General features: G+C 36.2%; 1 protein-coding gene across 1 annotated transcript; it reads right to left on the bottom strand.

The window, feature by feature from the left end:
* Positions 1-24,010: 24,010 nt before the first annotated feature.
* Positions 24,011-64,731, bottom strand: LOC108572790 (apolipophorins). Its single transcript, XM_017935074.1, has 26 exons — positions 64,579-64,731; positions 45,260-45,286; positions 44,877-45,061; positions 44,257-44,439; positions 39,185-43,762; positions 38,290-38,796; positions 37,725-37,911; positions 37,178-37,394; positions 36,198-36,490; positions 35,910-36,104; positions 35,598-35,824; positions 34,467-34,959; positions 33,218-33,402; positions 32,785-33,005; positions 31,878-32,451; positions 30,984-31,225; positions 30,115-30,358; positions 29,502-29,738; positions 28,962-29,095; positions 28,587-28,744; positions 28,325-28,508; positions 27,425-27,563; positions 26,599-26,787; positions 25,703-25,948; positions 25,005-25,199; positions 24,011-24,510 (listed from the first exon to the last, which is right to left on the bottom strand). Exons 1-26 carry the CDS (start codon positions 64,652-64,654, stop codon positions 24,481-24,483), a joined length of 10,146 nt encoding a protein of 3,381 aa, XP_017790563.1. The 5' UTR covers positions 64,655-64,731; the 3' UTR covers positions 24,011-24,480.
* Between the last annotated feature and the right edge of the window lie 7,358 nt (positions 64,732-72,089).

Here is a 72,089-nt window from a genome sequence, read left to right as displayed (position 1 = left end):
CAAAAATTTGTACGACCGTTGAATCATTAATAATTCGTTTCATGTGAAGTAAAGAAAATTATTTAAGGGATATTCAGAGTGTTGAAAAAATGCAATTTTGTGAAGTAACAAAATTAGCCAAGGGATATTTAGTATGTTCAGAAACTGCATTTTTCTCACATTAATTTTGCGAAGTAAGAAGAATTAGCTGAGGGACATTTAGAGTGTTGAAAGAATGGAATTTTGTGAAGTAAAGAAAATTATTTAAGGGATATTCAGAGTGTTGAAAAAATGCAATTTTGTGAAGTAACAAAATTAGCCAAGGGATATTTAGTATGTTCAGAAACTGCATTTTTCTCACATTAATTTTGCGAAGTAAGAAGAATTAGCTGAGGGACATTTAGAGTGTTGAAAGAATGGAATTTTGTGAAGTAAAGAAAATTATTTAAGGGATATTCAGAGTGTTGAAAAAATGCAATTTTGTGAAGTAACAAAATTAGCCAAGGGATATTTAGTATGTTCAGAAACTGCATTTTTCTCACATTAATTTTGCGAAGTAAGAAGAATTAGCTGAGGGACATTTAGAGTGTTGAAAGAATGGAATTTTGTGAAGTAAAGAAAATTATTTAAGGGATATTCAGAGTGTTGAAAAAATGCAATTTTGTGAAGTAACAAAATTAGCCAAGGGATATTTAGTATGTTCAGAAACTGCATTTTTCTCACATTAATTTTGCGAAGTAAGAAGAATTAGCTGAGGGACATTTAGAGTGTTGAAAGAATGGAATTTTGTGAAGTAAAGAAAATTATTTAAGGGATATTCAGAGTGTTGAAAAAATGCAATTTTGTGAAGTAACAAAATTAGCCAAGGGATATTTAGTATGTTCAGAAACTGCATTTTTCTCACATTAATTTTGCGAAGTAAGAAGAATTAGCTGAGGGACATTTAGAGTGTTGAAAGAATGGAATTTTGTGAAGTAAAGAAAATTATTTAAGGGATATTCAGAGTGTTGAAAAAATGCAATTTTGTGAAGTAACAAAATTAGCCAAGGGATATTTAGTATGTTCAGAAACTGCATTTTTCTCACATTAATTTTGCGAAGTAAGAAGAATTAGCTGAGGGACATTTAGAGTGTTGAAAGAATGGAATTTTGTGAAGTAAAGAAAATTATTTAAGGGATATTCAGAGTGTTGAAAAAATGCAATTTTGTGAAGTAACAAAATTAGCCAAGGGATATTTAGTATGTTCAGAAACTGCATTTTTCTCACATTAATTTTGCGAAGTAAGAAGAATTAGCTGAGGGACATTTAGAGTGTTGAAAGAATGGAATTTTGTGAAGTAAAGAAAATTATTTAAGGGATATTCAGAGTGTTGAAAAAATGCAATTTTGTGAAGTAACAAAATTAGCCAAGGGATATTTAGTATGTTCAGAAACTGCATTTTTCTCACATTAATTTTGCGAAGTAAGAAGAATTAGCTGAGGGACATTTAGAGTGTTGAAAGAATGGAATTTTGTGAAGTAAAGAAAATTATTTAAGGGATATTCAGAGTGTTGAAAAAATGCAATTTTGTGAAGTAACAAAATTAGCCAAGGGATATTTAGTATGTTCAGAAACTGCATTTTTCTCACATTAATTTTGCGAAGTAAGAAGAATTAGCTGAGGGACATTTAGAGTGTTGAAAGAATGGAATTTTGTGAAGTAAAGAAAATTATTTAAGGGATATTCAGAGTGTTGAAAAAATGCAATTTTGTGAAGTAACAAAATTAGCCAAGGGATATTTAGTATGTTCAGAAACTGCATTTTTCTCACATTAATTTTGCGAAGTAAGAAGAATTAGCTGAGGGACATTTAGAGTGTTGAAAGAATGGAATTTTGTGAAGTAAAGAAAATTATTTAAGGGATATTCAGAGTGTTGAAAAAATGCAATTTTGTGAAGTAACAAAATTAGCCAAGGGATATTTAGTATGTTCAGAAACTGCATTTTTCTCACATTAATTTTGCGAAGTAAGAAGAATTAGCTGAGGGACATTTAGAGTGTTGAAAGAATGGAATTTTGTGAAGTAAAGAAAATTATTTAAGGGATATTCAGAGTGTTGAAAAAATGCAATTTTGTGAAGTAACAAAATTAGCCAAGGGATATTTAGTATGTTCAGAAACTGCATTTTTCTCACATTAATTTTGCGAAGTAAGAAGAATTAGCTGAGGGACATTTAGAGTGTTGAAAGAATGGAATTTTGTGAAGTAAAGAAAATTATTTAAGGGATATTCAGAGTGTTGAAAAAATGCAATTTTGTGAAGTAACAAAATTAGCCAAGGGATATTTAGTATGTTCAGAAACTGCATTTTTCTCACATTAATTTTGCGAAGTAAGAAGAATTAGCTGAGGGACATTTAGAGTGTTGAAAGAATGGAATTTTGTGAAGTAAAGAAAATTATTTAAGGGATATTCAGAGTGTTGAAAAAATGCAATTTTGTGAAGTAACAAAATTAGCCAAGGGATATTTAGTATGTTCAGAAACTGCATTTTTCTCACATTAATTTTGCGAAGTAAGAAGAATTAGCTGAGGGACATTTAGAGTGTTGAAAGAATGGAATTTTGTGAAGTAAAGAAAATTATTTAAGGGATATTCAGAGTGTTGAAAAAATGCAATTTTGTGAAGTAACAAAATTAGCCAAGGGATATTTAGTATGTTCAGAAACTGCATTTTTCTCACATTAATTTTGCGAAGTAAGAAGAATTAGCTGAGGGACATTTAGAGTGTTGAAAGAATGGAATTTTGTGAAGTAAAGAAAATTATTTAAGGGATATTCAGAGTGTTGAAAAAATGCAATTTTGTGAAGTAACAAAATTAGCCAAGGGATATTTAGTATGTTCAGAAACTGCATTTTTCTCACATTAATTTTGCGAAGTAAGAAGAATTAGCTGAGGGACATTTAGAGTGTTGAAAGAATGGAATTTTGTGAAGTAAAGAAAATTATTTAAGGGATATTCAGAGTGTTGAAAAAATGCAATTTTGTGAAGTAACAAAATTAGCCAAGGGATATTTAGTATGTTCAGAAACTGCATTTTTCTCACATTAATTTTGCGAAGTAAGAAGAATTAGCTGAGGGACATTTAGAGTGTTGAAAGAATGGAATTTTGTGAAGTAAAGAAAATTATTTAAGGGATATTCAGAGTGTTGAAAAAATGCAATTTTGTGAAGTAACAAAATTAGCCAAGGGATATTTAGTATGTTCAGAAACTGCATTTTTCTCACATTAATTTTGCGAAGTAAGAAGAATTAGCTGAGGGACATTTAGAGTGTTGAAAGAATGGAATTTTGTGAAGTAAAGAAAATTATTTAAGGGATATTCAGAGTGTTGAAAAAATGCAATTTTGTGAAGTAACAAAATTAGCCAAGGGATATTTAGTATGTTCAGAAACTGCATTTTTCTCACATTAATTTTGCGAAGTAAGAAGAATTAGCTGAGGGACATTTAGAGTGTTGAAAGAATGGAATTTTGTGAAGTAAAGAAAATTATTTAAGGGATATTCAGAGTGTTGAAAAAATGCAATTTTGTGAAGTAACAAAATTAGCCAAGGGATATTTAGTATGTTCAGAAACTGCATTTTTCTCACATTAATTTTGCGAAGTAAGAAGAATTAGCTGAGGGACATTTAGAGTGTTGAAAGAATGGAATTTTGTGAAGTAAAGAAAATTATTTAAGGGATATTCAGAGTGTTGAAAAAATGCAATTTTGTGAAGTAACAAAATTAGCCAAGGGATATTTAGTATGTTCAGAAACTGCATTTTTCTCACATTAATTTTGCGAAGTAAGAAGAATTAGCTGAGGGACATTTAGAGTGTTGAAAGAATGGAATTTTGTGAAGTAAAGAAAATTATTTAAGGGATATTCAGAGTGTTGAAAAAATGCAATTTTGTGAAGTAACAAAATTAGCCAAGGGATATTTAGTATGTTCAGAAACTGCATTTTTCTCACATTAATTTTGCGAAGTAAGAAGAATTAGCTGAGGGACATTTAGAGTGTTGAAAGAATGGAATTTTGTGAAGTAAAGAAAATTATTTAAGGGATATTCAGAGTGTTGAAAAAATGCAATTTTGTGAAGTAACAAAATTAGCCAAGGGATATTTAGTATGTTCAGAAACTGCATTTTTCTCACATTAATTTTGCGAAGTAAGAAGAATTAGCTGAGGGACATTTAGAGTGTTGAAAGAATGGAATTTTGTGAAGTAAAGAAAATTATTTAAGGGATATTCAGAGTGTTGAAAAAATGCAATTTTGTGAAGTAACAAAATTAGCCAAGGGATATTTAGTATGTTCAGAAACTGCATTTTTCTCACATTAATTTTGCGAAGTAAGAAGAATTAGCTGAGGGACATTTAGAGTGTTGAAAGAATGGAATTTTGTGAAGTAAAGAAAATTATTTAAGGGATATTCAGAGTGTTGAAAAAATGCAATTTTGTGAAGTAACAAAATTAGCCAAGGGATATTTAGTATGTTCAGAAACTGCATTTTTCTCACATTAATTTTGCGAAGTAAGAAGAATTAGCTGAGGGACATTTAGAGTGTTGAAAGAATGGAATTTTGTGAAGTAAAGAAAATTATTTAAGGGATATTCAGAGTGTTGAAAAAATGCAATTTTGTGAAGTAACAAAATTAGCCAAGGGATATTTAGTATGTTCAGAAACTGCATTTTTCTCACATTAATTTTGCGAAGTAAGAAGAATTAGCTGAGGGACATTTAGAGTGTTGAAAGAATGGAATTTTGTGAAGTAAAGAAAATTATTTAAGGGATATTCAGAGTGTTGAAAAAATGCAATTTTGTGAAGTAACAAAATTAGCCAAGGGATATTTAGTATGTTCAGAAACTGCATTTTTCTCACATTAATTTTGCGAAGTAAGAAGAATTAGCTGAGGGACATTTAGAGTGTTGAAAGAATGGAATTTTGTGAAGTAAAGAAAATTATTTAAGGGATATTCAGAGTGTTGAAAAAATGCAATTTTGTGAAGTAACAAAATTAGCCAAGGGATATTTAGTATGTTCAGAAACTGCATTTTTCTCACATTAATTTTGCGAAGTAAGAAGAATTAGCTGAGGGACATTTAGAGTGTTGAAAGAATGGAATTTTGTGAAGTAAAGAAAATTATTTAAGGGATATTCAGAGTGTTGAAAAAATGCAATTTTGTGAAGTAACAAAATTAGCCAAGGGATATTTAGTATGTTCAGAAACTGCATTTTTCTCACATTAATTTTGCGAAGTAAGAAGAATTAGCTGAGGGACATTTAGAGTGTTGAAAGAATGGAATTTTGTGAAGTAAAGAAAATTATTTAAGGGATATTCAGAGTGTTGAAAAAATGCAATTTTGTGAAGTAACAAAATTAGCCAAGGGATATTTAGTATGTTCAGAAACTGCATTTTTCTCACATTAATTTTGCGAAGTAAGAAGAATTAGCTGAGGGACATTTAGAGTGTTGAAAGAATGGAATTTTGTGAAGTAAAGAAAATTATTTAAGGGATATTCAGAGTGTTGAAAAAATGCAATTTTGTGAAGTAACAAAATTAGCCAAGGGATATTTAGTATGTTCAGAAACTGCATTTTTCTCACATTAATTTTGCGAAGTAAGAAGAATTAGCTGAGGGACATTTAGAGTGTTGAAAGAATGGAATTTTGTGAAGTAAAGAAAATTATTTAAGGGATATTCAGAGTGTTGAAAAAATGCAATTTTGTGAAGTAACAAAATTAGCCAAGGGATATTTAGTATGTTCAGAAACTGCATTTTTCTCACATTAATTTTGCGAAGTAAGAAGAATTAGCTGAGGGACATTTAGAGTGTTGAAAGAATGGAATTTTGTGAAGTAAAGAAAATTATTTAAGGGATATTCAGAGTGTTGAAAAAATGCAATTTTGTGAAGTAACAAAATTAGCCAAGGGATATTTAGTATGTTCAGAAACTGCATTTTTCTCACATTAATTTTGCGAAGTAAGAAGAATTAGCTGAGGGACATTTAGAGTGTTGAAAGAATGGAATTTTGTGAAGTAAAGAAAATTATTTAAGGGATATTCAGAGTGTTGAAAAAATGCAATTTTGTGAAGTAACAAAATTAGCCAAGGGATATTTAGTATGTTCAGAAACTGCATTTTTCTCACATTAATTTTGCGAAGTAAGAAGAATTAGCTGAGGGACATTTAGAGTGTTGAAAGAATGGAATTTTGTGAAGTAAAGAAAATTATTTAAGGGATATTCAGAGTGTTGAAAAAATGCAATTTTGTGAAGTAACAAAATTAGCCAAGGGATATTTAGTATGTTCAGAAACTGCATTTTTCTCACATTAATTTTGCGAAGTAAGAAGAATTAGCTGAGGGACATTTAGAGTGTTGAAAGAATGGAATTTTGTGAAGTAAAGAAAATTATTTAAGGGATATTCAGAGTGTTGAAAAAATGCAATTTTGTGAAGTAACAAAATTAGCCAAGGGATATTTAGTATGTTCAGAAACTGCATTTTTCTCACATTAATTTTGCGAAGTAAGAAGAATTAGCTGAGGGACATTTAGAGTGTTGAAAGAATGGAATTTTGTGAAGTAAAGAAAATTATTTAAGGGATATTCAGAGTGTTGAAAAAATGCAATTTTGTGAAGTAACAAAATTAGCCAAGGGATATTTAGTATGTTCAGAAACTGCATTTTTCTCACATTAATTTTGCGAAGTAAGAAGAATTAGCTGAGGGACATTTAGAGTGTTGAAAGAATGGAATTTTGTGAAGTAAAGAAAATTATTTAAGGGATATTCAGAGTGTTGAAAAAATGCAATTTTGTGAAGTAACAAAATTAGCCAAGGGATATTTAGTATGTTCAGAAACTGCATTTTTCTCACATTAATTTTGCGAAGTAAGAAGAATTAGCTGAGGGACATTTAGAGTGTTGAAAGAATGGAATTTTGTGAAGTAAAGAAAATTATTTAAGGGATATTCAGAGTGTTGAAAAAATGCAATTTTGTGAAGTAACAAAATTAGCCAAGGGATATTTAGTATGTTCAGAAACTGCATTTTTCTCACATTAATTTTGCGAAGTAAGAAGAATTAGCTGAGGGACATTTAGAGTGTTGAAAGAATGGAATTTTGTGAAGTAAAGAAAATTATTTAAGGGATATTCAGAGTGTTGAAAAAATGCAATTTTGTGAAGTAACAAAATTAGCCAAGGGATATTTAGTATGTTCAGAAACTGCATTTTTCTCACATTAATTTTGCGAAGTAAGAAGAATTAGCTGAGGGACATTTAGAGTGTTGAAAGAATGGAATTTTGTGAAGTAAAGAAAATTATTTAAGGGATATTCAGAGTGTTGAAAAAATGCAATTTTGTGAAGTAACAAAATTAGCCAAGGGATATTTAGTATGTTCAGAAACTGCATTTTTCTCACATTAATTTTGCGAAGTAAGAAGAATTAGCTGAGGGACATTTAGAGTGTTGAAAGAATGGAATTTTGTGAAGTAAAGAAAATTATTTAAGGGATATTCAGAGTGTTGAAAAAATGCAATTTTGTGAAGTAACAAAATTAGCCAAGGGATATTTAGTATGTTCAGAAACTGCATTTTTCTCACATTAATTTTGCGAAGTAAGAAGAATTAGCTGAGGGACATTTAGAGTGTTGAAAGAATGGAATTTTGTGAAGTAAAGAAAATTATTTAAGGGATATTCAGAGTGTTGAAAAAATGCAATTTTGTGAAGTAACAAAATTAGCCAAGGGATATTTAGTATGTTCAGAAACTGCATTTTTCTCACATTAATTTTGCGAAGTAAGAAGAATTAGCTGAGGGACATTTAGAGTGTTGAAAGAATGGAATTTTGTGAAGTAAAGAAAATTATTTAAGGGATATTCAGAGTGTTGAAAAAATGCAATTTTGTGAAGTAACAAAATTAGCCAAGGGATATTTAGTATGTTCAGAAACTGCATTTTTCTCACATTAATTTTGCGAAGTAAGAAGAATTAGCTGAGGGACATTTAGAGTGTTGAAAGAATGGAATTTTGTGAAGTAAAGAAAATTATTTAAGGGATATTCAGAGTGTTGAAAAAATGCAATTTTGTGAAGTAACAAAATTAGCCAAGGGATATTTAGTATGTTCAGAAACTGCATTTTTCTCACATTAATTTTGCGAAGTAAGAAGAATTAGCTGAGGGACATTTAGAGTGTTGAAAGAATGGAATTTTGTGAAGTAAAGAAAATTATTTAAGGGATATTCAGAGTGTTGAAAAAATGCAATTTTGTGAAGTAACAAAATTAGCCAAGGGATATTTAGTATGTTCAGAAACTGCATTTTTCTCACATTAATTTTGCGAAGTAAGAAGAATTAGCTGAGGGACATTTAGAGTGTTGAAAGAATGGAATTTTGTGAAGTAAAGAAAATTATTTAAGGGATATTCAGAGTGTTGAAAAAATGCAATTTTGTGAAGTAACAAAATTAGCCAAGGGATATTTAGTATGTTCAGAAACTGCATTTTTCTCACATTAATTTTGCGAAGTAAGAAGAATTAGCTGAGGGACATTTAGAGTGTTGAAAGAATGGAATTTTGTGAAGTAAAGAAAATTATTTAAGGGATATTCAGAGTGTTGAAAAAATGCAATTTTGTGAAGTAACAAAATTAGCCAAGGGATATTTAGTATGTTCAGAAACTGCATTTTTCTCACATTAATTTTGCGAAGTAAGAAGAATTAGCTGAGGGACATTTAGAGTGTTGAAAGAATGGAATTTTGTGAAGTAAAGAAAATTATTTAAGGGATATTCAGAGTGTTGAAAAAATGCAATTTTGTGAAGTAACAAAATTAGCCAAGGGATATTTAGTATGTTCAGAAACTGCATTTTTCTCACATTAATTTTGCGAAGTAAGAAGAATTAGCTGAGGGACATTTAGAGTGTTGAAAGAATGGAATTTTGTGAAGTAAAGAAAATTATTTAAGGGATATTCAGAGTGTTGAAAAAATGCAATTTTGTGAAGTAACAAAATTAGCCAAGGGATATTTAGTATGTTCAGAAACTGCATTTTTCTCACATTAATTTTGCGAAGTAAGAAGAATTAGCTGAGGGACATTTAGAGTGTTGAAAGAATGGAATTTTGTGAAGTAAAGAAAATTATTTAAGGGATATTCAGAGTGTTGAAAAAATGCAATTTTGTGAAGTAACAAAATTAGCCAAGGGATATTTAGTATGTTCAGAAACTGCATTTTTCTCACATTAATTTTGCGAAGTAAGAAGAATTAGCTGAGGGACATTTAGAGTGTTGAAAGAATGGAATTTTGTGAAGTAAAGAAAATTATTTAAGGGATATTCAGAGTGTTGAAAAAATGCAATTTTGTGAAGTAACAAAATTAGCCAAGGGATATTTAGTATGTTCAGAAACTGCATTTTTCTCACATTAATTTTGCGAAGTAAGAAGAATTAGCTGAGGGACATTTAGAGTGTTGAAAGAATGGAATTTTGTGAAGTAAAGAAAATTATTTAAGGGATATTCAGAGTGTTGAAAAAATGCAATTTTGTGAAGTAACAAAATTAGCCAAGGGATATTTAGTATGTTCAGAAACTGCATTTTTCTCACATTAATTTTGCGAAGTAAGAAGAATTAGCTGAGGGACATTTAGAGTGTTGAAAGAATGGAATTTTGTGAAGTAAAGAAAATTATTTAAGGGATATTCAGAGTGTTGAAAAAATGCAATTTTGTGAAGTAACAAAATTAGCCAAGGGATATTTAGTATGTTCAGAAACTGCATTTTTCTCACATTAATTTTGCGAAGTAAGAAGAATTAGCTGAGGGACATTTAGAGTGTTGAAAGAATGGAATTTTGTGAAGTAAAGAAAATTATTTAAGGGATATTCAGAGTGTTGAAAAAATGCAATTTTGTGAAGTAACAAAATTAGCCAAGGGATATTTAGTATGTTCAGAAACTGCATTTTTCTCACATTAATTTTGCGAAGTAAGAAGAATTAGCTGAGGGACATTTAGAGTGTTGAAAGAATGGAATTTTGTGAAGTAAAGAAAATTATTTAAGGGATATTCAGAGTGTTGAAAAAATGCAATTTTGTGAAGTAACAAAATTAGCCAAGGGATATTTAGTATGTTCAGAAACTGCATTTTTCTCACATTAATTTTGCGAAGTAAGAAGAATTAGCTGAGGGACATTTAGAGTGTTGAAAGAATGGAATTTTGTGAAGTAAAGAAAATTATTTAAGGGATATTCAGAGTGTTGAAAAAATGCAATTTTGTGAAGTAACAAAATTAGCCAAGGGATATTTAGTATGTTCAGAAACTGCATTTTTCTCACATTAATTTTGCGAAGTAAGAAGAATTAGCTGAGGGACATTTAGAGTGTTGAAAGAATGGAATTTTGTGAAGTAAAGAAAATTATTTAAGGGATATTCAGAGTGTTGAAAAAATGCAATTTTGTGAAGTAACAAAATTAGCCAAGGGATATTTAGTATGTTCAGAAACTGCATTTTTCTCACATTAATTTTGCGAAGTAAGAAGAATTAGCTGAGGGACATTTAGAGTGTTGAAAGAATGGAATTTTGTGAAGTAAAGAAAATTATTTAAGGGATATTCAGAGTGTTGAAAAAATGCAATTTTGTGAAGTAACAAAATTAGCCAAGGGATATTTAGTATGTTCAGAAACTGCATTTTTCTCACATTAATTTTGCGAAGTAAGAAGAATTAGCTGAGGGACATTTAGAGTGTTGAAAGAATGGAATTTTGTGAAGTAAAGAAAATTATTTAAGGGATATTCAGAGTGTTGAAAAAATGCAATTTTGTGAAGTAACAAAATTAGCCAAGGGATATTTAGTATGTTCAGAAACTGCATTTTTCTCACATTAATTTTGCGAAGTAAGAAGAATTAGCTGAGGGACATTTAGAGTGTTGAAAGAATGGAATTTTGTGAAGTAAAGAAAATTATTTAAGGGATATTCAGAGTGTTGAAAAAATGCAATTTTGTGAAGTAACAAAATTAGCCAAGGGATATTTAGTATGTTCAGAAACTGCATTTTTCTCACATTAATTTTGCGAAGTAAGAAGAATTAGCTGAGGGACATTTAGAGTGTTGAAAGAATGGAATTTTGTGAAGTAAAGAAAATTATTTAAGGGATATTCAGAGTGTTGAAAAAATGCAATTTTGTGAAGTAACAAAATTAGCCAAGGGATATTTAGTATGTTCAGAAACTGCATTTTTCTCACATTAATTTTGCGAAGTAAGAAGAATTAGCTGAGGGACATTTAGAGTGTTGAAAGAATGGAATTTTGTGAAGTAAAGAAAATTATTTAAGGGATATTCAGAGTGTTGAAAAAATGCAATTTTGTGAAGTAACAAAATTAGCCAAGGGATATTTAGTATGTTCAGAAACTGCATTTTTCTCACATTAATTTTGCGAAGTAAGAAGAATTAGCTGAGGGACATTTAGAGTGTTGAAAGAATGGAATTTTGTGAAGTAAAGAAAATTATTTAAGGGATATTCAGAGTGTTGAAAAAATGCAATTTTGTGAAGTAACAAAATTAGCCAAGGGATATTTAGTATGTTCAGAAACTGCATTTTTCTCACATTAATTTTGCGAAGTAAGAAGAATTAGCTGAGGGACATTTAGAGTGTTGAAAGAATGGAATTTTGTGAAGTAAAGAAAATTATTTAAGGGATATTCAGAGTGTTGAAAAAATGCAATTTTGTGAAGTAACAAAATTAGCCAAGGGATATTTAGTATGTTCAGAAACTGCATTTTTCTCACATTAATTTTGCGAAGTAAGAAGAATTAGCTGAGGGACATTTAGAGTGTTGAAAGAATGGAATTTTGTGAAGTAAAGAAAATTATTTAAGGGATATTCAGAGTGTTGAAAAAATGCAATTTTGTGAAGTAACAAAATTAGCCAAGGGATATTTAGTATGTTCAGAAACTGCATTTTTCTCACATTAATTTTGCGAAGTAAGAAGAATTAGCTGAGGGACATTTAGAGTGTTGAAAGAATGGAATTTTGTGAAGTAAAGAAAATTATTTAAGGGATATTCAGAGTGTTGAAAAAATGCAATTTTGTGAAGTAACAAAATTAGCCAAGGGATATTTAGTATGTTCAGAAACTGCATTTTTCTCACATTAATTTTGCGAAGTAAGAAGAATTAGCTGAGGGACATTTAGAGTGTTGAAAGAATGGAATTTTGTGAAGTAAAGAAAATTATTTAAGGGATATTCAGAGTGTTGAAAAAATGCAATTTTGTGAAGTAACAAAATTAGCCAAGGGATATTTAGTATGTTCAGAAACTGCATTTTTCTCACATTAATTTTGCGAAGTAAGAAGAATTAGCTGAGGGACATTTAGAGTGTTGAAAGAATGGAATTTTGTGAAGTAAAGAAAATTATTTAAGGGATATTCAGAGTGTTGAAAAAATGCAATTTTGTGAAGTAACAAAATTAGCCAAGGGATATTTAGTATGTTCAGAAACTGCATTTTTCTCACATTAATTTTGCGAAGTAAGAAGAATTAGCTGAGGGACATTTAGAGTGTTGAAAGAATGGAATTTTGTGAAGTAAAGAAAATTATTTAAGGGATATTCAGAGTGTTGAAAAAATGCAATTTTGTGAAGTAACAAAATTAGCCAAGGGATATTTAGTATGTTCAGAAACTGCATTTTTCTCACATTAATTTTGCGAAGTAAGAAGAATTAGCTGAGGGACATTTAGAGTGTTGAAAGAATGGAATTTTGTGAAGTAAAGAAAATTATTTAAGGGATATTCAGAGTGTTGAAAAAATGCAATTTTGTGAAGTAACAAAATTAGCCAAGGGATATTTAGTATGTTCAGAAACTGCATTTTTCTCACATTAATTTTGCGAAGTAAGAAGAATTAGCTGAGGGACATTTAGAGTGTTGAAAGAATGGAATTTTGTGAAGTAAAGAAAATTATTTAAGGGATATTCAGAGTGTTGAAAAAATGCAATTTTGTGAAGTAACAAAATTAGCCAAGGGATATTTAGTATGTTCAGAAACTGCATTTTTCTCACATTAATTTTGCGAAGTAAGAAGAATTAGCTGAGGGACATTTAGAGTGTTGAAAGAATGGAATTTTGTGAAGTAAAGAAAATTATTTAAGGGATATTCAGAGTGTTGAAAAAATGCAATTTTGTGAAGTAACAAAATTAGCCAAGGGATATTTAGTATGTTCAGAAACTGCATTTTTCTCACATTAATTTTGCGAAGTAAGAAGAATTAGCTGAGGGACATTTAGAGTGTTGAAAGAATGGAATTTTGTGAAGTAAAGAAAATTATTTAAGGGATATTCAGAGTGTTGAAAAAATGCAATTTTGTGAAGTAACAAAATTAGCCAAGGGATATTTAGTATGTTCAGAAACTGCATTTTTCTCACATTAATTTTGCGAAGTAAGAAGAATTAGCTGAGGGACATTTAGAGTGTTGAAAGAATGGAATTTTGTGAAGTAAAGAAAATTATTTAAGGGATATTCAGAGTGTTGAAAAAATGCAATTTTGTGAAGTAACAAAATTAGCCAAGGGATATTTAGTATGTTCAGAAACTGCATTTTTCTCACATTAATTTTGCGAAGTAAGAAGAATTAGCTGAGGGACATTTAGAGTGTTGAAAGAATGGAATTTTGTGAAGTAAAGAAAATTATTTAAGGGATATTCAGAGTGTTGAAAAAATGCAATTTTGTGAAGTAACAAAATTAGCCAAGGGATATTTAGTATGTTCAGAAACTGCATTTTTCTCACATTAATTTTGCGAAGTAAGAAGAATTAGCTGAGGGACATTTAGAGTGTTGAAAGAATGGAATTTTGTGAAGTAAAGAAAATTATTTAAGGGATATTCAGAGTGTTGAAAAAATGCAATTTTGTGAAGTAACAAAATTAGCCAAGGGATATTTAGTATGTTCAGAAACTGCATTTTTCTCACATTAATTTTGCGAAGTAAGAAGAATTAGCTGAGGGACATTTAGAGTGTTGAAAGAATGGAATTTTGTGAAGTAAAGAAAATTATTTAAGGGATATTCAGAGTGTTGAAAAAATGCAATTTTGTGAAGTAACAAAATTAGCCAAGGGATATTTAGTATGTTCAGAAACTGCATTTTTCTCACATTAATTTTGCGAAGTAAGAAGAATTAGCTGAGGGACATTTAGAGTGTTGAAAGAATGGAATTTTGTGAAGTAAAGAAAATTATTTAAGGGATATTCAGAGTGTTGAAAAAATGCAATTTTGTGAAGTAACAAAATTAGCCAAGGGATATTTAGTATGTTCAGAAACTGCATTTTTCTCACATTAATTTTGCGAAGTAAGAAGAATTAGCTGAGGGACATTTAGAGTGTTGAAAGAATGGAATTTTGTGAAGTAAAGAAAATTATTTAAGGGATATTCAGAGTGTTGAAAAAATGCAATTTTGTGAAGTAACAAAATTAGCCAAGGGATATTTAGTATGTTCAGAAACTGCATTTTTCTCACATTAATTTTGCGAAGTAAGAAGAATTAGCTGAGGGACATTTAGAGTGTTGAAAGAATGGAATTTTGTGAAGTAAAGAAAATTATTTAAGGGATATTCAGAGTGTTGAAAAAATGCAATTTTGTGAAGTAACAAAATTAGCCAAGGGATATTTAGTATGTTCAGAAACTGCATTTTTCTCACATTAATTTTGCGAAGTAAGAAGAATTAGCTGAGGGACATTTAGAGTGTTGAAAGAATGGAATTTTGTGAAGTAAAGAAAATTATTTAAGGGATATTCAGAGTGTTGAAAAAATGCAATTTTGTGAAGTAACAAAATTAGCCAAGGGATATTTAGTATGTTCAGAAACTGCATTTTTCTCACATTAATTTTGCGAAGTAAGAAGAATTAGCTGAGGGACATTTAGAGTGTTGAAAGAATGGAATTTTGTGAAGTAAAGAAAATTATTTAAGGGATATTCAGAGTGTTGAAAAAATGCAATTTTGTGAAGTAACAAAATTAGCCAAGGGATATTTAGTATGTTCAGAAACTGCATTTTTCTCACATTAATTTTGCGAAGTAAGAAGAATTAGCTGAGGGACATTTAGAGTGTTGAAAGAATGGAATTTTGTGAAGTAAAGAAAATTATTTAAGGGATATTCAGAGTGTTGAAAAAATGCAATTTTGTGAAGTAACAAAATTAGCCAAGGGATATTTAGTATGTTCAGAAACTGCATTTTTCTCACATTAATTTTGCGAAGTAAGAAGAATTAGCTGAGGGACATTTAGAGTGTTGAAAGAATGGAATTTTGTGAAGTAAAGAAAATTATTTAAGGGATATTCAGAGTGTTGAAAAAATGCAATTTTGTGAAGTAACAAAATTAGCCAAGGGATATTTAGTATGTTCAGAAACTGCATTTTTCTCACATTAATTTTGCGAAGTAAGAAGAATTAGCTGAGGGACATTTAGAGTGTTGAAAGAATGGAATTTTGTGAAGTAAAGAAAATTATTTAAGGGATATTCAGAGTGTTGAAAAAATGCAATTTTGTGAAGTAACAAAATTAGCCAAGGGATATTTAGTATGTTCAGAAACTGCATTTTTCTCACATTAATTTTGCGAAGTAAGAAGAATTAGCTGAGGGACATTTAGAGTGTTGAAAGAATGGAATTTTGTGAAGTAAAGAAAATTATTTAAGGGATATTCAGAGTGTTGAAAAAATGCAATTTTGTGAAGTAACAAAATTAGCCAAGGGATATTTAGTATGTTCAGAAACTGCATTTTTCTCACATTAATTTTGCGAAGTAAGAAGAATTAGCTGAGGGACATTTAGAGTGTTGAAAGAATGGAATTTTGTGAAGTAAAGAAAATTATTTAAGGGATATTCAGAGTGTTGAAAAAATGCAATTTTGTGAAGTAACAAAATTAGCCAAGGGATATTTAGTATGTTCAGAAACTGCATTTTTCTCACATTAATTTTGCGAAGTAAGAAGAATTAGCTGAGGGACATTTAGAGTGTTGAAAGAATGGAATTTTGTGAAGTAAAGAAAATTATTTAAGGGATATTCAGAGTGTTGAAAAAATGCAATTTTGTGAAGTAACAAAATTAGCCAAGGGATATTTAGTATGTTCAGAAACTGCATTTTTCTCACATTAATTTTGCGAAGTAAGAAGAATTAGCTGAGGGACATTTAGAGTGTTGAAAGAATGGAATTTTGTGAAGTAAAGAAAATTATTTAAGGGATATTCAGAGTGTTGAAAAAATGCAATTTTGTGAAGTAACAAAATTAGCCAAGGGATATTTAGTATGTTCAGAAACTGCATTTTTCTCACATTAATTTTGCGAAGTAAGAAGAATTAGCTGAGGGACATTTAGAGTGTTGAAAGAATGGAATTTTGTGAAGTAAAGAAAATTATTTAAGGGATATTCAGAGTGTTGAAAAAATGCAATTTTGTGAAGTAACAAAATTAGCCAAGGGATATTTAGTATGTTCAGAAACTGCATTTTTCTCACATTAATTTTGCGAAGTAAGAAGAATTAGCTGAGGGACATTTAGAGTGTTGAAAGAATGGAATTTTGTGAAGTAAAGAAAATTATTTAAGGGATATTCAGAGTGTTGAAAAAATGCAATTTTGTGAAGTAACAAAATTAGCCAAGGGATATTTAGTATGTTCAGAAACTGCATTTTTCTCACATTAATTTTGCGAAGTAAGAAGAATTAGCTGAGGGACATTTAGAGTGTTGAAAGAATGGAATTTTGTGAAGTAAAGAAAATTATTTAAGGGATATTCAGAGTGTTGAAAAAATGCAATTTTGTGAAGTAACAAAATTAGCCAAGGGATATTTAGTATGTTCAGAAACTGCATTTTTCTCACATTAATTTTGCGAAGTAAGAAGAATTAGCTGAGGGACATTTAGAGTGTTGAAAGAATGGAATTTTGTGAAGTAAAGAAAATTATTTAAGGGATATTCAGAGTGTTGAAAAAATGCAATTTTGTGAAGTAACAAAATTAGCCAAGGGATATTTAGTATGTTCAGAAACTGCATTTTTCTCACATTAATTTTGCGAAGTAAGAAGAATTAGCTGAGGGACATTTAGAGTGTTGAAAGAATGGAATTTTGTGAAGTAAAGAAAATTATTTAAGGGATATTCAGAGTGTTGAAAAAATGCAATTTTGTGAAGTAACAAAATTAGCCAAGGGATATTTAGTATGTTCAGAAACTGCATTTTTCTCACATTAATTTTGCGAAGTAAGAAGAATTAGCTGAGGGACATTTAGAGTGTTGAAAGAATGGAATTTTGTGAAGTAAAGAAAATTATTTAAGGGATATTCAGAGTGTTGAAAAAATGCAATTTTGTGAAGTAACAAAATTAGCCAAGGGATATTTAGTATGTTCAGAAACTGCATTTTTCTCACATTAATTTTGCGAAGTAAGAAGAATTAGCTGAGGGACATTTAGAGTGTTGAAAGAATGGAATTTTGTGAAGTAAAGAAAATTATTTAAGGGATATTCAGAGTGTTGAAAAAATGCAATTTTGTGAAGTAACAAAATTAGCCAAGGGATATTTAGTATGTTCAGAAACTGCATTTTTCTCACATTAATTTTGCGAAGTAAGAAGAATTAGCTGAGGGACATTTAGAGTGTTGAAAGAATGGAATTTTGTGAAGTAAAGAAAATTATTTAAGGGATATTCAGAGTGTTGAAAAAATGCAATTTTGTGAAGTAACAAAATTAGCCAAGGGATATTTAGTATGTTCAGAAACTGCATTTTTCTCACATTAATTTTGCGAAGTAAGAAGAATTAGCTGAGGGACATTTAGAGTGTTGAAAGAATGGAATTTTGTGAAGTAAAGAAAATTATTTAAGGGATATTCAGAGTGTTGAAAAAATGCAATTTTGTGAAGTAACAAAATTAGCCAAGGGATATTTAGTATGTTCAGAAACTGCATTTTTCTCACATTAATTTTGCGAAGTAAGAAGAATTAGCTGAGGGACATTTAGAGTGTTGAAAGAATGGAATTTTGTGAAGTAAAGAAAATTATTTAAGGGATATTCAGAGTGTTGAAAAAATGCAATTTTGTGAAGTAACAAAATTAGCCAAGGGATATTTAGTATGTTCAGAAACTGCATTTTTCTCACATTAATTTTGCGAAGTAAGAAGAATTAGCTGAGGGACATTTAGAGTGTTGAAAGAATGGAATTTTGTGAAGTAAAGAAAATTATTTAAGGGATATTCAGAGTGTTGAAAAAATGCAATTTTGTGAAGTAACAAAATTAGCCAAGGGATATTTAGTATGTTCAGAAACTGCATTTTTCTCACATTAATTTTGCGAAGTAAGAAGAATTAGCTGAGGGACATTTAGAGTGTTGAAAGAATGGAATTTTGTGAAGTAAAGAAAATTATTTAAGGGATATTCAGAGTGTTGAAAAAATGCAATTTTGTGAAGTAACAAAATTAGCCAAGGGATATTTAGTATGTTCAGAAACTGCATTTTTCTCACATTAATTTTGCGAAGTAAGAAGAATTAGCTGAGGGACATTTAGAGTGTTGAAAGAATGGAATTTTGTGAAGTAAAGAAAATTATTTAAGGGATATTCAGAGTGTTGAAAAAATGCAATTTTGTGAAGTAACAAAATTAGCCAAGGGATATTTAGTATGTTCAGAAACTGCATTTTTCTCACATTAATTTTGCGAAGTAAGAAGAATTAGCTGAGGGACATTTAGAGTGTTGAAAGAATGGAATTTTGTGAAGTAAAGAAAATTATTTAAGGGATATTCAGAGTGTTGAAAAAATGCAATTTTGTGAAGTAACAAAATTAGCCAAGGGATATTTAGTATGTTCAGAAACTGCATTTTTCTCACATTAATTTTGCGAAGTAAGAAGAATTAGCTGAGGGACATTTAGAGTGTTGAAAGAATGGAATTTTGTGAAGTAAAGAAAATTATTTAAGGGATATTCAGAGTGTTGAAAAAATGCAATTTTGTGAAGTGAAGAAAATTAGCTAAGGGATATTTAAAGTGTTGAAGAAATGTAATTTTGTGAAGTAAAGAAAATTATTTAAGGGATATTCAGAGTGTTGAAGAAACGCAACTTTTTCACGATTTTTTAAATATATCTCAAACATTGTCCATAGCAGGTATTCCAAATTTTGTTCGTTACCTGTTCTTCTATTCAAGGAATAAGCTGACTGAAAAATTTACAATAAGAAAAAACGTGTAATTTGTTCAGTTCCGTTAATTAACCAGCATCTGCCTTGAACTTCCCTCAACTTTTTAAAGTTAACGCAAGCTAATTAATGTCCCGTTACCTTGACGTCTGATTAATCGTTTAATTTTAGTATTTCACGCTAATTTTACGAAAGGGATAATATGAAATTTATAAATGAAACATTGGAAAGTATTACTTTTCCATTCGTTGGGAGAAGGTTGCCGTGATATCCGATAAATCAAACAGAAAGTGAACACATATAGAACGTTACAAAAAGTAGAGAGAATAGCTGCATTATTATACGAGCAATTCCCCGGAGAAATCTAATCTCCACGCTTATGATAACCATTCGTTGTGTGCGTTCGAACATGGCAAAGTAGATCACCGTTACAATTTCTTGCGAATAATGCATTCGAAATTTTACGATAACGGAAATACACACGTGTGTTCTAATTGGCGTTCCTCGAACGTGCTGGAAACACTAACAATAAATCAGCCGTTCACAAGCTCAAAAACACTAAAACATTTTGCTTTATCAATATAAGTGTTTTATTTGTAAATTTAGAAAATTTAGCATTTATACATTTAATAATCCGTGCAATATTTAAATCGTTAATATTTTTACGTACAGGTAGATTTGTCCATTATTTAAACGGGAGTCGAGACACTCGTGATTATAGGGGAATAATCAAAATTTGTCTTTTTAGAAGAATAATTATAATATTCTCAATACCATCTTTATATGGATTCCCTTTCTTATGTGGATTTTATTCTAAAGACTTAATTATAGAATACTTTTTCCTTAACAAAATAAATTCTTACTGCCAAAGCACTTGATCGATGCTTATCTTTTCGTATTTAAAACAAATTACCTTGATAATCAAGCTCAACGCTACTAAATGACAAAAATTTGTACGACCGTTGAACCATTAATAATTCGTTTCAGAAGTCAGTGTGATTAACTTCGTACTCTAAAATAAATCGTTGTAACAATGTCATTCGAACGCTTATCAAAATTTAGCTAAGTAATTTTTGAATGCAACGGTATGAAAAATATTAATATTTAATTTCATCAATTTTCTCTGCTTTTTGTTTCGCGGAGTTCACCGATTTGGCAAACGAGCGACTCGAGTGTAGCTCACTATCGTTCAGATAATTTATCTTCGCCATTTGCAGATAAATATCGCAGAGAAGATACGCGATCTGAGAGGCTGCTGTGCAAAGTGTCTGTCATAAAACTGTATACATGTAACAGAACTGAAAGTTAACCGTGTTCAATGCAGCAATAGTTACACAGATCCATAATGTCCGCGACGCGTGTAGAACGTACGAGACTCAACGAGTTACGGAGGTGGTCGTCAAAGGGTTAAGTAGTCTCGCATCGGACAACTAGGTCAGCGAAGTAGATCCGTCTGCTGCAGATTATACAATGCGTATCTCGTCGAGTGATTCAATTTCCGAGCTTCATCTAGAAGTTTCCATCGTAGCACGGTCTAGTCTTTTAACAATCGCGAAATGTTCGTGATAATTAGCGGTTGATTCTTTTTGTTTCTCAGCTGGCTGTGGGTATGCAATACTAGGGTTGTGCAATACTAGGCTGTTCGAGGAGAATAAAATACAAGTTATTTGTTTGTTTAATGAACAATTGTTGTATGGGAGTAATTCGATGAAATAAGAAAGATGGAGTTACAGGCGAGAATATTTTTTTCAGAATAGTAATTGTGGGTGATTTTAAAGAATTATTGTTAATTAGGCTGAAGGAAGAATCCTTTCCTATTTACGAATTTTCTTTCAACTTTGCGCTTATTTTCAGGGAATAGTGATTGTTGGTGATTTTGAAAAACTTAATTTTTCAAATTACTTTTTTAAATTTCAACTTGCGTTTGTTTACAGAGAATGGTGATTTTAAGAAATTTATTATTAACTAGGCTGAAGGAAGTATTTTTTGTTATTTATGAGAAAGTATAACTGGTGTTAGTATAGATTCTTCAATGCACGGGGAGAAACGTACTTAAACAAAAAGGCAAATAATTTGATTTGCTATAGGACGGAGCGTAAGGTTTCTCGAATTGAATTGTCGAATACTACGCTCCAATTCTCAATTTCAATTGATATTCGGTGCATGTACGCTCTGTGATAAGACGTATCGTGCAGTGTAGACTGTGTCGCGGTTTACACTGATCGGATGTAACATTTTTCTTGCCACGTTTTCACTTCGATCGAACCGATAATTCTCAAGTAGTCACTTTATAAACTCGACTCTTCGTAATTATGTAAAAGCTTGAATAAAAATTGGCAAACAAACGTAATAAATTAAATTAATTTTAAGTTAGATTAAAAATAATTCAATTTAATACACCTTCGTTTCCACGTTGAAAAAGGCGAAAATAGAGTATTAAGGATTAACAAAATCTGACTTACCAGGAATTTCTCTCGTAAATTTTCAACTCTCAATTCTTCACAATTACTTAAAAGCTCGAATGAAGGACAAGAAATAAAAATTCACGAATACAAGTGATAGATTAAATTACTTTTAAGTTAGATTCAAAATAATTCATTTCCAAGTTGAAAATGAAAAGAGAACAAAATCTAACTTATCAGGGGTTTCCTTTATAAATTTTCAAAATCTTCCGGTCGCTGTCGCAAAAGAGCAATTTACAAATAATTAAGGGAAGCATGTTAAAAATAAGTACAACGGTGGTTATCTGATGAACCTCCCTCATTAACCCGGCAAGGAATTTTGATTTGAACCACAGATAGATCAAGTTGCAAACGTAAACGGTGTGCATGCACACTTCGCTAACGCGACCGACGTAACGTTAGCGTAGCATTAACGTCACACCGTGATGTGGAGATGCTTAAAAAAAGCTCTTCGATCAACGTAAATGTTTCCTGAAAAAGAAACTACGTGTATATGCCCGTCGCGTTCTATATAAAATTGTCAAAAAAAAAAAAAAAAAAAGCGTGGGAAATTTTTCGAAAAGGAAGGAAAAAGCCATGAACTATGGAAAACAAGGTTTCGTAGGTTGCAAGCGTGACGGTAATTGTACTTGAAACTGGGTTGTGTTCAACAGATAAAATCAATGACAAACGACGCGACTTTTCGTTCGACGAATTTCACTGAAATGCGTTCGACCTCGGCTTTTTTGATCAGCGAATTCATGAATATTCATTTCCCAGCCGCGGACTCGATTTTCTACGTTTCGAACTCGTTGCTTTCGGTTACTCAATTTTTCTTTTTTTTCTTTTTTTTTTTTTCTTTTCTTTGGTGAATTACCTTTCTAATTTCTAACGTTGAAACTGCTTTAATGGCTCCGTGGTAGAGGATTACTCTCGTTTTCGTTTAATTTATGTTATATATCGCGTGGGAGAGAATGGTCTTTAATCATGCTAATTCAACGACGATAGCGCGTTATTGTTTATAACTATCTAGATCGGTATCATTTTGCAAAGCACACTTTACTCTTTCTACTTGATTACTTAATAATTGAATGGAGTTTAGATCCATTAAAGTGATATCGTGTTCAGTTGAATTCTTTTGAAATCATTTTTCCAAGGTGTTTTTTTATGCTATGTTAACCCTTTAACTGGGAAAGGCGTATATGTACGCTCTCACATGTCTACCAGAAGCGTACATATACGCTGAGCAACTTTTGCTGAGTATAACGCATTTATTGCTAGATTAAAATAATACAGTATTGGATATTTTGTTAATCAGATATTGTAGATAAAAGAACTGAAGTATTTACAAGACTTTCAATGTCTCTAATATTAATACAAATAATATTTTGACCATCATAAAATGAGGTTGTTTATGCCTTTATTAAAAAAAATTTCTGCATTTCTGGATGCAAAGAAGTCCTCGAAAATGTTTTTTACTTCTGTCTCGTTACTAAATCGTTTTCTAACTAAAATATAGTCACGCGAATTTGATTCATTCGAATTTAATCCATTCGAATTTCATCCATTCAAATTTGATTCACTTGAATTTCATCCACTCGAATTTGATCCATTTGAATTTGATCCACTCGAATTTGATCCATTCGAATTCGATTCACTCGAATTAGACTCATTTGAATTTCATTCCCTCGAATTTGATCCATTCAAATTTGATTCACTCGAATTTCATCCACTCGAATTTGATTCACTCGAATTTGATCCATTCGAATTTGATCCATTCAAATTCGATTCATTCGAATTAAACTCATTTGAATTTCATTCCCCCGAATTTGATTCACTTTCATACATAATCTGCTATGTAATAATCAAACTGCAACTTTGGCTAACTTTAAACTTTAGATTAACACATAATTAGTACACGTGTAAAAATAAAATTCTGAAAAGTTTACGCGTTTGTGAAATCGGCCATTTCACACGCAACAATCTATAGTAACTATTGGAATAACTGAATATCCCGAATTGTTTCGATTGCTTTAAATCAGAATTTTTCACGCTCAAAATATATCCACGCTTCTAACTTTGACATCGTGCAAAGGTCGTGTCTCATGTAGAAAATAATTCTTTGCTAAAATGTGTCGCAATTAAAGGGTTAACCATAAAAAATAAATGACGTTTAATCAGCTGATGAAAGATTGAGGGATAGGAAGGGGGATAATAAAGATCAAGCATGGTACATGTAAGAACAATGTATGTATATTTCTTCAGAAGCCATAGTAGCATCTATCGCGTAAAATCGTTTTCATTCGCATCGACGATAAACGGTACGGTGGTCGGTATTGAATTCAGATTAGCCTCGAGTCCGTACAGCATCGGTATCTTAATTTAATAAAGGTAAGCCGTACAAATCGCACCGTAAATCGAATCGATGGTCCCGTATCACGCGGAACGCGTATACGCGTCCCTTTTTTTTTTTTTACGCTCCCCTTTACAATTATATATTCTTATTGTCACGCGTTTAACGTTAATTAATACCTGCGTTTTTCTCAGGGTAAGAACTTATTCTAAATGTCGCGACCGATACAGCTGGCGCGTTGAACAATCACGTTTCGCATACTTACTTACACGATGTTTCGTTAACGGAGACGAGAAAGAAATAAAAAAAGAGAAGAGAAAAATGTGAACAATCGTGTTCGACGAATTTTCGTCGGGGCGAAATTACGAACGTACAGAGAAATAAAGAATTCATCAGTCCTCGTTTCGATTAACGTAATTGCGGCCTTCCCCCGTCGCTGGGAGGTCCGACGAGCTTAATTTGTTTACTAGTTGTTTACAAAAAAAAAAAAAAGAAACGCCTACCGTGTTATAACAAAGTAACAAATACAAATACAACTACATTAATTGGTAATGATAGTCTGTACGCGGTGATGTCGCCTTAACCCTTCGTTGCTGACTTGGATGTTCTCTGAAACAAAGGGAAACAGGCATATGATTAGGATTTTCGAGGGTCTATATAGTGACGCTCTAAAGTTGTGAACTATTTCATCGTTGATAATTAATATTTAAATGGAAAGATTATTTTTAAATTTTGTTGTTACTTATTTTTCAATAGGTTTTCATCAGTTTCGTATTCTAACGTAATTCTCGAACAGACGTATGTTACTATTTTCATTGAAAGTACCAATAAAAAATGGTAGTGAATCATTTATCTATATTCTACAAGGCTGATTTTATTGTTTATTGCTATACAGTTGCATTATTACCAGCCAATTTCTTTATAATAATTATTAACTCTTGCTTCCCCCTGTTAAAACGTAAAATTGTAACTTTCGATCGTAACTTCCCCTTTTCACGGATGAAGCAAATCCGGTTATAGAGGGTTAAACAATTTTCCAATACTTTGAACACTTCGTAGACGTCGCGTATAAAAGGAACAGCAACGAAAATTGGTCCACTTACTTTGTCCTTGCGACCCACGATTTTGCAGTGAGCAGATCCGGTGAGACCGAACTGCTGGTCGCACGTACAATCTTTTTCGAGTTCTAAATTAACGAGGCCATCGACGATCCTCTTGGTGGCCACTTGGACGAATTGCTTCTTTTGGCCCGGCTTTGCGTCCAGGAAATTGTCCGAGCTGAACGCCGCCCCACCAGACTGCAACGTAATTTCAGGTAAATTTTCTCTCTCCTCTTTAATTTCTGTCTTTTTCTGTTCCCTGTCTCTGTCTCTCTCTCTAGTTCTTTCCCTGTCTCTCCCTTTCTCTCCCTGTCTCTCCCCATTTCTCCTTGTCTTTCCCCATCTCCTTCTGTCTCTCCCCATCTCTCCCCGTCTCTCTCCATCTCTCCCTGTCTTTCCCCGTCTCCTTCTGTCTCTCCCCATCTCTCCCCATCTCTCCCTGTCTTTTCTCGTCTCCTTCTGTCTCTCCCCATCTCTCCCCGTCTCTCCCAGTCTCTCCCCATCTCTCCCTGTCCCTCCCCATCTCTCCCTGTCTCTCCCCATCTCTCCCTGTCTGTTCCCGTCTCTTCCTGTCTCCCTCTGTCTCTCCCCATCTCTCCCTGTCTCTCTCTCTCTCTCTGTCCCTGGCACCACATTGTCTCTATCTCTCGATCAGTTCACGGTACGTAATAATAGATGAGGATCACTTGTTGAACACTTACAGAAACCGCGAAGTCAGCGCAGACGTCGCTGATCGCAGATGCGAGATTGCTCTTCATGTCGCTGCTTCCGGTCATAGGCTTATTCTTGCTGTCAGCGAATGTGTACACGCTGTCCTGGTCGTAACCAACGATATTCTTTTGCGGTTTGCCCGAGACGAGCAGCTCTTTAGGGAATGACACGTGGTAGTAGGTAAGTCCAAGATCACTATAAACTTTCTGGCCAAGCAGTAGCCTAATTTGCTGCATCTGGAAGAGAACGAATAGTTGGAATATTCTTTCCATAGATGAATCGTTAAAATAGAGAAACTGAATCAAGTACGGCAGGTAACTACATTTATCCAAAAATTACTCAAAAACTGATTATTTTAAATTTTTCCTAAAATCCAAATTCATAAGTAATTCATTGAAATCAGAAGAATCTTCCCAAATGAACTCCTCTTTTGTAATTTCACTAAAATTCAATTATTCAGATGTATTTTAATAATATACAGGTTTATACCACGTTCGTTTATAATAGTGAATTAATTCTGGACAGATTATAGGAATGTAAACGCCCGTGATTTCGGTTAACCCCGATTGATCAGTAGTCACCGACCATTAATTACCAACTACGGCTATCAATTCTCCGTTCACAGTATTAACTCTAAATTGACGTTATTAGAGACATTATGTCTCCTATCTACACATCGATCCTTTATAAAGCATATAATCTCACGAAGCGACTGTACAAGAAGTCCACGATCTAAGTACTGACCCATAAATCTACTTTTTCAAGAGTATCATTTCTAAACAAGCATTAAATCTTTCCTCTAATCTCAGAATGACAATTGCCAGGATTGCTTTTTTTTCTCAGTCCGCGACTGTTGTTGGTATCTACGTTGAAGAATCGTGCTTACAGAAATTGGAAACGGACTCTTCTCGCAGGGATTCGCGATTACGCCAATCACTGCTTTCGCCGCGCCAGGTCTGAAGGGATATCGGATTGCCTCCTCGTAGGCATCGGTCAGCTTGAATGTTCCCAGTTCAACGTCTAATCTCTGCTGCAAATAGTCAATCTTCTTGCCCGTGTCACCTTCCTTCGCTTCCTAGAAATCGTTATTTTCTTGTTTAGCGCACGCAAAATACGACGCGGAATAAAGAAGAAAAAGAGAAGAAGGAGAACGTCTATTAAATATCTATGCTAACGAACGTGTCAACTAATTGGTGACATAATGGGTGAAAGAAACCGACTTCGTTTTTATTTGTTTTCTCACTAAGAAACACGATCACGTGGGATCATACACTGACTAATCGATCGAATCCATTAAACAACAAATCCGTTACTATTAAACGAATTCTCCGTCGGTTGCTCTGTCCACGTTCATTTGCATGTTTCCGTGTCGTTAATGACGACTGTTTTATACAGCTGAAAGAAGCTATTACACAGAAACACGGTCGATTTTGAGCCGCGTCAGACGAGGAAAAACTATGGAGAACGAGAATGTTAATGATGTCGGTGAATGGTGCGCAAAAACATTCATCGTGTTACGTCGACGAATAGGAAACGAAGAGGAGATGTAACTGAACTCTTGATTGATCATTCCGCCTCCGCTACGTTACATCAGCCTGCATTCGCCTCGGTTTAATCGAACCTTAATGCGTTTGTTCCACGAGCGCATAGGAAAGCGCAATTCGATTTCTGCTTCAGCTTGTTCCGAGTGATTGTGGACGAGTTAGAATTACCTCGAGACTAACAGTCGGTTTCCTCTCGTCGAATTTCAAGTTCTTCACCTCGCCGACGATGTTCGTGTCGCCGTTTACCGTGTAGTGTTGAGGCCACTTCATCTTCTCGCTGTAGCCGATCAGTCCGATGTGCACGTCTCTGAAAATTCGAGTAACAAGGTTGTTTTCGCGCGTTTCACTTTGTTTCGTTGGATTCTTCGGATCATTTGGAAATTGATCACTCGGAGCGGATCGATCGAGTGTGGGGAAATTCTGAGTGTTTTTTTCCTCGAAATCAAAAAGAATTTACCTTTTTTTTGTTTTTTTACTTTTTACACACGATTTTACCCATTGATCGTACCATTTTTCTGAAAACAACGAGATTCGCTTTAATTTGAACGAAACTCGACTGATTTTTAAGAAATTTTGCACACATATACGTAAATACATTCTACATCATTCGGCATATATGATTTCTTCAATATTTCAATTTTCACTCGAGTGTGTATGAATAAATAAACGGCTATATCTCCGCGTAATAAGCAAATTTTCTCCTTGAAATTCTGCAAATTTGTTACTTTTCAATTATACAAAAAGTCATACATCAGCCGATGGACAATTTACCTTTATTTAATATTCCATCAGACAAATTTAATTTCACGAAACTGTTCGTTATGTATAAGGTACACCTCGTGGCGTGTTCTCGGTTTCAATATGTTTTTTTTTCTTTTTTTTTTTAAAGAAAAACAGAATAAAAATTTCCGTACATTCTTTACATATGTCTCTATCACCGATAAAAGAAAAAAAAGAAAAATATTTTTGTTACTTCAAAATAGATTGCCGAAGGAAATGGTAATTTTCGGACAGGCCAAGGTAGTCGAACGTTTTAATGGGATTCTAGAACGAAAGAAAGCCACTCACGTAACTCCATGCTGTTTCAATTCCTCCCTGAGCTCAGACATTAAAGGCGTAATCATTTCCTTGTACACCTTGTCATTTGGTCGCAGTTGTTCCAGCACGAAGATGATGTCGGCTTCCTTCTTCGGGGTCTTCACGCTGAACGTGTCGAACACGTTCACTTTGCTTGCTCCCACTTTGCAATGCGCTGAGGATAAACAATGGAAACGACGTTAATTTTCTTTCGTTTCGAGCAGACGATCGAAAGAGACGAGATGGGACTTACTGCACGAGGCGGGAATACGTGTGCTCATGAGGCCCTTAGCGTAACAGGCATAGTGATAAGCTGAGGCAATTACACAAGCTCCTTCTTCTTTGTCAGCGGCGAACGCGTGGTCGCAGGCGTCGCGATATTGAGTAGGGTTGACATAGTCGAAGCAAGATCTGTAATCGTATTTTATTTAGAACGGTTGGAATATTTTGAATATTGGACCTTTAAATTGAACATTGAATATTTGAATATTTTTGAACATTGGATATTTGAATCTTTGAATTGAATATTTGAATATTTTTGAATATTTTGCTTGATAAAAATTACGGTTGATCGTATCTTCTCGTTTGAATAATAATTTATTTGCTGAAAAGAATAACGATTACTTACTTCATTGACGATTTCTGACCGGTGAAGTAATCCGTACAGACTGCAGCACGATCTTTGTGGTGGACCGCGGTCGCATCTGGACAGTCAGCTTTCAGTTTGTACGCGTTACCAAACTCTGTTCCACTGTCGGTGATCTGGAAAGTATCAGAAAGGAATCCTACCTTAGGATTTGCTTAAAACTCACGAGTCTCAGTTTTCGTTCCCCTAGATGTTAAATCTTAACGACCACCTTGAAATATTTCACGCAAATTCTATTCCGTTTACTATCAACTTTTTCCAATTCACCTCTCTTTTACTCGTAGAAAAAGAAATATTCTACAATTCTTCTTCTATTCCTCTTTCACGGAATGGAGAAGCAATTCACGAGTAGAAAAGAGCCAGTGCTAACGCGTTACCCGCTTGAAGGAACGTTGCCCTTTAAAGATCGAACGATACTCGTTGAGAAACGCACGTGAGCCTGGTTGCCCCGGTACGATTTCCACGAAGTGGAACGCTTGTGAGCTGGAACGCTTTAGAAACTTCGTGACACAAGACGCATACCTTTCCGGAGGGCAAAGTAAAGTCGTCGTAAGGCTCGTTGTTTCCATCGCCGAGGAGTCCGCGTAGCTTGCCCAAGTAGAAACCGGAAACATGGACGGCGCAAATCATAGGTGTCTTGGCCAAACACGTAACGCGGACACCGTAATCGGATTTGACACTGCTGAAAGGAGGTACGTGGTAGGCTTGCAAATTCTTCGTGTTCGCTGGGTAATCGGCCGGTTTGTTGTTCACCAGAATCTGAAAGAACGATTACGTTCGTGTCTTGTGTTGTTCGATTCGAATTGATTGGTGTAATTCCGTTGGAGAAGTGAAGAATGCATGGATAGGTTCCCAAAATAGGGCTGTGACGAAAATTCGAATATTCAAATACCGGTTGAATTCGTATTTCAAAGTTCGAATAGTTGAACTAATCGAATAACTCGAATAATTCGAAATGTACGAAATATTCGGTAGAATCCGAAATTCAAGGACTTCGAATATTCGAATCATCCGAATTATTCGAGTTATCCGAATAAACAATTCGTATTCGAAATTATCCGAATTTTTTGCATTTCTTTTCTGTACCACGATTTATTCGTTGTTGTATACGTAAGAAGGGATTCTTTTCGCTTACGTTTCCATTGTTCTTGAGGGTGATGCTCTCCTTAGGCTCGGTGACCGTGATACTGATCAGAACTCCATTGTTGAAGTTCGCCACGACAGAGAAGTTACCATCTTGCATATCCTGTGCCAGAACGTACGTGCAAGTTCCAGGCATGGTCAGGTGGCGTCCGTCAAACGTGAAGAAGTGTCCTCCGCCAGTGACGACTCCCGACTTGCTAAACGGTGGCAAAATGTCGCTTGGAAGGTGGGTCGGTCTGGAAATCAAACGAAATTTTCGATTATTTTACCTGATCTCTCTCTCTCTCTCTCTCTCTCTTTCTCGAACAATAGTCTACAAGACAGGCAAGAAAACTCTAAAAACTTTTCCAATTCATTCAACAGAGGAAACCACGGTAGAGACTCGTAAACGACAGAAGACACATTTCCATAAATTTCTTCTTTACCTGATCACGTCACTGTTACTTCGAAGAATGAGCAAAATTAAAACAGAGTATACTTTGTATCTAGCACGTAAAAAAAAAAAAAAAGAAAGGGACACCGTAATTTGTATCTGTCACTTTTTAACCCTTTCTACTATAGTCGAATTCGAGCGTTGTGTACTTGAACGCTGTCAGACTTTATCCACGCGCCGTCAGAATTTCGTCTTCGTCCCTTGTACGTTAAACAGTTCTATTTGTAGAACAGATAGAGAAATAACTGCGCAGCAAAAGGGTTAATTTAATTGGTTTTGCACCGCCTAATAATTTATACCGACGCGACGGGCACAAACTTTCTCTCTTTCTCTCTGCCAGAGTTCTCCTCGTTCCGTCGCTAGCAGGAAATGAACAAAGGGAAAGTGGAAAGCAGTTAACGAGGATTTCATTTACCAAAGTAATTTACCTGTACGCGTAATACAAATCCAAAAGCGACGGTAGCTCTCCATTGCGCAACAGATTCAAGACAGAGACTCTGACGCTAGAGATGCCTGGAATCTGAGACAAAGGACTCAAATCTATGGGTGCCTGGATTTGGATGTAGCTCAGCAAGTCCAATCTTGCCTCTTTTTCCAGCATCACCAGAATTGATGCAATCGCGCTCTTCAGCTTCGAGTAAAGTGTCTTCAGTTCGTTCAACTCGTTCACCTGTAAAATCGATTTGTAAAGTTTTTCTCTCTTTCGAAAATTCTATTACCATTATTCTAATCTACAGATTTTTCCGATTTAACCCTTTTCTACTAAATTGACGTGATCTTATCAGGTATATCGTGAAATGTACGATACACGGTAAATTGAAACAGTGTCGTTTCTGTAGAAGTATAATTCAAATGGTGATTCGTTTTGGTAAGAATACTGCTTTTCTTCTAATATACAAATATAACTCTTTGTCTTTGACATTCTTACTTCGCTCTTGTCTTTCATACCCCCTTACACACTCACTTTATATTCTCGTTCAGAAAAATTGTCCACTCGGTCCAAACACTCTCTTTACTTACACACCTCACTCGATCCAGCTACCAAAAACTCGGCTCAAACACTCTCAATCTCACATCCAATATTTCCTAACTTTCCTCTTTTTTACATGATTTCACTTGAACATCATAATACTGATAGAAATCGACGGAAAAATTTTTAGGGGACCTCAACCGGGACCTTCGGCTTAGCAAGCCGAGGCTTTACGCACTACGCCAACTACTCCCTCTCTATTCTCCCTTGTCGGTTTCCTATTTGAGTAATACACTACACTTTCGTCAGAAATATTCCAGGATTGCTATATATCCGACGAAGAAAATCATACCTTTTCATGTTTGATGTGCTTCATCACGTACTGACAGCTGCTTTCGACAAGTTCACGTAGAGCATTAGTTGGCATAGCAGCCTTCAACATCTTGCAGAACTCATCGACAGGTCCCAGGATGTGCTCCGGTATCTGGAACTTCTTCAACTCTTCCAGCTTCTCCTTCAGAATCTCGAAAACTGGCAGCGCTTTCAGTTGGTTCACCAGTAAAGTGGTGAATTCCTCGGCGTTCTGTTTGATCTGCTCCAATCCCTTGGTGATGATCTTGGCGAAATCTTGCGTCATTCCAGACACCACGCTCATGAAATCTTGTATCTCCTTCTGATGGTCGTTTATCAAGTCGAGAACGGCTTTGAGATACGTTTGGCCCAGTTTCATTACCGCGTCGAGGATTTGCACACCTTGATCGAATACTTTGTCCAATGATTTCTTCATCTGAGGATAAACCGATTTCACGGCTTCTTTCAGGTGGCCTACAATCTCGTTCAGTTGTTGCTGCAGCTTCTCTAATCCTTGCGCGACTTGCTTCATGATCTCCGTGACAGCTGTGAGGATTGCGCCGAGATACTTGTTCCTTGAATATTGAGAAACATTTTGTTATTACAGGGAAACTGTAACGTTCGTTTTTCGTTGAAGTGAATCGATCCTTTTCTTCTCGGTCAAGTTAAAGTTCAGAATTTTTGTTAAACTTCTGGCTCTCGAGTTTAAACGAAAGTAAAGAAATTTGAATATGCAAAATTGGAATTTTCTTGAAAATCGACAAAAGTGACACTCTTGCATTTGTTTCGAGTGATATATTAAAAATGTCTGTGTCAGCCTGATGAAAATTTGATTTCTCTCAATGGTGTTATCAAAGGTGTTAAATATCCGACTTTACTAGCATTGAAAATAAATTAGGAATACTCACAAGGTAGCTTGAATTTCCTTGATAGTCTCATCAGCCTGGAGTTCGTTCTTCAACTTGTTCAATTCTCCTTGATAGTACTCCATAAGTGGTTTCATGTTTGGCTGCGCCTTCTTCAAATGTTCCAAGAGGTCTGTGCCCTCTATCTTCACTTGCTCCGTCACATACGTATAGAGATCCTTCAATCTCTTCTCGTGTTCTTGATTCTTCGATTTCAAGTAGTTCTAGACACGTTTCAATTAACTCAGATTATACATTGCGTTCAAACACAAAATTGTCAATTGTGACAATGAGAAGATACCAACGAATCGAGCTAAAAACCGTTCTAAGTGAATCAAGTGAATTTTAATGCTCAGCAAGCAGGTGTCAATGGAAGTGAAATTGGACGTTTCGTTCGTTCAACGAAGATTATAAAATGCAACACGATTCTACTTACCATCGTGTCAACCACGTTCTCCTTGCTGTAGCCAAAGTCAGGTGTCAAGAAGTGTTCCTCGTCGAGATGGACCGAAGCGTGGAACAGGTTCTTCCTCGCGTTATCCTTGTACGCGTCCACGTTGATCTGTGCCATTTGGCCGAGGACTACGTTACCATTGACGGTGATTTTGGTCGTGGGGTTGTCTGAATTTCATTCGAACATTTGTGAAATCATATTGGAGAAATAGAAGAGCTCTTTTGCACAAGAAAAGTTAATACGTCTTGTATTGGATTGTTCGGAAAGTTTGTAGCGAAATGGTGAAAAGTGCCCTTGAATCGATTTTACCTGGCAATGCACCATTCAATAGCTTATCAAAAGGAAACATCGTACACCAAGTTTCAACCCCCTATCTCAACCGGGAGGGTAGTTACAGGGTAAATCCGAATTATGGAGGAAAAATTCAAACCGACGCATCTCTGTCCTTAATTGAAACAGCGACAAAGGTCGAGCGGTATTTTACTCGTTAGTTGAAGACGAATCCAACGCACTCCTCGCGTTGTTCGTCAGGTGAAGGGGGCGGATATACGTCGAACTGTGAATTTTCTACGGTAAAGCATTGTCACAAAAATTTCAACATCCACGTTTCACCGCAGAAGATATAGTTCGACTTATATCCACCTCAGTTCACCTTACCAGTAGTTTTTATCTAAGTAGAGATACGATGGTTTGAATTCTTCCTAAATTTCCACTACGAACTTTCCAAACAACCCAATATAAGGATCGAAGGGCTTTGTTCGTTTAATATACATAAAAGTATCGTCCTGAAATTTTCCTATTTAACACCTTCACTTATCATTTGTTTCGTTGACTGTGCATCTAACCGTCAGCTATTTACTGTTTCAATACTCTATTAGGTAAGAAAAGCTAATGTAATCCTTGGTCTTATCAATTCAAACCTAACCTAGCCTTAAAATCAATTTTTCTTACTAATACAATTGTTTTCGTTGCACATTTGCCAGAGTCTGTGCCACGAGTCTGACTCGTTGTTACAAGGCAAGGGGTTAAGTCTCTGACTATAAGGTATAAGGTCAGACAGATCGTTAATTAGAGCAACAGTTCCAAAAAAAAAAAGAAAACATAATTCTACATTAAAAAAAAAAAGAAAACATAATTCTACATTAAAAAAAAAAAGTATACAGAGTGCCTTCGTATAATACTTCTACTTCGCTCTGTCGTATTCGATCGTTTGTTCCAATAGCAAACTCACCTTTCGAAAACGCCTGTAACATGAAGCGGTTCAAGTTTTTCACCTCGAATTCATAAACTGTAGGCGTTTCGCCCAGAAGTGAAGTTGAACAGCCCATCTGCTGGGTGTCACGCGAGAATTCCATGGAGCAATCTTCCCTGAGCAGTTCTTTGTCGGGCAAAGTGAGGAACGTGGTGATATGTTTCAAGCTAGCGGAGAAGAAACCGCCCATGGTCTTCGGTTTTTGGTTCACGTCGTCGTAGGTGAAGAAACCACCGAATCCTACTTTATTCTTCGACACAGCTACATGAGAGTTCAACTCCAGATTCAAATGCTGACCACGGCTGGTCACGCCGACCGTGCCGGTTATGTTGTTCAAATCGTCTTGCAGTTCTCGCTTCAAGTTCGCTGTGATCGAGATCTTCTGGGACTTCTTGGCGAACAGGTCGATGTCCAAGTTGGCGGATAACAACTGTTGACCACTGCTGTGCAGCCTTCCTTTCACCAGCATGTCCTGAAAGACAATTTTTTTTTTCTTTTTTACAGGATGAACGATTGGTCAGAACTGGAAAGGTTATTTGGCTTCGTTAGATGTAGGATCCTTTTTATAAGAGAAGTAAGCGTTACAAAGTCCAGGAAAAGTTAATTTGTAGATAAGTAATTTAATAGTTCAGTAAATTAAGTAGTCAAACTTATGTGGGAAAGAAATTTAAATGGAAACGTAATTTCAGTGGAAAAGTAATTTGAGTAGTCCAATTTAAGTAGAAAAGTAATTTAACCAGCTAAACTTAAGTAGAAAAGTAATTTCAGTGGAAAAGTAATTTGAGCGGTCCAATTTAAGTAGGAAAGTAATTTAAGCAGTCCAACTTAAGTAGAAAAGTAATCTGAGTAGTCCAATTTAAGTAGAAAAGTAATTTAAGCAGTCCAACTTAAGTAGAAAAGTAATTTAAGCAGTCCAACTTAAGTAGAAAAGTAATTTCAGTGGGAAAGTAATTTAAGTAGAAAAATAATTTAAGTAGTCTAACTTAGGTAGAAAGGTAATTCAAGAAGTTCTTTTGGACGAATATTTCGAATCTTTCAGCGGAAAATATACTACATTTCGAACCTTCCAGCTGTAGGAATGAAATGTAACTAATCCATCAGTCATTTTACCTTAGTCTGCGTTGGATAGGTAAATTTCGTTTCTCCGTTAAGGGACAAAGTGTTCTTATCGATGTCAACGTCTCCACTGGCCGATAGACTAGTTTTGTCGTTTGGCTTGTTCTTTCTATCTAAGTACACAGACAAGTCCACCTTGTATGCACCGGTTTGCTTAGTCTTTGGCAGATCGTAGATCAGAACAGCGGCCATTTCGCGAGAGGGCAATGTTAAAACGGTTGCTGCAACCGAAGAACCGTAATAATCGAATTATTTACCAGAAAATGTAAAAATATACACACATATATATATATTTCCAATTTTTACCTGCTTCTTTAGGATGAATATACGCTTGGTAAGTGTATTCAGACTTATCCTTGGAGGAATGGAGATACAGATTCGTAGTGTGATCGAATATGGGATTGTTGAACTCTGTACTGGTCTTCAGTCCAAATTCAGCTGGCACGTTGAACTTCTTCAGATCAACCTCCACCGTTATTTGATGTTTCAGCAGTGTTTTCTCTGAAAATCACCCAATCGAATTCGTTCCAACGAAATTCCCTCGCAGACTAAATTTTCGTTTTTCGTTTCGCGTAAAAGAAAAATCACACTCACTTTCAACGTCAAGGATCGATTGGAGCTTAAATTGAGCGCAGTCCTTGTTTTGCTCGCAGTAGCTGTTGAACACGTGCACACCCTTGTTCGAGAGTTTCAGTTCACCAACGATCGCCGATGGTCCGAAGTTCGCGTTCAATACCATCGCCACACCAACTTCTTTGTCCTTATCAAGGGTCAGTTGCTGGCGAGTGTACTTGAACGACGAGGTCTTGGTGTCGTCGCCAATCTTCAATTGTCCATTGCCCTCCACCACGATCTTTCCATCCTCTTCGCGCTTCTTGTAGTTCGTGCTGGATAGAGAGTGCAATCTTAGACTCGAAATACGTAAAACATCATTTAAATAATGCTTCATCCTCTTGGATATATATGTTCGAAGAGTGTAACCGTTCGAATATTCTCATCGTTCGTGTAATTCAAATGTTCGCGCTTTTTTCTCTCTAATAAATTTCATGCAAACTAAAGTGTGTGTCACTTTTTCAATTCGTGGCAATTCGTAGGAACAAAATTGATTTTATCAGACAAGGGTCGTTCGAGGTGCTTGTCACTTTTACTGTATAATATGTGATCATTTGTGCACCGATGTACGTGGCTCTGTCATTTTTTCTTCTCTCTTTTACAGCTGATAAAATGTGTTTTGCAGTAACGAAGTAGAGATGGACAAAAGTGATCGAATATCTTAGATGGCCCTTTATCACCAAATATTCGATCATTGCTAGTTTCTCACTTTTCTCCATTTCTACTCTTCGATAATGCAAACACCTCTACTTCGTCAACTGTAAAACTGAGAAAAAAGTGTGACACTGTACATCGTTACACATATGATCATATACTGTACGGTAAAAATGAGAAATACCTAGCAATAGTTCACTTCATACTTAGATGACGAATTTCTCAAACGACCCTGTAATATTAAGCAAGTCTGAACGAAGAAAAATTTCTCGTCTCTACGAGTGCGTAATTAAATATTGATGTAATACCTTCCAGTCACGATGTTCTGGCCGTCGCTGGTGACAACAATGTTGATCCTCTTTCCAGTTCTGGCGGTGGGTTTGTTGGAGATCTCAGCGTGGAGCTTGCGTTTCTGGATCTTGTCGCTGTCGAAGTTCGCGTTGATCACGAAATCGTCGACGCTGTTCAAGTCCACGTGAGCGTCAGTCACCGCGAATCCCTTGGGAGTGTTCACTTTCCATTCTCCTGGTAACCAAAGAGACCAAAAATGGCAATTATTTGAAAAGATTCTAATTGACAGAAATCGTCGAGAAAGAAATTGCTCGTTGCTTAAGATGAGAATAGCGATCGAAAGATTTCGAGATCTTTCAAAATTTAACACGATCGAAAAATTTCAATTTTTCAACGTTTCTGGTTACGAATAACCAACATAAATGACATATAGCGACTGAAAAATTTGTCGTCATGGAACCAAAAAATAAAAAAAATGTCCATTTTAACAGGACAGCAATTGATTTTGAAATTTATGTTGAAATTGATTTTGAACAACTTCCGATACTTTGCTGCTTCAATTACCTTTGTATTCATTATCGCCAAGTTTCTCGATCTTCGAGAGCAATTCCGTTTTTCCATTCGGGCAGGTGGACGTCACGTGGAAGAGACCACTGTTGGTCAGATACTGAACCTCGCTGTTCAAGCTGTATTTGACACCATCAGCAGTGACGTCGCTGTCGACCGTCCATCTGTTCTCAGTTTTAAATCTCTGTGGAACAGAGAGAAGAGGAAATTAGTCCGAAAAATTATACTTGAATAATTCCAATAGAAATTTTTAACAAAGAAACATACCGGTGATTATGAAAATGGCTTAAGTCGTATATCAGACTTTTCCTCAACTGTTCAATTTTCGACTATTTTATAAAAACGCTTCGAAATTATTGTAACGCAAATCAGCGCAACGCAAAATAAGCGTTCCTTTCAATTCTCTTCAATTTTCCAGTTACACCACATTCTCATATTCACCGGCACAACTAATCTCGAAGAAAACACTTCTCTCGATCCTCTCGAGCTACGTTAATTTTTCTCCGATCAAATTTTCCATGCCTACGAACGATAAAGATATTTTGAAAATATTTTCAAGTACCTTGTAGTCAAGTTGCAAGTTGACGTTGCGCAGTTTTTCGAGAAGCAAGTTGCCCTCAGCCTGAAGGCTGACTATAGCCTTATCAGGCAGGTACTGGTTGTCGGATCGAATCCGAATCTTTTTATCTCCATAGCTGGCAGTTGCATCCACCGTAGCTGTCTTATGGTCAGGTGTAGGACTGTACTTGTAATTGCTGGTTAGTTTCAAAGGAGGAAGATCCAACACGTTAAGAGTAAGTTTTCCCGTTCCTTCGCTGGGCTCAGTTTCGATCTTATTCCATCCGACCAATTTCGCGTACGAGTCCAGTTGGATCGTCTTGTCTTTGTTGTACGTCAGCTTAAAACTCTCCGACTCTTCCATGATATCCTTCTCCTTTGACTCCAAAATGCTCCCGGAGACCTCGAGTTTCAGATTGTTCAGCTTCTCCAAGGGCAGCTTCATGTCCAGAACGCCGTTCATCTTGTACGGTTTGTCGATCTCGTTTCCCTTTTCTAATTTTCCATTGCTCTGTAAAGTGGAGAAGCAAAAATTTGATAAAGAATTCATATTTCTCGTTTCGTTAGAACTAAGTTTGTACGGAAACCTGTAGAACACTCTGTATATTACTCTGTAATGTATAGGTTACAATTGCGTAAAGTTAGTTACGCCTTTATTGAACAATAGGGTGTTCGTTAGGGTCGAATACGAATTCCTCGACAGCTGCAAGCTTATGTTTATTAACGGCAAACCAAACACCGTGCTCCGCTGCAACTTTTTCTTAATTTAAATTCTTCTCTCAACTATTCACGACTTCCTTTGCATTTCTCAAAAAAAGAAAACGACCTGTACGATAAAAACAGAGATTCCCGTGTTTCTAGCTTATGTGCCATCAAAAGGGAAAGATGAAAACACTCACCGTCAACGCGAAATCATCTCCCAAAGACGATTGTGCCTGGTACGATGCATCACTCTCGCCCAGCTCGGTGTTCAGCTTAACCTGGAACTTCTTTGGAACGGTCGCTCCGCTCAATCCTACGTTCACCTCGATCTGCTTATTCTTGTTAGGTTGGTGTAAATGTTTTCCACTCCAATCGATCTGCGTGTCCTTTCCATCTGTGTTCACGCATTTCAATTGCGAGGTGCCTTGGAACGTTAGATCTTGCGGGTTCAGATCCTTCACGTCGGCGACGTAGGACAGCTTCCTAGACGGTCCACCTTTCTTCTCGTGATCGACAAGCTCGCTGTTCACCTGTACGTCGTACGTGTTGTCCTTCTTTACGGAGTTACGGTTGCCTTTGTACACCAGATAACGGCCGTTCGGCAGAGTAACGTCCGCTTCGATCTGCAATTGACCATTTGAAAACGTGCCTTGAAGATTGCCCTTGGCGTTCACTTCAAATTTGTACGTCAACACCTCCAAAACGTTCTTCGTGTCCACGGATGTCTTGGTGATATCAGATATGGTTGAGAATTTGATACGTTTGTTTGGATCCTTCTCAGCGTCGTACAGAACCTCGAAGTTACCAACGTGCTGTGATCCAGATACGGCCAGCGTTCCGGTAGCCTTCACCTTTCGGTTGATCTTCGGCATGTCGATGTTCAGATTCGCGTTGCCTTTACGATTCTGATACGTGTACTGACCGCTGGCTGTCACGTAGTTCTTCAAGTTCAAGGTCAGGGTGCCACTCGGGTTCGGTGTTCGCTTGGTTCTCAGCACGAATTCGATGTACTTCACGCCGTCGATTTTCATGAAAACGCGAGAATTCAACAGCTGTGAATTAGCTTCGAGGCCTGTGTCAACTTTCACCTTCTTCCCGTTTACGTTCAGGTCTCCGTCTAGTTGCACGTTCACGTTGTTTCTGCTCACGTCGTACGTAACAGTTGCGTCCGCGTCGTATTTGCCACCAGGCTTGAGCACAAGTGAATTGGAGTACTTGCTCTTCTTGTTCTCCAAAACTGTACGCTTGCTCTTCAGTTCAACGCTGTTCTCCATTAACTGACCCTTCAGCTTCACCTCATAGTCGCCAGGCTTCTCCATGTTCACCTTGGCAGAGAGTTCACTGCCAAGCTTGATGTAATCGTATTTCACTTCCACGTCACCGCTGACAGATTTTTTCGTCAATTTACCGTCGACCTTCAGCTTCAGCTTTAACGCGGGATAAGTCAATTCGTTCTCTGTCGATAAAATAGGATTTTCAGGATTCAGCTGGTAGATAAGTTTCTGTTTCAAAGACAATCGGTTCGTCTCAGAGTTCAGATCAGGTCCATGGACGAAGGTCAGCTTGTTCTCCATCTCGTCCTTTTTTCTCTTCAGCTCCCAATTCAGACTGAACTGGGTGTTAGGATCCGTGGATGGCAGCGCGGTCATGGATAACGCGTAGTTATTCTCATCCTTTTTCCCTTTTAACTTCAAAGCCAGATTCTTATCGTCGTAGTCGAGTTTCGTGTCGACCGAGACGGAGTTAGGTGTCCATGCGAGGTCACCATCGATTGCGACAGTTTTCTGATCACCGACCATCAGGGTAACCTTGTCCAACACGTACTTCTGACCACCTTGATAATCAGACACGTCCACCGTACCTTGAACATTGTACAGTTGACCCTTAGATCCAGAACTCGTGCCGGCTAATTTTTCAATGTGCTCGGGAACTTTATACTCTAGCACTGGCTTGTATTTGCTCCCACTAGCAAGCACTCCGACACGACCGCTGTATTCGTTCTTGTCGTGGAGAATTATGATCGACAGGGTGTGTTCCTGAAGAGTGTTTTTAAGTATACCTTCTACAGAGGCTGTCTTAATTGGCGAATCTAGGGACATCTTGGCGTACATGTTCGGCTTCAGGCCTGCTTCCAGTTTCAGTGCCACGCGTCTGTTGGTCCTGCTCTTAGGAGTATCCAGCAGAATCTCGAAGGAACGTTTGTCCGGGTCCTGAGTGTTGAGGTAGACTTTGAAGTGATAATTGGTGACGTCGTTGTTCTCCAATGTGACAGCGAATTTCGCTGGTCCGCTCAACGGGAATTTAGGCTTCTCTTTAAGAATAGTCGTGAGATCTTCGTAGGGATAAGAAATTTCTCCGCAAACAGTCACCCCAAGGATGCCGGAGAGTTGCTCGAAGCAGTCAGTGTACTCTTTGCTCTTTCCAAATTTAGGCTGCAGATATTTGTCCCCTTTTGGTCCAGTGCTGAGCACCACCTCGCTGTTCACGTTGATCAGTTCCTGCTTCTTCTTCGGCATACCGAACTTAACGTCGACACCTTTCCCGTCCAAGACAGAGACAGACATGTCCGTGCTGGTAGCTGAGTGGAGAGTAGTGATCAGTTTCATGCCTGACTCAACTCCCAGACCTTGCACAATCATCGATCCGGCGATTCTGACGGACACGCTTGGTTCCAGAGCAATTTTCACGTTAGCGTTCTTCGGGTCTTTCAAGATTGCCTTGACGTCGAGTTTTCCATTGCTCTTCACGCGAACAGCGCTTGTTCCAGTTAAACCAAGTGTCAGCGCCATTCCCATACCGGTTGGATACACCAACTCAGCCTCGAGGAACTGCAGATACTTCTCCAAATCGTAGTTGAGGTTCTTGGCAAGGTCCAAGCCTTTGTCCAGGGTGTCGAACATCTTGTCGAACATTGCTTTAGGATTCAGCTTGCTACTGTCACCCTGGTAGCTCAGATAAGCCAGTTCAACGCCGAATAATTTCACAGAGAGGTCTATGTCGAGATCTTGATCGACTTCGTTACCCCTTAGGTGCACGTTCTTCGCGAATCTGTCCAAATCTCCCTGCTTCACCTCACGTTTTCTACGTCCAGTCTTCTCGTATCGGTCTTTGATGTATTCCTGGAGGTTCTCGTATCGTTTTTGGACGTAGTTGCGGAGCTTCTCGGCGTTTCCAACAACGCTTTCAGACGTCAGATCCTTCAAATCTTGCTCCCAGAGCTTTCCTTTAGGCCCGAAATAGTGCTCGATCATTCGATCCAGGTTCTCCACGCGAGTGTCTATTTCGAGGAAGTTGAAGTTGCGACCGAACAGCTCCATCGTCAGGTTCAGATTCGAGGAACGCGGAACAAAACTGTTTTGGCTGTAGATCACGTTGCTCTCGAGGGTCGAACCAACGCCAAACGCGTCGATCTTGTACGACAATTCGCTGTTCGAGGAGTATTTACGGATGTCCTCGGGGTATTTCGTGCGAGGCTTGATCAGTCCAAGTTGATTCTTCGCTGCTAATTTACTGGGATCGGTGGAAGCTCGGAGGTTCCTCAAGTGACTCTGGATGAAGGATCCAACTTGGTTTACAGGTTCCTTGTCCAACGTTTCTTTCAGCTGATTAGCTACGTGCGCGCATGGACAAGCGACCAACGAGAGATAGGTCTTGATCCTCACTTCGCTGTCCTCTTCTTTGTCATTCAGCACCTTGAACATGATGTTCTTCCATTTCATCGAGCACCTGGTTGGCAATGCTTCGATGGCAGCCACTCGTACACGGTTCTTCACGTTCTTATCCGAACCTATGTTCGCCAACTTCTGCAGAGTAGCATCGTCCAAGAACTTAGTGTTACCAAGAGCCTTCAGAGCGACCACGATCGTGTTCTCGTGCTCTCTGCTCTTCGCTTTTCCGTTACCCACTTTGTCGCGTATCTTGTGCACCGCTTCCTTCACTTCAGGCGTATTCTCGCAAGTATGATCCTGACAGAACTTTCCAATCACCTGTCCAACACCGAGATAACCAAGTCGAGGTAGATTAGGCTGGCTCAGTAATGTCGATACAGCTGTCATAGACGAAAGGTGGACGTGGCGCACCAGAGGCAAGCTTGCGTAGAAAAGAAGAGCCTGGACGCCGGTAAGTTCGTTCTTTTTCACCAAATCAGCTCCAACTTCGGCTGCTTCGCCGCTTCCTGTGTTGAACAAAGCGTCCAGGAAGAGCCTTTGGTCTTCCTTGTTAGCTTTAACCTTCTGGTATGCGGACATTATGTCGTTCTTGTTGCTCTGTCTGAGAACCTTCACCAGTTCTACGAACCTCCTAGCTGCTGGTGGTTTCACACCGTCTGTCACTTCCGCCTTGGCAGCTTTCATCGCGTTGCTAATGGCTTCTGGAGATGATTGCAAGACTGGGTGAGGTGCTTCGAAGATCACAGACTTGGGTTGAGATACCGGAGCAGCTGGATTGTCGCCTTTCTCGCTCTTCAATGTCAGAGTGGTCTCCACGTTTGTGTCAGCGCCGGAGCCAGCATTTCTGAACGGTTTCAGAGTGTAGCGTTCGCGGAGACGTGCCTTGTTCAGGACGCCCTGTTTGAAATGTTGTTCCGACTCTTGGCTCGAACCAAGAAGAGGTGAAGATTTGATGCCCGCTGCTGTATCCATGCTCGCGGATATCAAACCCTGGTTCACGTTCTCGCGGAACGCGCACTGTTCCAGACTCTTGGTCTTGCGGATCACCTGCGTATCGCCGTCTTTCAAGAACTGGAATTGCGTTGGACACGCTCCCAGAACGTCCGTCTGAAAATTTCGATTACGATCTCAGATACGTTCGACTCGTGCAAATGGAGGAGATTTTGCGAATTTTCGTTCGATTCGTTTCTTTTTCAACTTCAGTCCGGAACATCGGGATTTGAATAGTTCGAATTCGATTTGTTGAATTTGAATAGTTAAATGTGAATACTTTGAATTTCATTGGCTGAATTGTAAGTGTTGAATAGTTTGAATTTAAATAATAGAATCTTGTAACGACCGTTTATATTTGCTTCGCATTCGATAGATGTTCTAATACTTATCAAAGGGAGTGTGTACATTCGAATACGGATTTATGTAACTTAACGTCTAGAATTTGCTAAATTCCCATGTAGAAGTATACTAATGCTGCATGGATTGGTCTTCTGTAGTGTGATAATATTAAAACGAAGACGAAGCATTTCCAGAACTTATATAAGTCTAATTAAGCGATCGAAATAACCGATGAATCATATTGGACAATATTGTTTCAGTAGGCGAACCTCGTGGTATACTGTTGAACCGCTTTCTTGCATAACAGCCGATTGGAACATGGAGACAACTGCTCTCTTGATGTTAAGAGACGCTTGTGAGTCACCTGGTTCGGTACAAATCTCCGTGTCGATATGTCCATTGTGGTAATTAAACTGAACCGCGTACTGCTCAACGTCTGGCGTCGATGGATGCTGTAACGAATGATTTTTTTTCACCGGTAAACTCAAGTATGTACATTTTGTCTGCATTCGTAAAGCTGGAATTATATCGATAAACTTAGAGAAGTGCAAAATGACGCATTAATATTGAGATAACAGTTGCTTATTTTTATTCAAAAGCCGGTCGAAACATTTGGAATATTTCGCATATTTGCAATATTCGAATTATCCGAATAAAGCATTGGCATTTGAAATTATTCGGATTTACTCGAATTTACTCGAATTTACTCAAATTATTCGAATTATGCAAATGATTCGAATAAAGAATTCGTATTTGAAATTATTCGAATAGTTCGGCTATTCGAGGTTTTACAGCCCTAATTGAAACCAAGTACTAGAAATTTTCCAAAGTTTCATATTTTTCATGACATTCACGTTGAAGCTGAATTTCAAAATGAACAAATAATTACCGCTCCATTGATCTTGACGTTTGTCAACCGCAGTTGATGGACGCAGTCCGGTTTCACGGTTAATTCCACGGTGGCATCCAGTTTAAGTTTTGCATCCCCTTGTGCATCGGCGACTGTCGTCACCGACTGCCCTTGCAAATCGTAAACATACGTGTGCCCCTCCTGATACGCTTTGTTTGATTGCACTGTTCATTCAAAAGGAAAAATTTAAAGCATCGTTAAGTAACCGTTGATAAGAAGAAAATAGTCATTAGAAAATAACGGAAAAGAATATCCTTGCACTCGAAGTTTAAATAAATTCGCCGAAAGTAGATTAAAATTAATAGCGATACTTTTCCCGCGCCGCGAGACGTGTTAAAAAATAGCTCAAACCGAGTACTTACTTCCATGACAGCCGACTGTGCATTTATCTGAAACAACAGAAACAAAAGCCACGTTAGAAAATGTGAAATTAACCTCCTTCGAGGAATTTCTCTAAATCTAAGGCAGTAATAATGGAATGAAACAAAAATGCGTGAAAAATCGATGCTCAAAACTTCGAGGTAATTCTCGAGAAAATACCTAATCGAAGCGACATAGAGCAGCGAACGTCTCTCTCTCTCTCGAATTATTCACGTTAACTTTAATTGCACCGGACTTACTTCGTCCTATTATCGTTTGACGGTCAATTTTCGTGAGATTAATAAATTTATACGCTCAATAGAAGCCAGTGAGGGAGTTGCATTGAATGAAGCAACCGCGGCCGGTCCTTAAAACGGCCACTTGAATTCGTCATTAAGGGGCCAATAGTTCGCCTGATCGAGATTTGTTTCGACGTCGCATAAACACACACACCCGTGTTGTCCCCACCGGCCACCGTGTAATAATGTGTAACAGCATAATAACCAGAAGAGAATCATCTCAATCACGCGTGTAACAACATAATAACCACGATAATCATATCCACGGCTTATTGCAATAACGAAAGTACAAGATGAAATTGGGCGGGGCAACTTAGCCGAAATATTAATTCTCTCGTCTATTAATCGGGCGTATTGTTCCCCGGGGATAGGACACGTTCCCTTACCATCTTTACCATCGCCATGCCAATGAAAGTTGTGCGTTGCTGAAGGATTTCGGCACGTGACGCGAAATCCTGACCGCCTTCGAGACGTCTCTGATAAATTGGTCAAAGGGAAGGAGGATGGGAAGAAAAGGGGCCCAGAGGCGCAGCCACACACGATCGAAATTCTAAATCCGCTTCGACAATTTCTTTTCTCTCCTCGAATATTTCGGCTTATCGGCCGCCCGCCAAATTTCGGATTCAGATGGTGTTCGTTGATAGTTGGACTGATAGATCGGAGGAGTATAGCACCGCTGTGCGAGTCGATCGCGTAACGCATCGTTTAGCGGAGGCGTGAAAAGATTCGTCGGCGGATAAACTGAGAAAAATATTCGCCTTTGTTCATTTACCTTGATAATCTGTCGAGTGCGTCCGCTTTGTACTCGCTTGGTAAAAGTTTTGCAAAATTTTCTTTTAAATTCTTTTAATTTCCTTGATGTCTTTTTTCGTTTCGTTACTTTGAACAATTTTACGCTTCTTATTATTTTGCAGGGGGGAATAGTTTATTCGGTAATTTAGAAAGGTGAGAGTTTAATTTTATTTTTAGGTTAGGTTAGGTAAACATAGGCAGAAATTTTCACAGTCGTCACTTCGAGCTTAGCATTCGTTTAGCGAAGGTCCTGTTTCTTTTAAATTCGTTTGATTTTCTTCTTCTTTCTGGTTTACCTTTATGAAATTCTATTTCAATTATCTTTCAGGGGTACGGTTTACCCACCGATTTTTATAAATGTGAGCTTTCAATTTTGTTTTTAGGTTAGATCGGGTTAAACTAAAAGGGGAATTTTTTACATACCTTGCAGAGCTCGCAATGGTCACTTCGAGCTTTGCATTCGTTCAGTGAAAGCATTATATTTTTTTCAATTCGTTCACTTTTCGTTTAATTTTTTGAAAATTTAAAAAAAATTTAACATTGACAAATTTTAATTTAACTTTTTCACCTTGTTTAATTATTTTCGAAATGGCACACTTTCGTTAGGCGTAGAAACGAATTCTTTCCGACTGGATTCACAGAATCGTTTCAAAGCCTAACAATCAAAAATTAAAAATTGAAGAATGACAAATGGTCATCAAGGACATCTAATAATTATTTTCCAAGGCAACGATTTATCTACTAATTTAGAAATACGAGTCTTTAATTTTATATTTAAGTTAGGTTAGGTCGACCAAAGCAGAATTTTTCACGTACCTTATAGAATTCGCAAATTTTTGATTTAACAGGAAAGAAAGTGTAATAAAGTGATAAATTGTGCAAAGTAGCGAAATTTTATTTTCGTTTTCGTTGGACTCGTTAAAGTATAACGATAAAACGAGAAGATAACAATGTAGAAAATATGCACGGGGAACGTTTATGAAGAAATTTCACGTTTAAAGAAGCTTCTACCGTGGAGCCAGTTTATCTGTCGTTTTTATCCGCCATGTAGATTTCCACCGGATAATAATGTAGAAAGTAGATAACGCCGTAGGAAAATGTACGCACAGAAGGCTTAGGGAGGCTTCATTTGCTGAAGAACTTTTAATAACTCTTGCTTCCTCTATTGAGCGCCGCTTAGTATCTTTCGTCCTTTTTCATTTCAACCATTTTTCGCCTATCTTAGACCGTTAACTGTCAAAATTGCAACGCTTTCTATCCTTCGACTTTCGAGTAATTAAAAAGTTCCATATTCGAAAATTCATTGAAATTTCCTTAATATTTCCTGAAAACTTATACATTCTGTATAACTGGCGTAACGAAACGACCCCAAAAATTGGCGAACATTATTCTGATAAAAAAATTCGAGTACATTTCTGACACTTAATTGTTTTACTTTGGAAAAAAAAGGGGGGAAAAATGCCACTGAAACAGCACATAAGCCTATCGTAAAGAGTTATTTGCAAAATTTACGCTTGGAAATATTTCGTTCACGAAGAAAAAAGGGAAAACGAGTTTTTGGCGAAATGGAATTTTTAGAAAGATTGTAAAATAAAAAGGTACATATTTTATAGAGTAAAGAAATCTTTTCGGCCGCAAAATCTTTTGTTTCGGCGTTTGAAAATTAAAAGAAAGATGTATCGTTTTATTGAAGTTACATAGAAATGCGTAAAGGGCGAAGCTTAAGGATTAAATTAAGGCGAAAGTGTGGCAAAAGTCGCGATAAGCACAGTACCAGGAAATTTTCACAGGGTTTATAGGTGCTAACAACAGTGAAAGGGTTAAAAATCTATATGTTACCGTAAAAGCTAGAATACCGGAAAATGTTGGGTTTTTCTTAAATCCTAAATTTTACCAATTTTACCAAATTTAAATCGTAAAATTTACAATTTAAACGTAACAGTCTGTGTTTCCAGACTTTTACCAATTTACATTTATCTAAGTTCAGATTTACCGCTGTTGTACCGGGTGAGAGTTATTTTTTACAGTAAATCGACAAAATTACATATTATCAGCATTTATTAAGAAATACAGTCGAACCGAACATATGGAATTTCTGAAGATTTTTCTTTTTTTTATTCATCCTCGAGTCTTTACAATTTGTCCAAATGCGGACATTCGGTAAATTGATTTACAATTAGTGACATTGTGACAGAAGCACGTAGACATTTATCCCATTTGAGTAACGTCGATAATAATTGCCTGAATGCAATTTTGTTATTCTCGTTTCATGAAAATTGTGAACTTTTCGCAAGTAATCATTTCTGAAGAGAACAACGTAAGCGCAAAAGGTCAGGTTAGGTTCAAAAAATATATCGACACCGAATAAAACTTATTTTGGTTTTCTGAAATATCGTTATTTTTTTTATTAACCTATGCGATTTAAATGTTTTCTTTTTTATACAAGCAGACTCTACGCGATTTTTATCCGCGTAAATGGAGGTATGGGTGTATAGCCTAACCTAAGCACGGATAGATTTGCCAAATTAATTTCGCTAAAGGTACGAAATAAACATTGATTTCATAATATTTCGGACTTACATCGACGTTGACTAGGCGTGTTATACCGACTTTTACAGTAACAGATAGAGGTTACGTCGTTCAAACGACGGAGAATATTAACTTCGATTTAACAGTCTCGTTCGTTTCCGAGATTCTCGAAGGCCGTGATAAAGTTTACGTGACTGATGACATCCCCTCGCGATGCACAATATGCGCCTTGCAAAAAGTCCAACCGGATCCGATAAAAAATCTTATTGACTCGTTTTGTAATCGATAACATTTTTTGTGCGTGCGCGTTGATTAAACCTACATAGGGAACGAAAGAAAAGAGAGAAAGGAGAAAAAAAGATATATTTGTGCAGGGAGGCTGAACTTCGTAGTAAGGTCGCGTCGATAACGTGATAATCGCTGACTCGGCTGACCCCCGATCTTGAAACGCTTATTTTTAGTCGACCGCCTGGGTGTTGGGACGGGAAATTAGGTACTTCAGAAATTGCAACGAGCTTTGCACGAAATTGTCGATTTCACCGAATTCACCGTTTCATCGCGAACAATCATTTTCAATTCTACCTGAAAATTCCTCTTCTGTTCGTCAAACGCAACTATCCCGCCCTTTGAAATTCTGCCGGACCGCGTTTCTTTTTAAATCTTCTGGATTTGTCGAACATTCGTCAAAGTCAATCGTCAAACGAGGTACAATTTAGGAGAATAACGAAATCACGTTATCGACGCGACTTTACTCGTGAATTAGGAAAATAATGATATGTATTCTGGAAAATTCTCGTCTCGAGTTTATCGAACGGTAGGAAAATTAAGCGGCGAAATGAAATTAGGAGAATAATGATATTCTGTAAAAATTCTGGTCTTTCAGGTGAAAGTAAAATATTCACTGAATTCTCTTCTGCAATTTTTCTTTCTTTTTCCTTTTTTCGTTTTCGTTGGAACGGGTAATTTGAACATGCAGAGGCTATTTTGGAACGCTGCTAACGCTCCCGTGAGGTAAATAACGCAACGTCGGCGGTCTTTTGTAAGAAAGGTCATGATAAATTACGATAAAGAGTCCTCCGGACTTGTGAGCATTTCCTGTCACGTAGTGCCCTGCCGTTTTTCCCTTTTACTGAATCCAGATTGGATTTAGCTGGAATAGAGTCCGCTGGTCGCAGAGAATTGAAATTAATACCGACCCTCGTAGTGGTTTAATCTTATTGGCCGACGCAGTTTTTCTATGTTACAACTATCATAGGGAAAAGTTAATTGAGTATTTTGTCACAGGTAATACCCTTCTTTCTTCCTGATTAATCATTTGTCTCGTTAATATTCCGTAAGATAAATAGAATTATTTTTTTTTATTACTTATAGATGTCAAATTCGTTTCAACAGAATCTTTTAATACTATAAGATGGGACTTACGAAAATCCGAAAATTCGGTGTATTTGAATTGAATACATAAATATTCGAATAATTCGGGTAATTCGAATGCTCGAAGTGTACAAAATATTCGGCATAATTCGAATATTCAAACACTTGGAACATTCGAATTATCCGAATTACACGAATATTAGAATAATTGAGCTATTCGAATTACATACACAAATATTCGAATAATTCAGGTAATTCGAATACTCGAAGTGTACAAAATATTCGGCATAATTCGAATATTCAAACACTTGGAACATTCGAATTATCCGAATAAAGAATTCGTATTCGAAATTGTCTGAATTATTCGACTAGTTCGACTATTCGAAGTTTCACAGCCCTGCTGTAAACAGATTTTTACTAATTGATAAAAAAATTCACTGTTTCGTGTCTATTAAAATTATATTCTCTCGGCTCTTCGTTTTCAAATCTTCGCGTAGAATGTAAGTATCGCTATAACTTTCATCGTGAACTATAAAAATGATTAAATATACTTCCCCTCGGGAAAATAATTCTTGTTTTTTTTGTGTGCCACGTGCAGAGTTGTTTAAATCATCGTGTTCGATATTTGTATGACAGCAACAAGGGGAGAGCGAATCTTTCATTTTATATAACGTTCGTAACTATCTATCGAACGAATATCGTTGAATTATTTTTGGCGAACAATTGATTCTTCGAGGTCCTCATATAGAATTCCCAACTTTAACGCAGCTAGAACATCTTGACGACGGCAAACAGTTACGAATTCGCTTTAACGAACAAATCTTCCACAGTGATTAACGTTAAAAACTACTGTTAAATACATTTTCTGTCGCATTACGCGAAAAATTGTCAAAAATTGAAGAAGCAATAGTGTTTTAAAAAATACAATTTACCACTTATTCCGTTCGATCATAATCGAATGTAGAACGTGTCAAAGTTTGTGAAAATTGCAGTTTCAATTTTAACCAATACCAATCCAGTATCATTTTTTCTGCATTATCTTTAACGGTCCAAACCATCGATTTACTAAAAAAATTAATCCTTTTTTAATACTAGATAGGAATACTCTTATTTTTCATACAATATACTTTCTATCATTCCTAACAGAAACTTAATAAATCTTATCGAAAACTACGCGAACATAACGATATCACATCTATTCTTATGAAATAATATAAATTCGCTCGTTACCCCAATTCTCTCAATACGATCATTTCCACTCTATTTTCAACTACCATTTCACGAAAAGCAAAAGCAACTTTATCTTCCCCTTTCCCGACAAATTAATACGGAATCTAAGGCAGAGAGAGAGTGTGTGTGTTTAAAGAAAAACGAGGCGCACACGAGTGGCAAGGCAGCAGGTTCAAAGGACTTGGTAACGGGGTGGAAAATTAATCGGCCGACCGCAATCGTAGTCTCTCTGCTCTTCCATTATCCGATTATCAGAGATTTGCCGGTGAGGCGTTGCGGCGCGCGTAATCGTTGCTGGGTCGCGCATGAAAATTGCAAGTGTCACGCTCTCGGTGCCACGCCGGCTTGAAATTCTACTCCGTTGGAAATGCCGTTTCCGCCACGCGAAAATGCCTGATCGGATGATTCAATAGGCGAAATTTATTCGCGATAGACGAGCCGACGAATCCGTGTTCTCAAACGGTTCGAATAGACGTCGCTGTAGCGGTGGTGGTGACGAAGAGGGGTGGAAAATGAAAATATCGAACGTTACGAGCTTTTCCACGCCCATGCGATATTAGGTTGGAAAGTTTGTGCCAGTTTTCGATAGGTAGTGTTTAACCCTAGAACACCGTGGAAATTGTTCTTTCATGCATACTTTTCCTTTTACATTTTTACTTGAACAATTTAATTAGATTCTCAGTATTAATGTTAACACAGTTAGTAAAATGAATGGAAGTATTATTTTTGTTACATCGATTGCAGTATACCCCGGGTTAATGTTGCGAGAAATTAATGCTAGTATTCCATGTGACTTGGAAGTTAGAAATTATTTTTACCCCATGCTAATGTTGCAAAAAATTTATGCTAGTATTCCAGGGTTGATGCTCTATAACGCCATGTGACTTGAAAGTTAGGTATCCATTTATCTATTTTTTATAACCTCGTTTTATTTATTTGTTCTTATACTCTTGCACTATATTGTTGCACTATTATTACCAGCCAATTTTTTACGATAATTAGGGTAAATCGGGGAGTGATGGACCGTATACGTGCCGGTAATTATGAAAGTGGCCTAAGTCACATATTTCTTTTTTCCAAATATTTCGAATTTTCCCTTAGAGTGTATTAAAACATATTTTTTCATTGTCCAATAAAATATTTCACAAAATACTTGCTCTCATAGTATTATTTTTTCGTTTCTCACAATTACTACTTTCTTCTGGGAGTTGTAGTGCTTTGAAGATGGAAGAGAATAGGGTACATTTGTCCCGATGGTCAATATTTTTCTCTCGCCGAAAATGGGAAAAATGCCGCTGAAACAACAAACGGGAAGACAGTCTGTCGCAGCAAAGGGAAACATTCGGCGATCGAATTTGCTAAAAGATGGGCGTAGGAAAAAAAAAAGAAAGAAAAACACAAAACTCGCGTATAAACAGGACGATGCAACCGAGTGTATCGTATCTGGTCTGTTTTATTGGGAAGTAAGGATGTTCAGATCAGATCAATTTATCACATGTCCGGTTGAACATGGGGGACCTGTAATCATTTCAATGATATAGACCTCGTTCCAGCCGGTTATGTACCGCGAGCTACATGCATTAGCGGCTCGACGCGATTTTAGGTACTCTTAATACCGTGCTCGATAAACAAGTGTTATTAACCGAGGCAATTAGAAATAATTGCGGTGTATTTTTAATTACTTGTGGAACTCTGGAAGGAAGTGTTCCGCAGAAGTTATCGAGATATTGTTACCAAGAGAATTGCTAATTGATAAATCTAACAAAGACCGAAACAATTGGTAAAATCAATTTGGGGATTTAATTTATAGATACTTAGAATTTCAATGAAATTTTATTCGAAATGATTAATGTAAGAAGAAAATCATAATAAATAAAATAATCCAAAACACAGTGAAGGAAGGAGAAAACATCATAGCAAAATGTGATCAGTTTCTGCAAAGAAATGAAAATAGTAAACAGAGTTAAAAGAAGAAGGAACACCGCTGAATATGTTTAGATATCGTTGCCAATGGCTTTAGTAATCAGTGTGACTCTAAATATTAAATAAATAAATAACAAATAACATGGTTAGTTCTAATCGCGAAACTTCTCATTTCTCTGATTTCGGAATTAATTGCAGATCTGAAGATTCTATCTTCGTTGCATCCATTTCTGTTCCATTGTCTAATCCCGTTCTTCTTCAATTTCAAGTATAACCAAAACACTAGTTATACTTCTGGTTTTGATTCCCTGGAAATTCTTCTAATCGTGAAATTCGCCATTTTGTTCCAACAAAAACTCCTCTTATTTTCGGTTAATTGCAAATTTAAAAAATGCCGTCTTTCTTAAATTCATCGATAATTCTAATCACATTTCTACATCACTGGTGTTTCAACTTGAAGTACCTAATCAAACCTAATCGTGCTTCTTTAACAATGCTTTACGATCGATCATTTAAGCCGGAATCGGCGAAGAAAGGATAAGCAAAATGGAGGAAACGGAACATTTGCGAGGCTGCTCTCTCTATCGATTAACTATTCCGTGCAATGTGTCTTCATTACCGGAATTATAGTCGTTTAAAATTTACGCCACTTATAATTCTCCGTGATACATTGTTTCGGGCTGGGGAGCATTCGCGTGCTCATCGCGTGGAAAACTACACGGCTGTGCATCCGCTTATCGCTGCTGCAATTATCCCAGGTCGAATGCATTTTGTCTGTTACATCGAAAATTCATTTCCACCGTCACTCGAGACGCTCCTCAGCCGGTCCGCTGTCTCCTCTGCGGATTTTCCGCACGATTCCGTCGCAATCCGTGTGAAAATAACGTTGTAAGAGGTTGGTATAGAACGTGAAATAACAGCCTTTCGTGGAAATACGTGTGTAGAATTGAGAGAATTTGTCGGAGAGATACGAACAGTAGAATTGTATACTTCCGAAAATTTTCTTCACAATCACGGACGCGTGTGGCAATCTCTGCGAGAAGGTTTCCTCGACGGAGGAATTTTGAGGTTATGTTTTGATAGATGAGAAGAAATATTGTTGTACCAAGGGAATTACCAATTTTATTAATCTAACGAAGACAAAGATGACTGAATTTCTGAGACTAAAATTCTACAGAACAGGGTAACCTCCGTTGCGTCCAATATGGCGTCAAATGTATCATCATTATAAGGAATAACCCCAAATGCTCTTTATTTCTTCATTTACTTAGGCCTTGGAAATTCTCAGTCTCTGGTGTATTATACAACGCTACGATGTATACCTCTTCGAGAAACGCTTCGACCGTGTTAATAATTAACCACCAAACGTTTCTTCGGCGAAGAAAGAAGGGTTACCCTTTTCGTGAATATTTATTTAATCTCTGTACTAGCTGATTCCATTAAAAACTTAACATCAAGGGAATGTATTATATTGCCAAAACAGCTTTAGGCGAAATAACTTATGAGTTCTGGTTAGGTTCTCTTTCCAGTCATGAAACGTTTATCAAAACGATAAAAGATAATAATTTAGACGAACAAGAAAGAGTACAAACGAACAAAGTTACTTTGGGAAAAATTACCAAACAAAAAAAAGAAAAATCAAAATCGTGAAAATAAAACTGAATTTTCGTATTGGTAAGTGAGAAATAAGCTTTCGACTTCATTTTATAATAACTATAGTCATCGTAGACTGTATTGTTAGTGATAGGTGTTTGAATCTCAATTTTGAAGCGATTAGAAGTTCTTCAATACTGTGAATGTTTAATTCACTTCGAACTTAATTTAATACTTCAAACTCTTGATAAGTCTGGAACCTTGAATCTTGATAGATCTTAAGTCTTTAAAGTTCTGGTAGGTTTTGAATGATACGTGTGAGTACTCAATATTTTGAATATTTCGTGTCAATGATACATGTGAGTACTCAATATGTTTAATATTTTATTTCAATGATACATCTGAGTACTCAATATGTTGAATATTTTATGTCAATGTTACATGTGAGTACTCAATATCTTTAATATTTCATGTCAACGATACACGTGAGTACTCAATACCTATAATATTTCACGTGAATGATACCGCTTGAGAAAGTTTTCAAGTCCTATCGAAACTTTCAAGATTTTGAAACCTTCCAAGACGTATCGAAACCTGAAAGACTTCACATTCAAGACTTACCAAGAATTTCAAGAGTTTCAAGTACCGAATCATCTTCGAAACGATTCGAATTTTTCACAACTTTATAGAATACTTTGCCTGCTCGACAATCGGTAGTGTAAAAATAATCTTTTATTTCATAATTTTCTGACGATAAGTTACACACGAATTTCTAAGAACTTGAAAATAAATTACAACGAAGTCTGCACGTGTAACAGATTAGCAAATATTGTTTACGAGGTTTCACGTATCTGCCCCAAACTCCCGATAGAACGGTATATTTTCTTCGCTCCACGAGGCCCGATAAATCCGTAAAATTCGCACATAGGGGAAGGCACGATCGTGATAATCGTGACGCATCTTAATAACGACTCCCCCCTGCACCGACGTTCATTTTATCCGGGCTACATACTTGGAAACTGACCTTTCTAATTTTCCACGATTATTCCTCGGAGGAAAATGCAATTCTGATTAGCTGGAAATTGGCCAGCACGAGAGACGACTTTTCACCAGTTTTCACATTCTCTCCCCCAAAGATTGCACAATTTTTTTCATTCGCATTCAGTCTTCACGTTTTAATTACTTGTCTTAGATCGGCAGTGTGTAAGAGTGATTTCTTGACATTATCAAAATTTTTTCACGGGTAATTATCCCACCTTGCAAAAAATAGACGTTAAAAATAATACTGGTGTTATTTATTGCACGAAAAGAAAATTGATGTATTTAAAATTTTATGCTCGTTAAAAGAGTGGCTAATGTTTACTGAAAGTTGATGATAGTTAGCCAGCGTGATTCAACCCTTCTACTTTCTAAATATACTGCTCGTTCAAAAATTGCAACACCTTAAAAATAAAATTGCACAAATCTGAAATTTACAAATTCACAAATTTTGTCTTATTTATTAAAGGTCATTTTTTCCTGGAAATGGAAATTTTCCAGGAAAACATATGTGATTTTCAGATTTATGCAACTCCAACTTCCAGGTGTCGCAATTTTTTCTGGCGAACAATGCATAACGATTAAATCTTCTCATTGCAAACTTTTTTTTCACCGTGAAAATAGGCGAAAAACATCTTTCAAATTTCTAATAATTCACAAATTGATCACTTGAGTGTTGAAAACTTCTCAATTTTTCTACCAATTCTCGTAAATTGCTTTTAGAGAATCTAAGGGCAACGCTTGTTTCAATTTAAAACACGATTTTCATTCCCTAACGCAAACTTCTATTTATCCCCACTAAATTCCGCTGAAAATTTAAAGAGAACGAAATTGCTGGAAAAGTACTTTCACACCGCCTCGAAGGCTACTGTTCAAAGCGACTCGCAGTGAACTTTAAACATTATCTAGTAGGCTCGCGCGCGGAAGTGGGACAATAACGGCGGCTGACCATTGATAATGATTCAAAGAACTCGCGGGCTAATCATCGTCCATCATCGTCCATCTAACTCTGTCGACAATGGGACCATGCAAAGTGGAGGAAGTCTCCTAACATCATTGATCTCGCTGTTCCGTGTCACACTTTCGTAAACAATTCCCCCAGATTTCGCGTATAATCGGGAAATTGTTGAAAGAAAAAAAAAGAAGATACCAGAGTGAATTTCTCTTTTCGTACGCGGGCGTACTAATTTTAAGGAGAAACGTCGGTTTTTGAGCTCTCGAAGGTTCTCAGCTTCGATCGAATGCGAACCGAGCTGACGCGTCCTCCGAGACTCGACCCATTTCTTCATAGCGTTCCATTTTTGAGATGGGACTTTGAAAAATTCATTCGAAAGTCCACGGTGCGTTCCTTTCTGCTTCTCTTATTTTTTGGTATCCTTTTTTTTTTCCTCGAGGAACATAGAAGTTAGCTACACGAGAAGTTTCTCTACTTTCCTCTACCGAGATTCGTCGCTTTTCGCTCTTTCCAACATTTTTTGCTTCTTTTCTCACGTTTTCGCAAAGTCGCAGAAGATTTTCTAAATATTGAAAAGTTTTAAATTACGCGAATGAAAAATATTTGAATTTTCTGTCTCATTGTGAGCGTGTCTTTTAACGAGAAATTTTGTAAGGAAGAAAGTATCGTTGACCTGAAATTTGACTTGCGAGATTAAGAAAAAAGCAAAGGCAATTTAATTACTGGACAGAACAGCCATTCATGAGACGTTAATTATCAATAAATTAGTCGCCGTTTTGGAGCGAGTGTCTCTCCGCGGTCGTAAATTATTAATTTCATTTTCGATATTACTGTCTGATAAATGTAGTGGTTCATAGAATGTTTTACGAGCAACTGGGGTGAAGATAGTGGGCACGCAACGTTGATGGTTAGACGCGAAGTGAAACACGTTAAAAGAGCTCTTTTCCTTGATGCATCGTCTCTAATGATCGCGAAGGAAACGCAAGTGAGTCCATAAAGGTGAGTGCACAATAATATGTTAAATGTCACGTGCAAGTCTTATTGCTTGAAGGACATTGAAAGCGAACGAATAAGAAGAAAATTTTTATTCGCTAAAAGTCGAAATGTCTCAAAGTTCGTGCGAAAAGTATCGAGAGAGAATTTCGTAGAAAAGCTTTGCAGAAATATAATACAAAAATATGTAGATGCAGATTTTTCGAAGAAAATGTTGGATGGTTAAATCAGTATTATTTATAGTTATTCTGCTGAATTTTCATTGGAAGAAACGCGGATCAGTTTCAAAGTTCACGCGGTGATCTCAATCGATCCGAAGTGTTTGCAAAGTCGAAAAAAATCGCGAGTGTCCGGGGGTCAAAGATAATCGTACGAATCGAGCTGCTATCTGTTATGCTTTGGAAGTTGCTGTTACGCCGGCCGGCTTCGATATCAATGTTTATTACACTTTAGTCGCTCGAGAATCTGTCTTTATTTATAAATTCACGAAACTACATAGAACTGGTAATAAATTCTTCCGTCACTTTCTGAACGGAAATTTCACTCGACGAACTCTTCTCCCACTTACAAAATCAATTTTTCTCCTGCCATTTTGCGAAACGAAATTTTCATTCGAAAAACTTTCTGTTTACCCACAGCATGAGAATCTTAATTATAATTATCAAGCATAGAAAAATTTTTTGGAGTTAGTACTTGAACTTAAACTCGAAAGTCAGTGCTTAAAAGAAAAAAAGAACGTGTTAAATATTTTTTCTAAAACGACGTTATACGCAAATGTTCGTAACAATCAGCGATTTACATTTAAAGACACTTCCCTGTCGGTGCCTAAAATATGCAAATCACAGTAATACAAAAAACACATTGAAATGAATAATAAATGTCTGCTGAGGCATAAATGAAAACAAGCAAGCAGTAGAAACTAAAGCACCTACGTAGGAAAGGCAATGGACACAGAATACTCGAGTAGCCATTAGCAAAGTATACTGACGTCCACTATGACGTGGACCACGCTGTGAGTAGTCACTGAAGCGCAGACTGAGGCAGACATGACAAAAGGCCGAAAAAGAACCTAACCCAACGTACACACATCAGGAAAACAATAAACCGTGTGATGTACCCTGAAAAATGAGTACTGGTGAAAACACCGTGAGAATTGATAACAAGAACAATCTACGTCACCCGTTAGATTGTCAAACAGCGAGGATTGACGATCGCGGTGAAATTTCTTGGTAACCGGTGCTAATCTCTCGTAATCCTATCGGTCAGAATTAATCTCTGATTTCGACATCCGTCTGTCGCTTTAATCTGTCCATCCTTGACACGGCGAATAACCTTTTGACACGGAGAGCCGCGCGAAGCCCCGAGCTCGTTGACCCTTTCTATCGTGTCGTTACTGTTGATCGAGAAACTCACGTCGAATCACTCTGACCACTGTACGACACGTCGTACTGGGTGGCGAGTATGAAACAGGTCTGAAATGCGAAATTACTGTTTTATAGTTGGATTTCGTGTATTCCCGTGTTTCACGTCGAGTAATGTTCGGCACTGTCGCGCAACAGCTACGAGTTCGGTGAACCTTTGTCGTAGTAAATGTAAATCTAACTTGTAGAATATTTTGTGTACAGGGTGTTTCTAATGTAAAATAATTTTTTAGAGTTAGGAGCAATTAAAGAATTGTCTCGTGTTATTTGAGAACGTTCGGATGGATGGAAGCTTGTATTATTGGACAAAGAGGTATTATTTATTTTAGTTAGGACCTAAAGCTTTGCAATCATCCGCTTTGCAGTCATTTATTACTCAATGATTATGCGAAATGAAACGTCTGAAAATTATTTATCATATCTATTTGGTAGCAAGCTATTGAAACACCCTGTATACAGATAAAATAGAAGGTCCGTCTGACCGTATGTTCATTATTAATTTCTGAATACTTTGACCGATCTGGACCAAATTTTGCATAGGACCTTGTAGAAAGTATAAGCTACCGTGAAACACTTCACCATGCCCCTCTGTTTTCATCCCCTTGACGCTTAAAATATCGTATATCGGGAAGCGTTGGAATAATAAATTGGTATAGTCTGTGGAAGAAATATAGCGAGGTCATGTGTCAAAGTTTACACATTCGAGGAAATCGACAGAAACCTGAGAAAGTTAAACTTAGTTTCGATTCAGTCCCAATAGAGAAACGTGAACTGCCACTTAATATTTCTTTCACCGACTATACTCAGCATAGCAGAAAAAATGAGTGCGCTGAATAAATTTGTAAAATGTGTAATTTCAAATTATATAGGAGTTACTATGAATTATACTACCAAAAGTTTGGTACCACCCGCCAATTTGCATCAGTATTAATCCTTTGCACTCGGTCATTTTGCTGTAGGAAAGATTCCAAAGTCAGGTCTTTGAAATTTTTGAAAACTAACGTAGAAATAAACTGTGCCATTTTATTTCAATATTCAATGTATTCTCTGTTTCACTATGGTGAAGAAATTTATGGAGGCCCATAGATCTGCTCTCGGTCTTGATCAATTATTTACCACGTGAGAATTATTTAACGTTGCATCTCAGTCGCCACTCGATTGCAAAGGGTTAATTCTTCGTAGACTTGAAATTGATATCGAAGAAATTTCAGATCGATTCGAGTGACAAAAAGTTTCTCAAAAAATTCTTAAAATTGCTAACATTTCTCTGGAAATTTTCACGTATGCCAATACAAAATGATCCCTAAAACTAGTGTAATTTCACATTATCGTCTGATTTTTCACATTTCCACAACTGTTGACGTTCCACGCGCAAGAAGCCCAGGTAGTTTAATCTAGTTACTAAATCAAACTGTATTTCACGCCACGCGGTATAATCCAGATCAGATTCGTTCGTCGTAAAAAAAAAAAGAAAAGAAGAAGAAGAAGGCTCGAACTCGACTCTTCCACCTTCTGGCCTCGATAACGCGTTTCCACGAAAACTTTTACCGGAGATACGGATCTGCGAGGGTGGAACTTATTTACATGGTCCGGGCAGAATTCCTGGGAGACTGCAAAGGGGTAGTTCCATGCATTTTAGAGGCGTACGGGACACGCTGAACAAACTTCGCGGGGAATTTGTTGCTGCGTGGGGGGTGCTTTTCGCTCCCATTGTGCCCGGTCCAATGGTTTTCCCGTGTAAATTGAATTTATCAGCCTGTTAAAAATATTTTTCGTCGCCTCTCTTCGACCAAGTTTCGCGACGGACCGCAGTTTCAAGTTCGAGTGTACGAAATGTTGGCTCGACGACGTGAAAAATTGATGGATCGCTGTGGGGCCGACGGTGTGTTCATCGGGAAATTTCGGTTGAAACAGGTGTTTAGCTGAAGACGCGGAAAATTTTGGTTGGTGAAGAAATTAGAATTGATTTAACCCTGTTAACTGGGGAAGTTATTTGTTCGCTAATATTTATTAGGTTGTGTAAAAACTCCGTTCGCGTTTCTTCGCAGGCATATAAAGTTTTGTCATTTTAATATCATACCTAATCAATGAGATGTGTACCATTTCGTTGTATGACCTTTACCCATCTGTTTGGTAACTTAAATATTTCTTTTTCGTAAAATTGTTGTGCTTTTTCATGAAAAAATTCAGATACATGCATTTTGCCTTGGACGTTGTTAGTGGTTTGTATCCTGGCTTAGAGCAATGTTTACTTCGTTTTATATTATCAAAAACAATCCATTTTTCATCACCAGTGATTAGTTATTTTAAAAAAGGGCGATCTTTGTACCGCTTTAGCTTTTCCATTAGCTCATGCGCGACCCGAACAAGCTTTTTCAGATGCAAGGAAACTAATTCTTGCGACATATTTAATATGTTTGCAACCTCTCTAGCTGTGTACCTTGGATTTTGTTCAGTGCAATTTGCAATTTCATCATCGTCGATCTCTTTTGGCCTGCCACTTCGTTTCTCTGTTTTCCATATTGAAATCTCCACTATTGAATCTTTTAATTCACTCTCGGATGGTACTCGGATGGTGGATTAGGTGGCGAAAATGAATACTCTGTTCTCTCATTTTTAACACGTTAAACGCCCAGCCTGTTTTGCTTGCCATTCCGTTCACGCCACACTCGGCCGTCAAGTGGGCCATGCGAACTATAAACAGGAGACGACCAACGAAAAGTATACTGTCAGTCACCGGCGACTGACATGGCGCTTAACGTGTTAAACGCTTATGACCCGAACAATACTGAAAGAGAGCTGCCTAATACTGAACGCAAAGTATCTTTAGACAGTCCCTAATGAGATACGTTTATCGATTTCAGTCAAAACAAGCAAGAATATTTTAGAGTTTTACACAACATAATAGAATACTATAGTTTACTTAATAAAGAATTGCTAATTTTTAATTATACTTGTATTGGAACATGAAATATATTATGTTAAATAAGTGATTATAATTTTCACTCGTTTTTGATTACAAACTGGAGAGTCTGAAGTTCAATTATCAGTGGAAAGTGACTAAAAAATCAAAATTATTGTTTACGTTTTCTTTTAAATCGAACGGTCAAGTTGTAGTCGTTTCATTTCTGATAAGATTCTTTAAAAATTATGGAGACCGAGTAGTCTATGAGAAACAGATAAACAAAGAGGAAAAACACGATTTTATGGAAGAGTGGTTTAGAGATTGACACATATTTTCTCCCACTTCGTTTGCATCGCATCGAAACAGAGAGAAGATACGCAATTCTAAGTGAAATTTTTATATAAATTTTTAATAAATTTCCGAGAAAATTTGGAAGAGCCTCGAAGTCCTTTAAAATTCTATGAATTCTGTTCGCTGATTACGTATGTCAACAGAAAGACGAAGAGATTTCGGTAGATATTTCTAATCTTCGAAGTAGTAGATAACGGTTACGAGACTTTTCACGAATTATTTCGCAAGTTAGATTATTGGACGATAGAAAAATTTAGTTGTCATTGGTTTCTTATCTGAGAGATAACGTTCGAAGTGAAAGACGTACATTTCTGATAAATTACTCTTTTTCTTGTTTTCTTTTAACCAACGATTTTTTCGTATATTATTTTCTTCAATTATTTCGTTTTCGGTTAAAGTAACAAACAAATCTTATTCAACACTACGATATCAACGCAATATTCAAGTTTATCTGTTTACTTTTAGGTGTATGTTTTATCGCTTTTCAAAAAATAAAACCGGCTGAAATTCGTGGAATATTTAACTGTTCGATATCTTCCGATTTCACGAAACTTGTCCCGGATCCATAAATTATTAATATTACATCACACTAAAAGTTCAATACTCGTGAAATCCAGAATACTTTTTTACAGAGGTGAATAAAAATACTCGATTCGCGTACATCTTCTCTTTCTTTTTTAGAGATCATTTTTCCCCAGCAGGAAAGTGTCGGTTTATTTCTCCTCGTAACTGCAAGGTATTACGAAGTTCAGAAAAACAAAAAAAAAAAAAACAAACAGGAGAATTTACTTTTTGACGAGTTATTACGGAACGAAAATTTATTAGAACCGAGGGAAAATGTCTAATTTTTCTAAACAAGTTAGAAGAAAAGGATATATGTCATTTTTTTCGGCTCGCGAATTAGGAAAAAAAGGGACTCTTTTATGAAAAAAAAAAAGAAGGCCGCCGTTTTTTTTCCTCTCTCGAGTCTCTCCCTCAAGCCCCACAAATTTCTGCTAACACGAGCGTGCCATTTATCTCCTAATCCTTCCTTTCGCAAAAAACGCCATATTTGAGACGAAAGAAAACACTGTGTTCCATAAAAATCTCGTACTTTCCTCTAACAGAATTATGTCACTCGGCTGTCGTTACGTTCCAATTTAAAATGGAAAGTTACTGAATTATTATACTTTGCGTGTCACAAAGGACAGTCTCGTTTAAATAATTCTTTTCGTAGACAGAATTTTATCAATTTTCTATTTATCAGAACTAACACGAGATCACACTCGAGAAATGTCGCTGTGTTTCTTCTAAATCTTCAATTTCGATTATTTCCCTTGAAACAACTTCAATTATCCCTCACGATCACCCTCGCTAATGTACAAAACCTACAGTCGAGACTGAAACTCGTCGCTAATTTTCCCTCTTGCATAATCTCGAAGACTTAAAGAAAAAAAAAAAAAAAGAACACCTAAGAGTCTCGTCGAAAGGCAAACTGACGAAGGGACAGCTTTTAGCCGGAGAAATAGCCGGGTCGGTGATATACAGTGTGTAACAAAAGTTCCCTGACTCTGAGTTTAATAATTCATCGCGTCGAAAGAGGAGACAGTGAAATGGAAAGAATGTCTAAAATGTTTAAAATTAACCCTGCTGTGGCACCTCTGATTTTTTTCAACCGTCAAATGTCACACTGTGCTCTCTCGGATTCGACGCAAGTTCCACAAAAATTTGTCGAAATACTTTCAGGGCTCCAAAATTGAAACGTTGAAAAAACTTCAGAAAAATTGACATTTGTAATTATTTCGCTGCGGGGGTCACAAAACACCCCAATCCCATTTTTTTCTCTTGTTTCTCAAGTGTCGGTACGTGGAATCACAGGTTTCGTGCAATCAGAGTCCAGAAACTTTTGTTGCATACTGTAGGAGAAGAAAGGTGTACTTACTGGCCGATTCAGCAACCGCGAACAGGAGCAAAAGGCAGGCGAGGGTCGTCCCCGTGAGTCGAGGTGGATGCCCCATGACGTCCCCGTAGATAGAAGTCTCCGGGTTCTAACACTGTCGCACAATACCAGTCAGGACACGATGCGGCCACGAGTTGAACACCACAAAAGCACCGATGCTTTTCTTCGTCCGTGCTTTTATGCTGTTGCGGCCCCCCTCTTTCACTCGTCATCACTTGTCCCCATGGCTACTGGACATTGGCATACACGGTTCGTGTATACTCTATTCATCACGCTGACACTGAGATAACGAGATCTCGAGGCGGGCCGCACAAGGAAACAACCGAGTCGACGACGCCGAGAATCAACGTCCAGGATTGGGTCCGTCGTTCCTTCGACACGTTCACCTGACAAACGTGCAACGTCAATCGGTGGAACCCCCTTTGTGCTCGATTGCTCGTTTCGTTTCACACTCGTTATTCATTGGTGTATTCGTCACCGCCTAGGCTAATTCGTCATTTCGTTGCTACTACGAAGAGCAGAGCTAACGATGAATGATTACGCTCGTTTTGGGGGTAACAGGTGTTCCGTGGGATGGAATTTTATGACTGGATCGTGATAGGTACGGTTAATTGTTTCTTCCTTCGCTCGGTCGTCAGCGTTGGAAGATTTACATTTGCTACGTTGGCTGAATGGGAAGAACGAAGGTAATCAGTGCTCGAAGGAGTCGTTGATTAGATTATGGGAAAAATAAATATTTACAGGAAAGAGGGAATAATAGTGATAAAAATGGAAGTTTAAGTGATTTTGTTGGTTTCTGGTTTTACTGAAAATTATGGACATTTTTGTGGATGTGCATGTGTTCAAGTGATAGAATTTTATGAGCAAAGTGTAGTTGCCTGTTTTGAATTAAGTGTGAAAAATTCGTATCACGTTGAAATAAAAGTAGAGTATAAAAGTTACATTTGTTACATCGATGGCTGTCAATTGGACACGAGAGTAGAATGCAGGTCATTGAAGAGTGCAGGCAGTTAAGACAGTTAGTAATGGAGGTAGCCATTAATTAGAGCACAACAAGGATAGACACTGATAATTGAAAATTACAAAAATGACGGAAGATTGAATGTTTTCTTGAGTTTCATTTTTATCGAGAAGTATTTGCACACTGCTACATTTATTTTATACTGCTACACACTTACACACTCGTTAATTAATTAATTGATTGATTATTTTCACGTGATTACGAAAATTCAATTTGGTGAAAATCAGGAGTAGAATTTCACAAGAAAAACGAAGAGTATTTTGTTAAAACGACGACGAGTATACTGTTCTATTTAAACGTCTGAGTGGTTGGATTCATGCTTGGGAAATGTAAACCTTCAGGGATTAGTTGGGTAGTCTGGAAGCAGATATTACTCGGGATGCTGTGGTCAATTTATGGCAGCGGTCGTTTGTTTTGTTGCTCAGGAGTATGATTTATTATTTAAGTAGCCACGAGTCATTGTTAAGTCGGACTCTCTTGGAAATTAATTGGCTACTTTCAAGACTGTTACGCAGGTCTCTTGGGAAGGAAGTTTATGGTTTTTTATTGAGTTACCTTTCCCTTTATGCTATTATGAAAGAGCCGGTTAGATCCTTTAAGGTATCCTTTAGAAAGTAGCCGATTATAATCATATTTAACAGAGCTACGAACTTATGCTTCGTAGAACTTAATGAATGACTCGTTTCCAAACGGAAAGATAAACGACAATTCTGATCTACGTTAATCGTGCTTGTACGAGTGCTAACTTGTGCTCTGATAAGATTGATTTTTCCAATGGTCGACCGGAATCATTCAAACATTTACTTGGAGATACATTATGTACACGAATGACCAATCTTTATCTTTAGAATGTGCATCTGTTTTGACTACCTTTGAACCACTTCTCATTAGTATGCAACAAGTGTCATGTAGTAGCAATTTTGCTTAATTTTATTTCCATTAATTTGGCGGCAATTTTTATTTCGTTTCATTACCATCACTTTGATACAATTTTTTTAGATATTTGAAAGACTTAACATTCAATAACAGCAATTTTTACTTAATTCTGTTTTCGTCACTTTGGTGCAGAATAATTGAACATGACCTAATACTCAGTAGTAGCAATTTTTACTTAATTCCATTTCCATCACTTTGGCCAAATTTGAGAATAATTGAACATGACTTGACACTCAATGGTAGCAATTTTTACTTGATTCCATTTCCATCACTTAGGCCAAATTTGAGAATAATTGAACATGATTTAATACTCAATAGGTAAAAGAATGTTCATTACTACAGAACAAGGAGCCTTTTGTAGTAATAGTAATCTTTCCTTCCTCTTAACTCCATCAATTTTCTCACACAAAAGTATGCAATTTCAACTACAATAGAAAATAAAGAAGAAATCTGACAGAAAGTTTCTACAACTATAACGCCTAATTACCGAAACGCAGTCGGATTGGTCAGCCAACGTCAAAGGACAATTTGAGAGTGCAAAGGGTAGTGGCGACTTTTAAGCGAACGTGGTAGAATTCCCTTCGGTCCGTCCCTTTTCCCGGCGTAACGACATTTTCTTTAACGCTGCTTTCGTGTACGTCACACCGTGGGATTTTTACGAAGGAAACCGAAACGTTGGTAACACGAACACCGAACAAAGTACCAGTGGCCGGGGGTGTCAGACAATTTTCCAACGGGTCTCACTGTTTCAACGTAATTGCATTGCACCAGTCGAAGAGAATCGTCGAAAGAGCCTCGTTAATCTTCGACTAAAAAATAGATGAAAGCCAGATCCTGTTTTGCATAATTCGACTCTAATTAATTCACCAAACTCTTCGTTCAACTTTATATATACTCTCTTTTCGTTTTTTCAGATTTATCTAGTTCTTTTTTACTTTTCTGTTTAAGAAAAGAACGTTCACGTCTCGATGTAATTTGGATGCATCGAGAAACGTGAGGAAAAATGTATTTATTCCTCCTCCGGTTAAGAAAATTTCGTTGGAAGCGAGCTTTTCGCGTAATTTTATTTTAATTAATACACCGAAGATTCTATTTGACTTCCCCTCCGTCTCTACCTTTTTCCCTTCTTCGTGAGTTTGAAAAGGGATAATCACGTCTCTCGTGCAGTTTTGACACAGCGGACGACGAAAAGAACGACGCGTTTATTCTCGTTTAAGTGTAAAAGCTCGAGTAATATCGCTGGTGGAACTGCTCCTGCTTCCACGCATCAGTTTTCATTTCATTCGAGATTATGATTGCTGCGAGCAAGTTTCAGAATGGACTTGATACACTGTCTTAACGCACTGGAAATTGAAGCAAATGTTATTATTTGATTTATTTATATTTCATTATACGTACGTTCTTATCTTGTATTTTGAGTAATCTTTATTGTTCGATACTCTACATCCGCTTGAGTCACTATGTTTTTCCTATTTTTAGCAATTGTATAATAGTTTCATATGCTTCGATTAAATGCTACATTTCGAATTAGGGGTATTTGTTTTACTTACCATTCGAATCATTTGCAAGCCATTTCAGAGATAAGAAGTGTTATGTTACTCTATTGCATAAAAAAATATCACATTTCTCAGAATAAGAAATCACTATTTCAATTTATGAGTGAAATTTTGTAAAATTATATTCACAGTGTAAATCAATCATTATCAATTTCACACTATAAAACGTTCAATACGTCAAGTGTAAATTAATAATAAGAAATATCACATTTCTCAGAATAAGAAATCGTTACTCAAACTTACGAGTGAAATTTTGTAAAATTATATTAAATCAATTATGTTGAACATTACGTTAAATCAATCATTAACATTTTTACGGTATAAACAAAATCGAGCATAAATCTCAACGTTCAATATATTTTAATATTGTTACAATCGTACACAATTTTCACAGATTTATTGGAAAAGATTACGATCCCTCTGATCAAACATTCTCGATTTCATCTGAACCGATACTAAACAGATCGGAATCTACACAACGGTCAGCGAGTCTCTTATTTCTCCATTCATTTGGCCTACGAAACTTCACGATCCCTCTCCTCCGATATATCAACGTAAATTTCCCCGGGAAACCCTACCGGTCCCATGTTAATACTTAAAACATCGAAACGTCCCTCTCGACAGAAGGATACCGTAGGTTGGAAATACGAGTTATCTCGCGGTTGTATAATTTCACCAGTATTATTATTTCTTTTATTTTATTTTTACACGTTTTCGCGTGAAATTCGTTCATTTCGACGCGTCGTGATTAATGGAAACGCCGATAACAAACTTTATCTGTTTTGCTTTTAACACTTCAACTGCAGCCACTGTAAAGTCTAATGAACTTGACGATTCAATTTATTCCTCCCACGAGATTTTCATCGTATTACCATTGATTAGCTTCCTCTGATATTCAACACCTTGCGTTTGGAAAAATGTATACAGTAAATTCTCTACAAGAGTCAGTAAGTTTGGATTCTACAAGTGACAGTATAGATGGTCCTATGCCTAGGCTGCGTCATTGCTGCGCCCATGTTATCTTGCTCGCAGTCAGTCAAGCGTGTAACGCTACACCAGTCGGTTTCCTTTACGACAAATCATAATAGAAAAATATCATTTCTTTAATTTTACTTTTTTTCATTTGGAATTTTTTTTAACATGTTGCTGAGATTTTTCTGATGAAAACGATATCAAACACGATATAATTTGAACAACATTTACTTATTAACACGTTCACTGTCGCGCCAGATTTACAGGTTGCTGTCAGGCGGCCACAAGAAAATACATTTTAAGCATAGGATTATAGTATTATGCTTTATAATTTTTTCTTTCAATTGAAAATAATGTCTAGCTAGCTATGACGTTCAAAATTTTTAGTTGACAACATTTATTTTATTTTAATTATTCTAAACATTTGAGGCACTCCAGTCACTGATGACCACCATGGCCATATCGAGGAAACAATCTAATGTTAATACTTATCGAGTGATTAATTTAATTTCATAATATATCGCTTTGGATGAATTACAAAAACAAATTACACATTATCCGTCGAATGTAGAGGGAGAGCTACCGTTTGGTTGCCAATTGTTTATCACATAGAGTCGGCCTACCTCCACGTAAAAAAAAAAAAAAAATGTAGGGTTATTTTGCAAACCTTACGCATTAAAGTGATAATTTTTCTGATAACATATTTTGGAATCTTATCGAATACAAGATTGAATGGATTCAATTATTTCCCTTCTTTAGTCTGATTTTTTTCCATACTAAAATTGCATAAGACACTTCTGATAAGACAAATATTACACAATCTATGTATACATATATATATATATGTATTTCAGAAAATGTTCGAATTTCGAGGTCGATTTTATTCGACTACCTTCTATATAATATAAAAGCGGAGGTAGATCGATTTATACGATACTCTTGTGTCACATGCAATTTCGACTCTTTTTTTCTATTTTTCTTTCCACTGGATCACGGAGAGCCACGGTTTATCAGCTGTGCGATTTATTTTTTCACCGTTTTTGCCGTGACTTGCAGGAACCGCGGTGTTTTAATTGCTGTATACCGGAAAAAATAGATTAAACAGAACGATGGAACGTTGAATGTGTGTTTCCCCGTGTCTTCGAAAATTACGCTCCTCGTTCATTCCCATGGCAATTTCGTAATTACGCCCTGAAATCTCGCGTTGAACGTACAGCCCGTTTTTGATTACATTTTTAATTCAATTTCATTGTCGATGAGTTTAACGGAAAGTGAATTAAATATGTTTTCCATTTATGAGAAAAATTGAAAATATGCTGTTTCAAATAAGGAGATGCTTCTTCAATTGTCGAATGGTTCTTTCCAATTTAGAATTATCACTTTCACGCTTTGTACACTTTTTGTTTCTATTATAGACTTTTTGTCAAATTTAAAGACAACCTGGTATAAAATTATGTTTCATATGTTCATATAAAATTATGAATTTGATTAATTCTTTCCACCGAAAACGGAATTATTTTTCTAAATGTCCAGAGAATCTTGTGCGTTTGAATGAAAATTTCTCGAGAAGTTATGTAAGTAATTCAGAAATACCTTGTACACGCGACCAAAGTAAGTTTAAGCTTCCGATAACCTCAGGTTTCTACTAATCGTCGGTTCAGATATTGAAAATGTTTATGCGCCTTGAATCTCGATTTATTTTCTACCACATCACCAGCCTCGATTTTGCGTATTACTCAAGATTTCATTTAGTGACGACACCAGCAAGTTTCGCACACTTTAACTTGCCTCGTTGCAATATTAATCGTTCGTCAATTTTTCCAATTAGTGATGAAACGGTAAAATATTCGTACAAATGGACAGTAATTCAGTAATTGAAATAGAAAATTCTTTGAAATTTATTATATTTATTGCGAATATAAAATTGATACTTGTTTTGTTAATTCGAAAGCATGCAGTTTCCTCGGGAGATTTGAAAATTTGTCGTGTGTATATATTGATTCTAGAGAAAACAAGATTACTTGTAGCAATCGCGTCGAATTGAACGCGCCAAGTTCGATGCGTAAACATGTCCCCAGATAATTCGACGAGACAGATACAGGCAGATTTGAATGGAAAATTGTCAGTAAACGGATTAATCATTGGTTTATAGTGCCGTCGACGACAGTGTGGAAAGTAACACGAACTTTAACTAGCAAACACATCGCGATAACGCGATATTCCTGGCCCACCAGCGCTGCAACAGCCTCGATAAAAATTTTATAACGTTTCGCTCCGTTTTGTTACCATTTTTTTCTATGACAAATGTCACGTTTTCACTTTTTTAACCCATCTATGGAAACGTTGTCAACTGGATCACTTGTTTGTATTGGATTATGTAATGTGAATGTCTAATCGTTAGAAAATTAATATGTAACTTAAGTGATTAGATGAGTGTTGAAAAGTTCTGCGTTTCTTTTTTCTGGTAACTTAAAGTGCATACAATTCTTGGTAAGTTACTGTTGAGAAATTTAAGGGTAATGTTTGTTTGAAAAATTCGACTTATCTTATTGTACGACCTTCTGACATAAAATTGAGTGGCACGGCTTTTATTATATTTACGAGATTTTAGTAGAGTCCCGAATTGTCTCAAAGTATTCAGCAGAGTCTCAAATTTAGTAGACAAATTTAACAGACTCTCAAATTTTCTCAAAATGTATAGCATAATCTCAGATTATCTTGGTAGAGTCCTAAATTGTCTCAAAATTGTCTGAAAAGATTTAGTAGAGTGTCAAATTGTCTCGAAATTTTTGTTAGTGTCTCAAATTGTTTCTCAAATTGTCTCAAAATATTTAGTAGTGTCTCAAATTGTCTCAAAGGATTTACTAGAGTCTCAAATTGTTTAACAGAGTCTCAAAATTGTCTCAAAGTATTTAGTAGACTCTCAGATTGTCTCAAAATGTTTAACAGTGTCTCAAATTGTCTCGTAGAATTTAGCAGAGTCTCGAATTGCCTCTAAATGTTCAGTA

This window comes from Habropoda laboriosa, unplaced genomic scaffold (genome assembly GCF_001263275.1).
Source record: "Habropoda laboriosa isolate 0110345459 unplaced genomic scaffold, ASM126327v1 scaffold22, whole genome shotgun sequence".
NCBI lineage: Eukaryota > Metazoa > Arthropoda > Insecta > Hymenoptera > Apidae > Habropoda > Habropoda laboriosa.
This window is presented reverse-complemented; position numbering and strand designations above follow the sequence as displayed.

What these genes read in the sequence shown, in the direction of transcription:
- LOC108572790 (XM_017935074.1), bottom strand. Translation starts at nt 64,654, where the DNA reads ATGGGGCATCCACCTCGACTCACGGGGACGACCCTCGCCTGCCTTTTG. An exon ending in CGCGGTTGCTGAATCGGCCA is followed by an intron (nt 45,287 to 64,578) that starts GTAAGTACACCT and finishes CTGTTGTTTCAG; the next exon opens with ATAAATGCACAGTCGGCTGT. An exon ending in TATTCATCCTAAAGAAGCAG is followed by an intron (nt 35,825 to 35,909) that starts GTAAAAATTGGA and finishes CTTCGGTTGCAG; the next exon opens with CAACCGTTTTAACATTGCCC.